Source organism: Podarcis tiliguerta, assembly GCF_965153285.1.
Source record: "Podarcis tiliguerta genome assembly, chromosome: 14".
Lineage (NCBI taxonomy): Eukaryota > Metazoa > Chordata > Lepidosauria > Squamata > Lacertidae > Podarcis > Podarcis tiliguerta.
The window spans coordinates 22,630,099-22,702,187 of NC_139547.1; the positions used below are offsets into that span (position 1 = coordinate 22,630,099).

Sequence of the window (72,089 nt, forward strand, 5' to 3'; positions counted from 1 at the left end):
CAAAACACACCACACAGCCTTCTCCATCCAAACGGCATCTCAGCTTCCACCAGGTGGATTGTGTATGTTAACACCTCATGTGCATAATTTGTTTCTGGCTTAAACTCCCCCCCCCAAACCACATAAGTTAATGAATATAGATGGACTAATTCATAGCATGAATGCAGAGGGTCATTCTAGGTTCAAATGCATTTTCCGGTGTAATCAAAATCCTATTCCCATCTGCAGTCCGGTCCTCATAACCAAGGGGAAGCCAGCATGGAAAGTTGAGCGCATGTGGAAGTAATGCTTTTCAGACCAAAATGGAAATACTAATTGTAAGGATAGGCTGTGACTAGGTCCATTCGGGCGGTTCTCAGTTTCTCGTTTTTTCAATCTTAAGCTCACTTCTTCACATTCCCACATCAGTTTGCACTTTTATTTAAATGCCTTAGAAAATTCATCAACCTTTTTATTACAAATTTATCCCAACAAACATCTTTTTGTATGAGGTTTACCCTAACATCTCCACTTTTTCAGAGCAATTTCCCCTAACATAATGCATTTATATATGCTTTTTTTTTTACCAATACGTGCATTTTTATGGACACTTCCCCTTGTTATATGCATTTATGTACACCTTCTAAAGAACTGCACTGCGATATCTGAAGAAGTGCAAATTCTGAAAGATGGTTTCTTATACAGCATTCATCCTGATTTACATGCACAAAGCTTACATGGTGGTTAGACGATGGGAATCTGATCCATCCATGGTAGGCTGACAGGAATAGATAGACAGGGAAAGCTCTTACTGAAGTCTGTTATTCAAGATTCACAGAGAGAGGCCTTTTGGAGTAATGGCGTTGTTACGAGTAATCTCCATCCCCCTTCTCTCCTCAATTGTCAACAGCACCACCCACCTTACGGTGGCCACTTAGGGCCATTTGCCTCCGAGCCCTTTGCTCTCCTACTTTCAATGCTCGCGGGGCAAGACCCTGCCCTTTGGCCTGATGTTACTGTGGGTGATATCCAGCAAAGTGCTTCAGCTAGTGTAAGGACATTTGGCAGCACAATACAATCCCCCCCCTCCTCTTTTCATACCCCTCAATCTATTCTGGGTGTACCCACAACCCTCCAGATCAGATTTGAGAGGGGGAGAACAGAGGAGGCAAAGATGGAGGAGAAATTTTGTTGCACAAGCAGAAATCTTTGTGCTAGCTGAAACACTTTGTTATCACCAAGTGGCAGATGTTGGGCTCTCAAATTTCAGGGGCGCCCCATGTGATGCAAAAATTTGGCACCCCCCCTCATGTTCCACTCTACAGAGTTGTTGTGGCGCCCCCTGCAGTGAAGCATTCAGTATGGCAGCACTGGTCACAAGACCCTAAAACAGGCATAGGCAAACTCAGCCCTCCAGATGTTTTGGGACTACAGCTCCCATCATCACTAGCTAACAGGACCAGTGGTCAGGGATGATGGGAATTGTAGTCCCAAAACATCTGGAGGGCCGAGTTTGCCTATGCCTGCCCTAAAACCTCTTCTGCCCCCTGCATAGCATCATGTTCCTTCATCATGTACATTACATTTTAATTGCCATCACCAGATTATTCCCAAGTGCATTTTTTCTTTTTAAAGTATGGTTTGACATCTTCACTGCAGAGCTGAAACCTGGTTAAATATTTGTGTTTTAGAATCTTTTTGGGGAATAGTTATTCTGTGTATGAACAGCTATAACATGTAAATGTTGCTAGTAGGGTGGAGAAGAGGAATAACCTCCCAGAAATCCACACACATTACAAGTTTTGTTTGTGCGTTTCTTCTCTAAGAACAATCCTTTTCCCTTCCTTCTCTCCCCCCCCCCCCCCCCGCCGAATGCCACTTAAATACTTACATCTTTTTTCATGCTCAGTAGTTTGCGTAAACTGCTGTGGTTCTTGCTTGGCAATCAACCCATTAAATCATCTTAAATACCATGTTTTAATGACAATTTGATGCCACCAGCTGCGTTATGGCAGATTTAAAAACAAAAATAAAATGGTTTCGTTCCACCCTGCACCCCCTCTCCCCGAAGATATAGCTGTGTGAATTTTAAACTTACTAACTCGGCTCACGCAGCTGTTGGAGTCTGAGCGCACACTTCTGCCTCTCTGTCTAGCATCCATCAAGCACCAAGTTATGGCTGCACAGGCAACGGTAGGAGAAAGACGTTCTGTTTCATGTAAGGAGTGTTCCTGCGGCTTCAGACAAGGCCAAAGCTGACCAAGCCCAGATTCTTAAACAATATTGTCTGTTTATCATACACATGCCATTACATTCCCCCTCCATCTGTTTATTTGGTTGCATCCAATGAACGTTTAAGAGTAGAGGCTATTGGCTGACTTGGGTTCATTCATTTCAATGGGTTAAAAAACAATCAATTCGTTTTGTGAGAGTCAGTGTGGCTTAGTGGTTAGAGTACAGTGGTACCTTGGGTAAAGTACTTAATTCATTCCGGAGGTCTGTTCTTAACCTGAAACTGTTCTTAACCTGAAGCACCACTTTAGCTAATGGGGCCTCCTGCTGCCGCCGTGCCGCCGAAGAACGATTTCTGTTCTTATCCTGAAGCAAAGTTCTTAACCTGAAGCACTATTTCTGGGTTAGCGGAGTCTGTAACCTGAAGCATATGTAACCTGAAGTGTACGTAACCCGAGGTACCACTGTATAGGACTAGGACCTGGAAATCTAGGACTCAAATCCCCACTCAGCCACAAAGTACACTGAGTAATGTTTCGCCAGTCACTGCCTCTCAGCCTAACCTACCTCACAGGGTTGTTGTGGGCATTAAATGAAAAGGAGAACTCTGTTTGCTGCCTTGAGCTCCTTGGGAATTGGGGGAAGGCAGGATAATAAATGAAAAATGGTTGAATACAGCCCACAAGCGGTCGGAAGCTTCCCATAGGTAGTTTCTGATCAAGTCTAAAACATAGTAACCAAAGCATCACCACCCCACTTTAAAAGAGTCGTGGCTTCTGCCCAAGAATCCTGGAAACAGTAGTTTGTTAAGGCCAATGAGAGTGGCTAGGAGTTGCCTGATCCCCTCACAGAGCTTAAATTCTCAGAGTGCTTTAACACTCAGTCCCTCTTTCCAGGGAACTCTGGGAAAAACAGGCTCCCATTAGGAGAGGAGTGGGGAACCTGAGACCCAGCAGCTGAATGCCACCCTCCAGTTCTGTCCATCTGGCTTTTGGGTCACTGCCCACACCTCTTTCCAGCCACACCCCTTCCCTGCAGGCCACACCCCTCAGGGTGTGCATTCGCCAGGCAGGAGGTGTCCTTGACCTCATGCTTGCCTGGACGGAGGACAGTGCATATAGAAACTAGTCTGGTGTTCAAAGGTAACATTTGCATTCAATGGTCTGTCCACCTTTGCTTCTGGCCCCACCCAGGTATCCCAGAAGCGTGGCCCTTGGCAGGTATCCTCAGGTGTGAACTCTGCATTAGGGGACAGTTGTAGTTTGCAATCCTCCCCTCTCAATACGCACATCTCTGCTGTTATCCTAAGTATAATCTATGAATAGAAGGCGCAGGGAAATGGCAGAAATGGTGCCGTTTTATGAATTATAGTGGAGGCGGGGGGGGGGGGGAGTGTGCCATCTGTGACTCCATGCAAATCCCAGTTTTCCATCTGCAGTCTAAGAGCAGCTTCTCAGAGAAGCCTCAATCCTGGAGTCATTTCGTATGATAAAGATGCTCCTCCAGGAGGAATTGAGTGAGGGGGTGCACTTCTTCTGTCTTTGGGAATTTACATCTTCTAGATGAGGTGGAACGCCCCCAGGGCTCAGTTCTGCTCCCACTTAAATGAGATGTTCTGGAAGGTGGATCAGGCAAGAGTACCCAGCCACCTTTCACAGAAATTGGGAGGGACCCCAAGTGTCATAGTCCAATTCCCTGCAATACGTGAATCGGCAGCCATCTCACACAGGGATCGAACCTGCAACCTTGGTGTTTGCAGCACCATGTTCTAACCAACACGGCTCCTCTTATGTTCTCATACCTGTCACTATCAAATACTGGTTACTCACTGTTGTCTCTCTCTCTCTCTGTGTGTGTGTGCATGTGTGTGTGAAAGCAGAAATTGCACAACACTTTTTGTTCTTGCCCTTGCAAAGGAATAAAATTCGACAATTTGTCACCAAAGGGATTAATGAAAATTGGAGGCTTTTTGCTCTTCCTCCATTTTAATGGCCCAATTGTTCCACTCTCTTTCCTCTCCCGCATTTTAATCAACTCCCCCAGCCCGTTAGGAAGACGAGGCGAGCGTTGCCATTCCATTAAATAAAATAATAACTTCTCTGCTTTTATTTTTAATAGGGTATGACCCTGCATTTCCATTGCATGTGGCGGCCCCGCTGACACACACACAATCTTGCTGAAAGCAATTTCGGCATGCCGGCATTCTTAGCGTCTGATGGCACATTACACATCATTCGTCTTTTCTATGTGCTCTGCGACGATGGTTCCTCTTCACTCCTAAATGACACTAGATCAGTAGGGTACTCTAAAAAGATTGAACTCAGGAGGGGAGCAAAAGGGGAACAAATCATCCCTCTTCCCCAGCCGGGATCGGCAACTCTCCAAAGCTCAGTGTGCCTCATGACCACATATTAGATGTGCTGAAGAGAGGTTGCCACCTTTCCTTCCCAGCTCTGCTCTAGTGCTCTTAACAGCAGTCTAGTGCACAGCGACAAAGAAGGCAGACCTTTCCTCCCCCATCAATTCAGCTCCATGTCAGGAAATTCTTGGTTTGCTAATTTTCTTTGTACAAGCCTGTGGTTAAAAAGCACAGGAGCAGGGGCAGTAAAGTTGGCCGTTTCTGCAATCCAGTATTTAGGATGTCCTAGTCACAGCAGGCAAACTGATGGAGCGTAACTCAATGACTACTATCCACAATGGCTACATTTTACATCCACTGTTGGAGGCAGAATACCAGTTGCCAGGAATTACAGGTGAGCAGAGTGCTGTTGTGTTTGGGTCCTGTTTGAGGACTTCAGAGAGGAAGACAGTGACGTTCCTATGTATGAATGGGTGGAACTAGGCGCAGAGTCTGGCAGGTTGGCGGTCGATGGTGGCAATAGGATCTGCAGGTATGTCCACTGCCGAGGTGTGGCGATAGACCCAGCAAGGGGAGGTCAGAAATTCAAGGTTGGGTGGCAGGGTGGACAGCAAGGCAAGGCAAGAGTCAGAGGTGTGAGTTCAGCACCATGGACAGCACACTTGCAGCTGAGGTCAGGCATCCAAGTTGTCTCAGCAAGTTCCTGGAGCAACTGGCTGTTTTATAGGAATGCTAGGTAGTTGTTACCTGGAGGTCCAACAGCCCCACTGCCTGAGTCCTGCATCCTGGCCAGTTACTGAGCTGGTGCTGTTGGCATCCTTTGCAATAATGGGGCTTCTAGCTGTAGAAATCTCACCTCTGAGCTCTGCCTGAAGAGCCAACAGAGCCTGGTGGTATAGGTCTCTCCTTGATGCTTAGGAAAAGGGAAAACAGGCTCTGGACCCACATAAGATGGACAAGGGAATGGAACCATCTCCTGGAAGTCGCAGGTGATGGAAGGCTCTGCCTCCAAGGAGTTATGGTCTGGGTCTCTGCCATGCGGGCTATTGCAATTCAGGCGAAAATGTGTCACAGGAGGAAAAATGAAAGGGGAAGGAGATCTGACGGCATCTAAAAAGGCATCAAATTTAGATCCTCTGGGCTGGGGAGGTGGGGGTGTTGTTGATTGTGTTTGTGACTATATTATGTACTATGTTTGTATTTTTATATTGTAAACCACCCTGTGGTCTTTGGGTAAGGGTGGTATAGAATATATATACATGAAAGAATTGTAGCCAGCGAAGTTATACTCAGAGTAGACTAAACCCATTAAAATTAATGGACCTAAGTTCCCCATGTCCATTATTTTCAATAGGTGTACACTGAGTAGGACTACCACTGGACTCAATTCCTAAGAACACCCCTGGTTACAGATGACTAAAGCAGTGAGGCAAGCCATACACAAAATGGCAAGCCAATTGTATATTACATGTATCTTCACCATATTGCATTTATTCCATTTGGAGGACATTGACTCCATTTTACAGCTACAGAAAACAGAGAGTTGGGGGTCTGAAAACGGTGGCTGTCCCAGCTGAATCGAGACAGTTGGAAGGTGCATGCAGTGGAGGCAACTCAATCAGGGAGAATAGGGTGCTGCCCCACGAACCTCTGTTTGCCCCTATCAGCTATATCAGTTTAGGGGTGGGCACTTCTCAGCTTCCCACTTTTTAGTCTCAGTATTGCCCTTGTAGAATTCAGCAGGGAGGAGGATGGGGACAGAATCAGAACTAGCTTCATCTGTCATTGGCTCTGGCGCCACCTACTGTTAGTCTCCCTGCTTTTCACCCTACTGGTCACATTGGGCACCAGCCACCATGAGGCATGCAATCTTTTATGGGGTGTTCCCATGCTCCACAACATACAGTACGGTGTGTGTGTGGGTCTTAACTTCATTTTCCCAATTTGTCTCATTCATTTTCCGTGAGCAAGAAATTGACACAGCTCCACACAATTCTAAGGGCTGTAGAGAGTCATTGTTATCATTATTACTTTTAAATATCCACATATATTTAAAAAACACACACAGCAGGATAAAAAAAAAAGACTCCAGATTCCCTGGCTTTAATGCCTTTCACTTCTTAAACTGCTGAGGCACTCAGAACAGTAGCTTGGCTTTGATCTGTACGTACAGTTCCCACAGACATTGCTGAGGAAAATCTGTGCACGGATTGAGGGCACCAGATGGCATTTTGAAATTATCCAAGTTACACAGGCCTGTTTGAGAGGCAGGAGGGGAGAGGGAAATATATATATATATATATATATATATATATATATATATATATATATATATAAGCTTGAAGCGCAATCTCTTTCTTTCTTCTGATGCAGCAATTCAGAAAAAGGGAAGGCGATAGAGCTGCCTTTGGGAAGTAATTTCTTTTCAAAAAAAGCTTTTTTTGAACAGTCAGCCTTAAAGCAATAATTCAGGTATTCTATTGGAATGTACTGGAAATCAGTGTGGAATACCCAAGTATGGTTATATTGTGGCTGTTTGTGGCATAACACACACACACACACACACAGAGAGAGAGAGAGAGAGAGAGAGAGAGAGAGAGAGAGAGAGAAAGAGAGGTTGCATGTGCTCAGGGCAACAAGATCCACACTTGTCTTCTGAACAATCCTGGAAAAGTGATGGCTGAATCATCTTATGTAAGCTGGACCGACCTTCCTGGCAAGGAAGCGCCATCTAGCGTTCTTATGGAGCCATCGCCCAATTCTGAGGAGATCCAGCCAATTTTGCATTGTGAACCCCCCCCCCCCAAAGAAATGCCAGATCCTGCAAGCATCTTCTACCCCCTCCTCCCCTTCCCTCGCTGCCTAAGCTTTTAGTCTCTTTCCTGAAGATATCTTGCTGGCTTGATCATGTCACGGGTCTTGGAGAACAGAAAATGCCAAATGGATTCGGTGGGACGTATCTGCAGAGGCTTCACCAACCGCTTATATGCACCTGCTCTGTAAGTCGGGGGTGAGGACCCTCTGACCCAGAGGGTTCTGGGTGGGGCTATTGTCAGGACTTTGCTGCTGAGGTTGGAGTCATTTGTCTACAAATATAGGGGCTGAACTCACATGCTTTTCATGCATTTTTTTAAAACACTTGTCTAAAACAGAATATACATATTTCCTTCATTGCATGGATATCCCACCTTTTTTCTCCAAGGAGCTCAAAGTGGAATACATGGTTCTCCACATCCCCATTTAATACCCACCACAACCCTGTGAGGTAGGTTAGGCTGAGAGGCAGTGACCAGCTCAAGGTCACCAAGTGAGCTCTATGGCAGAGTGGGGATTTGAACCCTGGTCTCCCAGGTCCTAAGGGATGTGGGTGACGCTGTGGGTTAAACCACTGAGTCTAGGGCTTGCCGATCAGAAGGTCAGCAGTTCGAATCCCCGTGAATCCCCATTGCTCGGTCCCTGCTCCTGCCAACCTAGCAACTCGAAAGCACATCAAAGTGCAAGTAGATAAATAGGTACCGCTCTGGCGGGAAAGTAAACGGTGTTTCCGTGCGCTGCTCTGGTTCGCCAGAAGCGGCTTAGTCATGCTGGCCACATGACCCGGAAGCTGTACGCCGGCTCCCTTGGCCAATAAAGCGAGATGAGCGCCACAACCCCAGAGTCAGCCACGACTGGACCTAATAGTCAGGGGTCTCTTTACCTTTACCTTCTACTCCCAGGTCCTAGTCTGACACTCAAACCACTACAACATACTGGCACTCTCTGCCTATTGGAAATGGGCAGACACATTAGCAAGGGTGACTGCCCAATGTCAGTAGGCAGGGAGTTTCAAAGTGTTGCCTCACTGAAAGGCTGAATTCTAATAGATGTGGAACGAATGTTACCTGGCACTTCTAAAACTGCATGTTCTACAGACTGAAGAGGATATAGTGCCGGGGTGGGAGGAAGCAAATAGCTGATTGTTAGGCACTAACGGTGCAAGGGGCATTGCCAGCCTGATCCTTGGTGGATCACATAGGACTGGCAAAGCTGTTTTCTGCAGCGATCAGCTGTACAGTTGAGTCCACCTGATCCACATCTCTACCTGCCCTGCACTTCACATCAAACATGAAAACAGTCTTATGGGCCAAACTGGGACGTGTGCTGGGCCAGATTTGGCCCACAGGCCAGAGGTCCCCAACCCTTGTACTATACACATGTTCATATGCAATTTTGCTTAATACACACATTTTTGCATAGTGATTTCCCCATATATAATGCATTTTTTGTGTGCTAAATTCATCAATATATGCATTTCAATGCAAACCATGCTGCAGTATATACAATTTTGTATACACGACATGCCCGGAGAACTGCCTTGCAAAATTCAGAGACGTGCGAATTTCGAAAAAAGCCTGTGTTTTGGTCCACATATTGTTTTCAGAGAGGGCAGATTAGGCAGCTTTGCCTATGAACATGAACTGGATCAAAATTCTCTCCCCCTTCCCTAGCCTGCACCCCTGTCCCTGTAAGCCAGGCCTCATCTGTTCATATCACACTTCTTGCTGCTCTCGCTCTCCATGGCCTGCCAAGAGGAGCTTCAGCAAGAAGCAGCATATGCCCAGCTGGTACGGCATGTCCTAGGAGAACTTGACGCAGGCTCTGTTTACTGCCACGTTCTCCGCGCTGCAACAGTTGGGCAACTCTCGGCATGCAACCAGGGTGTGAGCGCCGCCTGCTTGGATGCGTGGCTGCAACCTGCTTTCTTCACGAGGCTGCTAAATGGGTGGGCAAATAGGTTTGATGTGCCAGGATCCCACCTGACCAGGTGGCATGATCACGACGTGATTTTTTGGGGAGTGGGAAGCAAAAGGATGGGTTTTTCACAATTTGATTGCTCTTCACCAAGCCTATTAAAAACAGGCCCTGCCATGTAGAAAAGCTGGAAGGGAAGAAGTGAGCAGAGGCCAGAGGAAGAACTCTGAGTGGAAGGGTGTCCTATTTGCCATCTTTTGGACCCCCCCCCCCCCCCCCCGGAGACTCATCAAGCACAATGTCTGGTAGCCTGGAGAGTAGATGAAGAGAGCCAAGCTGTGGGCAGCCTCCAATAGGCTCCTTGCCCGCTGCCTCCATCCGCCTGCCCACTAGACCAAGCTTCCTGCCACCACACCTTAGATGTCAGGGCTCCCTGTCGTGGAGGCAAAATGTACACCTCCCCCTGTCTCTGCTATGACTCTGGTATGAGGGTATTTAGCATGCTGCCTAATATTGCTTTTATGAAGATTTTAATGGACTTGCTATGTGTTTGCATGTTTTCTTCCCTGCTGGCAAACTTTTATGAACAAGCAGCTTATAAATTTCCATATAAACAAACAAGCTCCATCTGTGCTGTAAGACTGATATTTTTTAGGTGCAAGTTGAAATGAGAGTAGCAAGGTTGCAGTTGCCCATGTGCCGATGAAAGGGCTGCCTTCTTCTCATCGGTGCTTTCCTGCAGTGACATCTGGAATGATGGAAAGGAAGTCTGGAGGAAGGAAGTCTGGTGAAGTCGTCCTAGATGATCTTGTGGATTCCTCTTCAAGAATGAAAGGCTGAGGAAGAACAAAGAGATTTGCATTCTAAATGATTGTGGGGCAGGGGGAGAAAACGAAATGCCAGCCAATGTTGTTCTTCTTGTTCTGTTTGGCTCTGTGAATTCTTCACCAGGCACTCAAAGACATCATCTCTATAGGTCCCTGTGAGCCTCTCAGGATTCTGTTTCCATGGCGTTCTTTAAGGCTGCACCATCAGCAGACAGGACTGAAATGACTCCCAGCAACCTATTTCAAACAATAACTCTGATTCAGGAGCCCCCGAGCGGGCACCAAGCGAGTTAACAAGTGGCAAAGAATAATAATAATAATAACAGCAATAGTAACAATACTTTGGCTTTCCCAACGGTGTCAGAACTACAAAGGGCTATTTATGAAAAGCACCAGGGCTAATTTTCTCCATATTTAGTAGTTTTAAAATCACCCAGTTTATCCATCAGATGATGGTCCCCCCACGCTTGCTTTACTAACCCCCCCGTCTTTCTTCATTTAAGAGTGTATGGAGAGGGGAGAGATTGAGAATTAGCAGGATCAAAGCAGGCATGAAGGGGATTTTAGCACTTTCAGAGGAGAACATTTTGAGCACCAGAAAGTCTTCCTAGCCCAAACTTTTGAGTGAGGAACAAGGGGCACTTCCAGACTGTTGCTATTTTTAAGCAGCAGTGCTCTGTAAGCAGACAACATCATCTAATCTCTGTGCAAACAAATCAGGAAGAATGCTCAATAAATACATCATCTGAAAGTGCCAGGACAGACGGGGTGGAGAAAGTGAATTTTATCAGAATAGTATGATGTCAATTCAGTCTAGTGTTAAAAAAAAATTCAGATGTGCATGGGCGGGTAGCGTGTGTATGTTAAGGAGCAGGAATCCACTCCGATTAGTAATAGGTTTGCTTCAGTAAACCCATAAAAAACCCATCTTGCCAAAATTGTGTGCGTGGCAAGCTGCAGTTATAAGTAGGAAGTTAAGAAAGGTCTGTACATTATTTAAAGGAAGGGTGAGTTCACACTGACCCAAATCTCAGCGAGGTTGAATTAATCTGGCGAGTGAAGCGGATGGTGTTTCCTCTCATCTAAAACTTTCTCTCAGGTACAAAAGTGCAACACGATGCCATCCAGTGGCTACTCGGATCTATCACAAAAAGCAGTGCCTCGTTCCTCCAGGGTTGCATTAGCGCAAATAATTTGGCACCCAATTTTACCTGAACTGGATATGCACAGTAATTGAAAACAAATCTGGAGCACACTCGATATTTGCCTGGAGAAATGGAAGCGATGTATTTCTCTTCTGTTATTTGAGTTTATATCCAGCATGGGCTAAAAAAGATGAAGTTTTTTGCTGCTGCTATGCTGGGGGTGGGGGTGGGCGTCCGTTTTGGATTTTAATGGATTCCGTTTATTTTTATGATGACGTAGCTTTACCTGCGTGTATGCTCTGAAATAGGTTGTAAGTTGCCTAGAGACCTTTTCAGTGCAAAAAGCAAGTGTGGTTTGTTTTGTTTGTTTTTGTTATTATACAGCACCTCTCATAACGTTTTGTTTCCCCAAATGAATGAATTTGAGACATTTAGGTCTGAAGACTGGGGGGAAATTGCTTATGATAAAGTAGAGCAGTTGGATACCATACCAGAGTGAATGTTTCGAATGATTTCTTTTTTGTAACTGACAGACGGAAAATCAGCGTTCCTTTTTTCTTCCTTCCTTCTTTGTATCTGTTCCTTTATTATACTGTTTCCTTTTTTCCTTATTTTTTTCTTCATTCCACCCCCTTCTTTTTTTCTTTTTCTCTTTGGTGTCCTCTGCTTTGGGTCATTATTGGAGTACAGGGATTAAACACAGGAAGGTGGTGGATGTTTGGTGGAAGGACCCTGAGTGAGAGGCAGGGAAGGGAAGATTTCCCAGTCTGAGAGGCTGGGAGAAGAAAGGAAAGCTCCTAGGTCCCTATTTCCTCTGTGTGACAAGGATTAAGAACTACCTTTCAGAGAGGACTCTACGTTTTCTCTTTCTCTCTCTCTGTTTTTGGTTTTATTTAAATTACTTTCTTTTATCTTATTTTATTATGAAAAAGCTTTAATAAAATTTCACAAAACAAAAACACCCCCCCCAATATTTTGGGGCACTCCCCTTCACTCAGAGTACATATTTAATTATTTCAATTAATATATATATTCCATCCTTCCACGTGAACAAGCGCAGAACGGCAAACACACAACGGAAACATCCAAAGACTGTTAAATACAATTCCAATATAGACGCAGGCCAGGAAAAAGCTTGTTGAAAGAGGGAGGTCTTTAGTCCACACTGAAAGAATGACAGGGATGGCCAGGACCATCTCACCCATTAGGCAAAGTTTGGAGGTGGCCTCAGATGGCAGAGCAACTTGGCTCTTGCCCGCCACTGCCCACCCACTCATTTAAGTGAATCAAGTCATCCCTAGAGCGGAGCATTTTTCCTAAGAAGAAATGCATATGGCACAAAGGTGAGTGAGAGGGTGCATTATAGAAGTATTATAAAATCATGCATGGTGTGAGGAAAATGGACAGAGAAAAATGCTTCTCTCTCATAACATCAGAACTCATAGACACCCAAAGAAACTGAATGCTGTGCAATTCAGGACAGGCAAAAGAAAGTACAGTGCAGAGTTAAATTATGGAATTTGCTCCCTCAAGAAGTAGTGATGACCGCCAACTTGGATGGCTTTGTAAGAGGACCAGGCAAATTCCTGGCAAATAAGGCTATCAGTGGCTACTAGCCACAATGGCCATGTTCTGTCTACACTCTCAGTGGCATTATGCTTCTGAACGCCAGTGGCTGGGAATCACAAGTGCGCAGAATACTGTCAGGCTCAGATGCTGTCTGCAGGCTACTCCCAGAAAACGGCTTGGCCACTGAGAGATCAGCAGGGCAGCGGCTGAAGAAGGAGCCAAAAGGGGTTTCTTGTGTGTGTGATTCTTGTGGCTGATTAGCTGCTTTCCCTGGTCAAAGGTCAGAGGGGGCAGGGTTTCAGTTTGAACCATCTTTTAGATTTAGGGGAGCTAGTCTCAAGCCCAACGACACATTCTCAAGATGGAGGGGGAGGGAACAGCTGCAGTCGCCTGCGGTTCCTGCGCAATGTTTGCCATCTTGCCAAAGGTTGCAGGCAGCTTTACGTGCAGCAATTGCATGTTGATTGCCCTCCTAAAAGACAAAGTCCAGCAACTGGAGGAACGTGTAGCTACGCTCCAAAGAATTAGAGAGCTGGAGCTCTTCTTGGAAGCAACAGAGCACACCGTCTCCACCAAGGAGGAGACAGGGGACTCCCCTGAGAAGGAGGCTAGTTCACCAACACAGGAGCCCGATATGTGGAGAAACGTGACTCAAAGAAGTAGGAGGCCCAGGGTTTGCTCTGATTGTCTAGAAATACACAATCGCTTTGAGGTCCTCTCCCCTAGCATGGAAGACGAAGAGCAGACTCCATTTGAGGATCTCTCCCTCATTACAGTCGATCACGTATATGAAGATGAGCAGCAAAGTCAGTCCTCAGTGAATGTGCAGGCGACCTTGGAACGGACCGCCCACGGAAGAACCCTGACCAAACCTAAGAGAAGGCGTGTAGTGGTGATAGGGGATTCCTTACTGAGGGGAACTGAAGCAGTGATCTGTGGGCCTGACAAGATGTCTCGGGAAGTGTGCTGTCTCCCCGGGGCTAAGATCCAAGATGTAACTGAACGACTGCAAGGAATCATAAAACCCACTGACAAATACCCCTTCCTCTTGGTTCATGTGGGAACCAATGACACTGCAAGCAATAGCCTCCAGAAGATCAAAAGAGACTACGAGGCTCTGGGCAGGAAATTGAAGCAATTAAATGCACAAATCGTCATCTCATCTGTCCTCCCAGTTGAACGACGTGGCCTAGGGAGAGAGAGGAAAATAGTGGAAGTAAACAGCTGGCTTCGCAAATGGTGTAAACAGGAACGGTTTGGATTCTTAGATCACGGACTGCAGTTTCTTGAGGATGGACTTCTGGCAAGCGATGGGCTGCACCTCACAACGGTTGGGAGGAATGTTTTTGCCAAAAAACTAAGAAACCTCATCAGGAGGGCTTTAAACTGACTAATGCGGGGGAGGGAGACAGTGCTCCTGAAGGTAGGAGTCTATTAATTGATGAAGATGATCATCCAAATGTCATAGACCAAATGGAGCAAACAGCAAGCAGACCTAGTGGTGGGAGGAAAAAATCCTTAAATAAGAGACAAGGGGGAATGACTAATGGACTTCAATGTCTGTACACTAATGCACAAAGCATGGGAAATAAACAAGATGAGCTTGAGCTCTTGGTACAGCAAACTAAATATGACATAATAGGCATCACTGAAACCTGGTGGGATAAGTCCCACGATTGGAATGTAAAAATGGAGGGATACAATCTATTTCAGAGAAACAGACCAGACAAGAAAGGAGGAGGAGTGGCGTTATATGTCAGGGATGTGTATACCTGTGAAGAGATCCAAGATTTAGAACCTCAAAGCCAAAGTGAGAGCATTTGGGTCAAAATTAAGGGAGAGAAGAATAATAGTGACCTCATTGTGGGAGTTTACTATAGATCCCCAAGCCAAACGGAGGACATAGATGATGCCTTCCTGGAACAGATGGCCAAGCATGCAAAAGGAAGGGAGATAGTAGTAATGGGGGACTTCAATTACCCAGATATTTGTTGGATGTCAAACTCAGCCAAGAGCATAAGGTCAAACAAATTCCTCACTGGCCTTGCAGACAACTTCATTGTCCAGAAAGTGGGAGAAGCAACAAGAGGAACAGCCATTTTAGATCTGGTCCTAACCAATGTCGATGACCTGGTTAATGGGGTAGAAGTGGAAGGATCATTAGGCGCAAGTGATCATGCTCTTCTGAAGTTTACTATACAACGGAAAGGAGCAGCCAAGCATACTAGGACTCAATTTCTTGACTTTAAGAAAGCCGACTTCATAAAACTTAGGGAAGTGCTGGGTGAGATCCCATGGACAGTAATACTAAAAGGAAAGGGAGTTCATGATGGCTGGGAGTTTGTTAAGAGGGAGATAGTAAAAGCACAACTTCAGGCAATACCAATGAGACGGAAACATGGAAGGTGCCTAAAGAAGCCAGGGTGGCTATCTAAAGAACTTTTAACTGAGTTAAGATTAAAAAAGGATGTGTACAAAAAATGGAAAAGGGGGGAAACCACCAAAGAGGAATTCAAACAAATAGCCAGCACGTGTAGACACAAAGTCAGAAAAGCTAAAGCACAGAATGAACTCAGGCTTGCTAGAGAGGTTAAAAGCAACAAAAAAGGCTTCTATGGGTATGTTCGTAGCAAAAGGAAGAACAAAGAAACAGTGGGGTCACTCAGAGGAGAAGATGGTGAAATGCAAACAGGGGACACAGAAAGGGCTGAACTCCTCAATGCCTTCTTTGCCTCAGTCTTCTCCGATAAAGAAAACAATGCCCGACCTGAAGAATTTGGAGGAAATGATTCAGCAGAGGAAACACAGCCCAGAATAACTAAGGAGATAGTACAAGAATACTTGGCTAGTTTAGATGTATTCAAGTCTCCAGGGCCAGATGAACTGCATCCAAGAGTATTAAAAGAACTGGCAGATGTGATCTCAGAACCACTGGCAATCATCTTTGAGAATTCCTGGAGAACAGGCGAAGTCCCGGCAGACTGGAGGAGGGCAAATGTTGTCCCTATTTTCAAAAAGGGGAAAAGAGAGGACCCAAATAATTACCGCCCAGTCAGTCTAACATCAATACCAGGGAAGATTCTGGAGCAGATCATTAAGCAAACAATCTGTGAGCACCTAGAAAGGAATGCTGTGATCACCAATAGTCAGCATGGATTTCTGAAAAATAAGTCATGTCAGACGAACCTGATCTCATTTTTTGACAGAATTACAAGCCTGGTAGATGAAGGGAACGCAGTGGATGTAGTCTACCTTGATTTCAGCAAGGCATTTGACAAGGTGCCCCATGATATTCTTGTAAAGAAGCTGGTAAAATGCGGTCTTGACTATGCTACCACTCAGTGGATTTGTAACTGGCTGACTGACCGGACCCAAAGGGTGCTCATCAATGGTTCCACTTCATCCTGGAGAAGAGTGACTAGTGGGGTGCCACAGGGTTCTGTCTTGGGCCCGGTCTTATTCAACATCTTTATCAACGACTTGGATGATGGACTCAAGGGCATCCTGATCAAATTTGCAGATGACACCAAACTGGGAGGGGTGGCTAACACCCCAGAAGACAGGATCACACTTCAAAACGACCTTGACAGATTAGAGAACTGGGCTAAAACAAACAAGATGAATTTTAACAGGGAGAAATGTAAAGTATTGCACTTGGGCAAAAAAAATGAGAGGCACAAATACAAGATGGGTGACACCTGGCTTGAGAGCAGTACATGTGAAAAGGATCTAGGAGTCTTGGTTGACCACAAACTTAACATGAGCCAACAGTGTGACGCGGCAGCTAAAAAAGCCAATGCAATTCTGGGCTGCATCAATAGGAGTATAGCATCTAGATCAAGGGAAGTTATAGTGCCACTGTATTCTGCTCTGGTCAGACCTCACCTGGAGTACTGTGTCCAGTTCTGGGCACCACAGTTCAAGAAGGACACTGACAAACTAGAACGTGTACAGAGGAGGGCAACCAAAATGGTCAAAGGCCTGGAAACAATGCCTTATGAGGATCGGCTAAGGGAGCTGGGCATGTTTAGCCTGGAGAAGAGGAGGTTAAGGGGTGATATGATAGCCATGTTCAAATATATAAAAGGATGTCACATAGAGGAGGGAGAAAGGTTGTTTTCTGCTGCTCCAGAGAAGCGGACACGGAGCAATGGATACAAACTACAAGAAAGAAGATTCCACCTAAACATTAGGAAGAACTTCCTGACAGTAAGAGCTGTTTGACAGTGGAATTTGCTGCCAAGGAGTGTGGTGGAGTCTCCTTCTTTGGAGGTCTTTAAGCAGAGGCTTGACAACCATATGTCAGGAGTGCTCTGATGGTGTTTCCTGCTTGGCAGGGGGTTGGACTCGATGACCCTTGTGGTCTCTTCCAACTCTATGATTCTATGATTCTAGGATGTTGGACTAGAAGGAATGTCCAACAGGTAGATCATGATCTACTGGTAGATCACCCGGGTGTTCCAGGTAGATCACGGGATGACAGGAAGTGATCACTCTCCCTGCAAGAGTGGAAAAACTGATGCCTCCCCCCCCCTGAAAAGCTCAACAACTTTGGGCAGTTAGTCGCCATCTTGGGTTGATCACTGCCAGTTTTTTTTATAGTGGGAGTAGATCGCAGTCTCTTGGGAGTTGGGCTTGCTTGGACTAGATGAGTCATGGACTTGACCCAGAAAGTGCTTTCTCTTTTTTTACCTGCTTATATATGACTGGATTGATGAAGCTGATTTTATGGGAGGACAAATAATCTCGATGTGAGAAATGCACTGTAAATGACAGCAAGTCGCCCTTCCTCCCCTCTGAAGCCCGTTCCTGTGGTTCCTCCCTGCTGATTTTCAGCCCTGCCTTATTTCTCATTTGAATTTGTCCCTTGATTCGTGCTATCAGCAGCTTTCCGCTCCTGCTTGAAGGGCCCTTTAGCGAAGGTACTTATACCCCATAATCAAGTCACCTCTTATCCTTCTTTCTGATAAGCTAAGCAGCTTGACTTCCTCGAGTCTCTTGCCAGGAGGCTTGTTTCCAACTGCAGGGGGAAAAAAATGATTCTTGCAGTTTTTCCTTTCCTGGCATCCTTTCCCATTTATGAATGGGCTTCTCTGGGTGCCAGGAATGTGCTTATTTGTGCATCTACATTTCTGCCAGTCATATAAATGTGCCCCCAGATTAATTGGGGGTTCATCTGAATGATCTCTTTATTATGGGTGTGTCACCAGGTCCTTCAGCATCAAAACCACTGAGCCTCTTGGGCTTGCTGATCAGAAGGTCAGCAGTTTGAATCCCTGTGATGGGATGAACTCCCATTGCTTTGTCCCAGCTCCTGCCAACCTAGCAGTTCAAAAGCACACACAGTGTGAGTAGATAAATAGGTACCACTGCGGTGGGAAGATAAATGACGTTTCTGTGTGCTCTAGTTTCCGTCATGGTGTTTTGTTGCGCCAGAAGTGGTTTCATCCTGCTGGCCACATGACCCAGAAAGCTGCCTGTGGACAAACGCTGGCTTCCTCGGTCTGAAAGTGAGATGAGTACCACAACCCCATAGTCGCCTTTGACTGGACTTAACTGTCCAGGGGTCCTTTACCTTTACCTTTTTACCTCAACATCAAAAGAGGTAAAACAGGGTTTAGTGAGCAGGAAGAGTCTGTGGCAGAGAGCAGTTCAGAATCAGAGTCAGGAACAGAGGTTGGAGAGGGGGGGCAAGAGGCAGACATCAGGCAGGGTGGTGAAGAAGCCGAGGTGTCTCCCCCTCCTTCTGTGCCCCATTCCTCCCCCCCCCATGGTTTACCAGAACCAGAAGAGGTTTGAAGAGGGAGGAACAAAGACAGGCACATGGCAGAGTCTCAGATTGCTTGGGAAGGACCAGGGGAAGGCGGAGACTTAGGCATGTGTGGGAAGGATGGGATCTTCAGTCCTCACAACTGCCTCATAGGAGCAAGATCTACTGGGATGAGTTGCTGTGCTCACTAGGCCTGGCCTCCTGAGCAGACCTTGCTTCCTTGAATAAAGAGTCAACTTCACTGATGCTGTGTGAATTATTGCTGACCTGTTCCTGACAAGACGGCCACAGCTTCCTCACCTTGTTTGTTAGCATCTCACAGTAATGGAAACAACATGCCCCTCACCTGGGCTGCCAGCAGCCCAAGAGCTCAGCCTCCAGCCCAAGATGCAAAGTTTCAGATCTGTTTACTAGCTTACCCTGTTCTGCAAATGCTGATCAGCCACCACAATGCCCGGTGGGTGCCCCAGACAACTGGCGGCTTGTTAAACATCCCCCCCAGCTTACAGGCCCACAGCTCACTGACAAGAACCACACTCGTGTTCAATCGCAGCTTAATCACAGCCAAACTAGATTAACAGCTCATACTAATTATCAACTTCTAACAGGTTGCTGAGGTTTGGAGGCAAAAAACATCCTCTGTTTCTAGATGAAAAAAAGGGGGGGGGGGAGATGCAAAAGCAACCACGAAGGCAGCCTCAATTAGGTCCTTTAGAACAAAACACTCCCAAATTTACCAGCGTCCTCTTTGTGGCGACGATGGTCTTTTAAAGTACAATTGTACAAGGATATATTTGTTTGTTTCCATTTTCCTATCTGCTGCGTTGCCCACAAGGGCCTAATTAGCTAGTTACAGATGCTCGGATCAGTATTATATTCTTGTCTATCTTTTGGTGTGTTCTTTAAAAAAAGGAAAAGGGGGAAAAAGCAGCGTAACTTGTAGCACAGATTGTTGGCCCGGAGGCATCCAAAGATCAACAATGAGCTTTCTGTGAAACCAGCCCTCCTGTGAAAAACCATTTCCCCCCTCCCCAGAATTCCTAATGAAGAAACAGATGGGGCAGGGATGTGGGGATGAGGAAGACACAATCCATCATGGCACACTCAGAATGAGTCAATGGTGGAAAGAGTACAGTGGTACCTCGGGTTACATACGCTTCAGGTTACAGACTCCGCTAACCCAGAAATAGTGCTTCAGGTTAAGAACTTTGCTTCAAGATAAGAACAGAAATCGTGCTCTGGCGGCGCTGCAGCAACAGGAGGCCCCATTAGTTAAAGTGATGCTTCAGGTTAAGAACAGTTTCAGGTTAGGAACGGACCTCCGGAACGAATTAAGTACTTAACCTGAGGTACCACTGTATATTGAAGAAGGGCTCGCCTTTCAATAATAGGAACAACAGCAGCAGCAACAAACAAAAACAGCAACAACCTGACATTGAATATAATGTTAGTGCTCATGTAAGTGTTTAAAAACCTAAATGACTCAGACCCCAAATACCCCAAAAGACCTTTCCCTGTAGAAGCCACGATGGATTTTGTAATTCCGGGACTGTCCCTGGAATATAGGGACAGTTGGAGAGGGTACGGAAAGGGCTTTTTTCCAACCACAACTTGCCAGAACCCAGTTCCAGCACCTCTCAGGTGGGTGCCATTATAAGTCAACAAGGGTCACGGTGAGTTCCGGCATCTCTTTTTCTTGAAAAGTAGCACTGGGTACAGATATGGAGAGGCCAAGCACCTGAGCTTGGCATGTAGAGGGTCCCCAGGTCCAATGGCTAGCATTTCCGGTTAAGGAAAGGGACCAGGCAATGTGAAATGCTGTTTACCTGAGACTCTGGAGAGCTGCTTCCAGGCAGAGTCAATATTGCTTAGCTGGATGGGCAAATAATCTGGCCTGATACACAGCCGTTTCATATGTTCTTAGAATCACATTGACTAAAACGTGGTGGCTCAGCCCAGCATTTCAGGCTGGAAAGAAAGAAAGAAAGAAAGACCAAAAAGACCAAAAAGGTGGGAGGGGAGGCAAGAAAAGAGAGGGGCAGACAAAAAGCACCATGATTTCCAAAGGGCTAATGTTTAGATGGCCTATGTCTATCAGTCCAATATCATTTAATAGGGGGGCTGTTAGGATCAGCTTCTAATGCACATGGTGCTAAGAGCAATAATTGGCACCTGGATAATAGCTGTTTCTTCTCAGCTTCAATCAGAAAATTAACTATTTGATGGAAGAGTAACGAGAGCAGAGGAAATGCCATGGCGGCTATATTGTCTCTAATGCGTTGTATAATATTATGAGGCCTCCCGCCTTTCCTCCAGTTCCAGTTATTGTTTCGGCCAAGCTCTCGCACGCCTCAGAAAACAGAGTGCGGCATTGGGCTCTGCAGCTAAAAGCCAGCTTGATCCTCAGTGGCTGCGCTCCCCATGACCAGAGGGAGGAGAAGGCATGCTCCCACCCCCTGTTGTCCATTAATTAGGGATGGGGGAGAAATTCCGTTCCATTTGCATTTAAAGGCAAACTCACCTAATTCACACTTTTCACAACAGCGTGCAAACCGAAACACAACCATCCTTTGAAATGAGCACTTTTCTGGATTTTGCAAGGCACTGCTCCAGCCAAGTAACGTGTAGACCATTGCAAATACTGGAGCAAGGTGTGCATTAAAATGCCAGGCAAAGGGGAACTATTTTAGGAAACACGGCTTTGCAAAATAATAATAATGTGTACGTTAGGCAAAACTTCATACAAAGTTGTGCATCTTGGGAGAAATTTGCACTGCAATGCTGATGCATTTTCATGAGGACTTTTAAATTTAAAAAACCCTGCAAACTGATATAGAAATGTGGAGAACTGAAGACTGGGAAAAAAGAGAAACAAAGAGAAACTGAAATTGGCAGATTTGCCCATCTCTAGCCCGCACGCATTATCCACCCTTAGCATTAAGGAGGTGAACCCTACAGTGCACAGGTGTAACAGGTGTAACCTTCTGTTCAGTAAGGTCATGACACAGGTGTGGGAGGAATCAGACCTGCATAGGGGCTTGGAATGAGTCCCCAGACTCATTTTAGGTGGCACTGTGGTCGAAACCACAGAGCCTAGGACTTGCCGATCAGGAGGCCAGCGGTTTGAATCCCTGCAACGGGGTGAGCTCCCGTTGCTCTGTCCCAGCTCCTGCCAACCTAGCAGTTTGAAAACATTCCAGTTCAAGTAGATAAATAGGTACCGCTGCAGTGGGAAGGTAAACGGCATTTCCGTGCGCTCTGGCACTCGTCCCAATGTCCCGTGTGCCAGTAGTGGTTCAGTCATGCTGGCCACACGACCTGGAAAGCTGTCTGTGGACAAATGCTGACTCCCTTGGCATCTCCTGAAAGTGGAGATGAGTGCCGCACCCATAGTCAAATTTGACTGGACTTTACCTTTTTACCTTAAAAAAACACACACCAGGTAATGTTTACACTAATACATATACTAAAGTGTTCATTAAAATATTGCCCAGGGGTAAACTGTTGACGGGCTCTATTTCTCAATTTGTATGGTTCTTGATCTTTGAACCAGACTTGGCTGTGACACAGGGCAGGCCCTACCATTAGACAGAGTAAGACAGCTGCCTCAAGTGTTTGACTCTAGGGGATGCATCAGAGCTTCCCCGCATCCCCCAAGCTAGCCTAAGCTAGTGGAGGATGTTGCCCATCCCCATTGTTGAAGTAAGATCCAATTGCCAGTCCAGTCAAATTTCTGAACATGAAATGAGGACACCTTCTTAGCCTTCCCTTCAGCCCTCCTCCCTCCACATACCTTTCCCCTTTCATGTCGTGTCTGTTAGTTTGCAACCCTGAGGGTTCTAAATGGAGTTTTATCATTTTATGTTTGTGAGCTGCCTAGAGAGCATCTAAAATTATTGGACAACAATACATTCAGTTGATAATGATGATAGTAATAATAATAATAATAAGAAGAAGAACTATCGTTCTTAAAATGCATCTGTAGTCCATTCTGGGAACCTTTTTGGCAGAAGAGGAGGGTAAAAACACTTTAAATAAATGAGAAATAATATTTAACCCAGGCTGATGTCTTTTATTTCTTCTAGAGGTCTTTGCAGACCAGAGGGAAATGAACTCCTGTTCAGCTGAACGCTCAAATAGGCAGGTGCGGGATTTGGTACTGCACATTTTCTTCTGCTTCCCACATGCCTCTGGTCTCCCTCTAAAACGTTCAGAACAAGACCCTTGCGGATGCTGTATCATCTCTCACTGATTGCAATGTGGAGAAAATGGCTTTCGACAAAGACCATCCATGAGCCGTTTATTCTATTACTTGTGAGATTGTGGACTCTGTATCTGCTTTGGGGGGAGTGGGGTGGGGTGAGAAGACCTTTAGCAGTGATGTAGTGCACATATCTTGCTTCTCCATAGATACCAGTCTCACAAAACAATTGTTCCCAGTTAAACAATGAAATCTGGCACTGCGCTGCAACCAGGGCAGAAATCTGTCAGGTAAATAGAAATAACCACCTTGTAAACCTCCCCAAACAGCTCTGCTTTTATACTTTAATTGAGGAACAGAACATTTTAGGTTTCTTTTATAGGGTGGTGCTTGCTGAATGGCAGATGTCGACAGTGAAGTGTAACAGTATGCACCCTTTCATAAAAAAGAGTCACTTCATCGCTTTGGAAAGACTTACACTTACAGACCTGGATGAATAGCAGCAGGGTGTGGACGCAGAGCTCGTTCTTGCACTTCTGTGGAAAACGGGGAAACAAGTGGGAATCATCTGCCAGAAGAGAGATGAGGGGATTAAAGCATGTATAGAATCCTAGAATTGTAGAGTTGGAAGGGCCCCAAAGGGTCATCTAATCTAACCCCCTGCAATGTAGGAATCACAGCTAAATAATCCCTGACAGATGGCCATCCCTGTAGGGATGATGGCGGGGTAGAGGGTGGGGTCCGGAGGGAGCACACTCCCCACCCACAGGCAGCAACAGTCTGTCTGCACACATGACCTTGGGGTGCGGGGCACCCCCCCCCCACAGACAAGTCACAGCTGTCTGAATATCGTACCCTCTGTCTAACCCTTTGCGGTCTCAGTAGTCTGCAGTGCCCTATCTGTAACCTTTGTCTCTGAGACCTTTTGTCTCCTTCGTCATACACTATGCAAGGGGAAAATGATGTGGTGGAAACAGGTGCCAAAATAACTTTGTACCACCCCTCGATCTCGGGACTGGAAGATGTGTAAAGGTCACAGCCCAAAATGTATCTGCCTGGTTTGCATATTTGTGTCAATAAAAGGAGGCTCCACAGGGCTGGCAGGCAGCTTGCATGCAGCCCACCTGTGCGTAGCTCACCTGCATTATCAACTCCTGCCTTATGTCCATCACTTCATATCCCACCTCTGCTTAGAAGCCTTCAATGAAGGAGAGTCCACCACCTTCTCAGGTGGTCTGTTCCATTGCTGAACAGCTTTTACCTTCATAAAGTTCTTCCTAATATTGCATTGGAATCGTCATTCTTGTCATTTGAGTTCTCCCCTCTTGTGTAGCAGAAAACAAGCTTGCTCCCTCTCCCATGTGACAGCGGTTCAGTTATTTGAAGATGGCTATCATATCACCTCTCAGTTTTCTCTTCTCCAGGTTCAACATAGCCAACTTCTTGAAATGTTCCTCATAAGGCTTGGTTTCCAGACCCTTGATCATTTTGGTTGCCCTCCTTTGCACACGTTCCAGCTCAATAGCCTTCTTAAACCATGGTACCCAGAACAGTACTATGGGGTTGGGAGGGTCTGACCAAGACAGAATAGACTAGAACTAATAATTCCCTTGATCTGGACACTATATTTCTGTAGATGCAGCCTAGAATAGCATTAGCTATTTTTCCTGTTGCATCACACTGTTGACTCATGCTAAGCTTGTGGTCTACTAAGATCCTTCTCATGTGTAATGCAGTCAAGCCAGGTGTCCCCCATCCTATATTTGTGCATCTGGTTATCCCTCAGTTTGTAGGGATACACTTTCCTACACTTCTACCTAAGTGTAGAACCTTACATTTGTCCCTGTGGAAATTCATTCTATTACTTTTGGCCAGGCTATCTACTCTATTAAGATAATCTTGAATCCTGATTCTATCTTCTGTGATATTTGCTAATGCTTCCAAGTTCGATGTAATCTGCAAATTTGATGAGCATCCCCTCTATTCCTTTGCATTGAAATGAAATGAAATGGGGTAGAATAATATAATGACCACATAGTTAATCATTGCCACAGCAGACAGAAAGACAAATGATATAGCTTTTGGTGGAGGGTGAACTGCAGTGGAATGGAAACAGTTCTGTCATGGAATGGAAAACGATGCCTCTATACATCCCTAATTTTTGGATCTGCACTCCTATGTTGTTGTTCAAGGTACTAATAAAAGTGATTGTACAACATCTGAATATTCCTAATTATGGATTCCCTCCCCGCATTCTGCTTCCCAGCTGATATCAGTATTCAATAGAGATTCTCACTGATTTTTTCTCTGCCAGAGGCAATGGAATACATTATCTGGGAGCGAAGCGCGGAGTACTCATGGCTGCAGAAGCTCTATGGCAATTTGGATTCCACGCTAGTGATAGGGTGTGAGCTTTCTTCAAAAGTCATTTTCACTGATGCTGACACATGAAATGTCCCTTGGCAACCTGTCTATCAAACAGCAACGCGTTGTGCAGAGAAATTAGATTACTCATGCTACAACTAAGAGGTGGGGGCATGGAAAGGAGTGGAGAATTAACAGCAACAAAAACGGGGTGTGGACACATTTGCAAGCATTTGGGAAGGAAGTTGCACTCGAAGTCATGGGCAGCTACCCAGCAGCAGAACCATTACGCACAAATGGCAAGAGTCATTCAGATCGCAGAGGAGCTGACTGCTTCAAACGCCATGCTGCAGACTGGATCAACTTTTTTAAAAAATAAAAGAGACCACATACAGATGCCCATTTCATTGTGCATTCATTATGATTATTATTTTTTTGCTCATGATGGTATTGGGGGTTGGCATCCTGCTTCATCTCTAAGTGGCCTATTTCACATAGCTTCCTGGTGAGATTCTGCATCTTTTCCTGCCTCGTGTTCTGTTGCTTTGCTTCTTTGTTGTCCTGCTTTTGTTCTGTACTGCAAGAGTTACTCCCCAGATGAAAATACAGTGGTACCTCGGGTTACATACGCTTCAGGTTACATACGCTTCAGGTTACAGACTCCGCTAACCCAGAAATAGTACCTCGGGTTAAGAACTTTGCTTCAGGATGAGAACAAAAATCGTGCTTCAGCGGTGCGGCGGCAGCAGGAGGCCCCATTAGCTAAAGTGGTGCTTCAGGTTAAGAACAGTTTGAGGTTTAGAACGGACCTCCGGAATGAATTAAGTACTTAATCCGAGGTACCACTGTAATGTGGTAACATCAGAGAACCATCACAGAACAACTTATAAGGCAGAATGGTGTGTAGATGGTCCGGTATAAATCCTCTACTAATGCACTATTGTTGCCTCAGTTTAATGTGGCAGGATAAACTCGCGAACAAATGCAAGCAGAAGTCTAGAGGGACCCCAGGATTCTATTAACCCTGCTATGCATGTTCATTCTGATAGATCCTGCACACTTCATTCATACAACCATGCCATGCAGAGAGTCCCTGGTTGAAACCATGGTATCTCCAGGTAGGACTGGAGAGCCAGTTCCAGTTGTTTGCAGGCCTTTCAGTACAGGTTTCCTGCTATATAGTGGTGGAATGGTCATGAGGGGCCTCTGGCCAATCAGAAAGCTCAGCCAGGGGGGTTGAGTTGTCACAAGGAGGTCTGAGCATGCTCAGTGGCCTCCAGGTCCCATGGAAAGTTGAGTGTCAACTGGAAATGGGGGAAAATAATGAATGAGGCTGCTTTATCTTCTTGCAGCTTATAATAGCTGAGAGGAGGACATAGCCAGCTGGCTGGAACCTGGAACAGGAGAACTCCTTTAGGGGTTTGAGGTACACACTGCAACATTTTGCTACAGGTCCCACTTGTCACATGTATTCTCCAAATGCAAGTTTGAAATAGACTACAAAACCCATGTAGCAGTGTGAATGTGGACAGGGCAAATAATTATGTGGTTCAGAGTTCAATATAAGTATTTATATAATTTGGAGTCTTGTGTTTATGGTGGAATTTCCATATATTTTAGCAATTTGCTAAAAGACACACATGCAACAATTACCCATGTGGTGTGCAGAATATTTGCACAACTTAAGTAATACATAACTCATGGTACAGTATGGCCTCAAGCAGCAACTCCTTGTGTCTGTATGCAATCAGCATGTAAGACAAACAGTTTCCAGAGGATTATTTCACCATAGGCTTAAAGTCTTCTCTATATTACTCTAGTTTTCACGCATATGCTGCTGACGTAAGCCTACTCTCTGCAAATTTGTTTCTGACTATTTTTGTCTTCTTTTTTTTAATGGCAGTGAAGCAAATGCTTTTTATAAAAAAAAACCATGTTCAATCAAAGTAATGCAACTCAGCACAAAAGATCCACAATTCCTTGCGTTTCTATGGTTTTATAAGCCTATGAGAGATTTAAAGCGGTTTCGGAGAAACTCAATGAGCCCAACTTTTGTGTGATGATGTGTGGCTCCCTTTCATGGAGAATCAGTTCCTTTGCCTTAACAGTGCAGAGTGGTAAAGCATAGCTTTACGAAAGGTAAGGAAAGCTAATTCACATCTTAGCAAAATCTCGTAAATCAAAATGTAATCCAGCACTGTGAAAGTTTCTAGTGGGTGGAGGGGGGCCAGGAATCCCTCTGTGAGAAAAATATCTGTGCACATTTTGAGGTTAGAGCATCAGTATCACCAATAAAGGGGTAGCTTAAGACAGACAAGACTTGGGGGGTTGTTTTTATATTCAAGTTATTGTTGGAGTCTTTTCTTGATGGTGTTTTGGGGTGCTAATTTAGACATTGAACTTTTCAATACATTCACCAGTAAAATTCATATTTTATATGTGCTTTTTTGTTTTGTTTTGGCGGGGTGTGTGTAAAAAATGAGGTGCCTGTACTCGTATCCTGATCAAAGTGTCCTGGGTACCAGCAAAAACAGAAATGATGGTACTCCATACCAGTTAAGGCTATTGCAAAAACGACTGCTTTTCTGTAAAATGCATTTTTGTGTGTGCACATCTTGAAAAACAGAATATGCATTGCAAAATCCATAGAAGGGCATCACCCAGCTGGGATTTGTATCCCAACCTGCCAGTTCAGGAGCATTGGATTGGGTTATTATTCTGCAGAAATGTCTTTCACATCTCTAATTAAGATGTGTAATTTCTAATTATGCTATGTGTGGCAAAGCTGGATGTATGCACTGCTGCCATGCTATGTCAGAATGTTGCCTGCAGTCTTTTACCTCAGTGCATGCTGTGGAAGGAGTAGGAGACACACACAGGCCCTGTCTTCTGCATGTGCTTACACTTCACGCATACAATAAATACAATAAAATGCTTGCACAGGGAACTATGCATAGAGTGTATGCCATGTGATCTGTAAGGTAAAGGTAAAGGGACCCCTGACCATTAGGTCCAGTCGTGGACGACTCTGGGGTTGCGGCGCTCATCTCGCTTTACTGACCAAGGGAGCCGGCATTTGTCCGAATACAGCTTCCGCGTCATGTGGCCAGCATGACTAAGCCGCTTCTGGTGAACCAGAGCAGCGCACGGAAACGCCGTTTACCTTCCTGCCAGAGCGGTACCTATTTATCTACTTGCACTTTGACGTGCTTTTGAACTGCTAGGTTGGCAGGAGCAGGGACCGAGCAATGGGAGCTCACCCCGTTGCGGGGATTTGAACCGCTGACCTTCTGATCGGCAAGTCCTAGGCTCTGTGGTTTAACCCACAGTGCCACCCGCGTCTCTATGTGTCCTGTATTTGGCCCAAAAATACAGATATTGCAAATCGTATCTACACACACACTGGTTCCCTGTGCGAACTTGCTACAGTAAGCCTCATTGTACTCCATGGGGCTTATTTCTGAGCAGACATCCACAAAATTCACTTCTTCAACTAGTCAGCATCTCCCAGTGAAATCACTTGGCAACCTTTAAGCTAGACTGCTGGGGACAGCAAGAGGGCAAGCCACTGGGAGGCATTATCAGGGAAGGGCTGTAGTTCAGTGGTAGAACATCTACAACATCCCAGGTTCCTTCTCCAGGTAGGGCTGGAGAAAATTCCCTGGCTGAAAGCCTGGGGAGCTGTTACCAGTCATTGTAGACAATATTGAGCTATATGGATCAATGGCCTGGCATGTTCCTAATGGTCTTGATATTGTTATATTGAACTTGCAATTGTTATGTTTTAAAGTATGTCTTTGTTGTTTTACACTGTAGCCCACATTGAGTTTATTTTAATAGAAAAGCGAGGTATAAGTTTTACATCTCTTCTAGCCATTGCATGCCAGCAACCATTATTACTGAATGCCAGCTTTCAAATCCTGTCAAATCTGAGACAGCATCACATGTTGGCTGTCAAATATCATATTGAAAGACTACCTGGGACGCAGGTGGCGCTGTGGGTTAAACGACAGAGCTTAGAGGTTGCCGATCAGAAGGTCGGTGGTTCGAATCCCCGCGACGGGGTGAGCTCCTGTTGCTTGGTCCCTGCTCCTGCCAACCTAGCAGTTCGAAAGCACATCAAAGTGCAAGTAGATAAATAGGTACTGCTCCAGTGGGAAGATAAACGGCATTTCCATGAGCTGCTCTGGCTCACCAGAAGTGTTTTAGTCATGCTGGCCACATGACCCGGAAGCTATACGCCAGCTCCCTCGGCCAATAAAGCGAGATGAGCGCCGCAACCCCAGAGTTGGCCACGACTGGACCTAATGGTCAGGGTCCCTTTACCTTTACCTGGCTTAATGGGAGCAAATTTGCTTCAGCCCTACTTGGAAACGGGCTTCCTTTATTGCCTGTTGGACTTACTGCCATGAAGCTATGCCTAAGTCAGCAGAACCAACCCTTCCAATGAGTTAAACTTAGGGATGGGTGAAACCGTCAATTTTGGTTTCTCTCCCTATCTCATTGTAAAAAGAAACAAACCCCTACAACATCTGCCACCATTTTAGTGCACATTCCTTCTTCTTTTTAATTGGGTTTTATAAACAAGATTAATAATGTGCAATTTTTTGCTAGCAATTTCCCCTAATACAATGTATTTTGCTACGCTATTTTCACTTATAAAAATGCACACCTTTCCCTAATAGACACATTATTGTATTCATTTATTTGCTTGAATTGTATCTCAGAGTCAGGAGAAGTGTGAATTTTGATGGATAGATGTGTTTCAGTTCCCATGTATTGCTTTTGGGATTAGGTAAGGTCACAGTAAAAAGGTGAGCCAAACCAAAATTCTTCCCCATTCCAAGTTAAACTATTGTGAATGGTAAATGCTTCCATAAATGTTAGTAAGCAGCAGTCAGATTTGCCATGCCTTAGCATTGACCTAGGCACTGTAGATTTTTGATAAGGAGATAGTTTTGAGAAAGCACTGCAGCTATGAGTGTTGGGTGGTGGTGCTTTTCAAGACACCGTCTTGCTGAGTTGGCAAGAATGAATTCAATAACCTGGCCAAAGTGCCGAAAATATTTTAAAAGCTCTTTAAGTATTACATTTCCTAAAGCCACCTGTCCCCTCAAACACATTTAATCAGTCACAGATGGGAGAGACCAACCTGCTAACCTTTTGGCTTTGAGAGAAAATATTTCACTTTGTAAACCCATTCCTAGGTATTTCCTTAATTCTTCCTAAACGAAGCTTTCATCCCCTATTTTCCACTTAAACTTAATGAGTTAACTGGACTCTGAAACTCTGCCATGCTGACCTTGGAGGTCTGTTTAGCCTGCTTTCCACCTGCTCCTTTAGAAGTTAGGCCATTAAAAAAAACAGAAAGAAAGGAAAAGAAATTCAAAAGAATGAAGCGATCTCCCCCAACCCTGTGTGATTTCCCCCCCTCTGAGGTGTGTAGAAGCTAAATTACAACAAGCTTTGAGGCACATGTTTGAAAGCAAGAGGAATGTGAGCTTTAAAAGTATTTGCTGCAGAGTTCCAGATAGAGCAAAAATCAGCCTGCAGCTCTGAGCTATCTAATTTGTACAGTGATACCTCTGGTTACAGACACTTCAGGTTACATATGCGTCAGGTTACAGACTCCGCTAACCCAGAAATAGTACCTCGGGTTAAGAACTTTGCTTCAAGATGAAAACAGAAATCACGCGACGGCAGTGGGAGGCCCCATTAGCTAAAGTGGTGCTTCAGGTTAAGAACAGTTTCAGGTTAAGAACGGACCTCCAGAATGAATTAAGTTCTTAACCCAAGGTACCATTGTAGTGCCATGACTGGCTTTTCAAAAATATGTCACCGAGAGTCCATTTTGGCTGAAGGAGAGCAATTGGCAACTGGTGGGATGCATCTTAAGGTCATTTTTTGTGGCCTTGGAACACCTACCAAAATTTAATCAAGGCGTGTTGAAAATGGTGGATTTTTTTTATTGCACTCCACTGTAATCCCCCCCCCTTTTCTCCACAACAACCCTGTGAGGTAGGTCAGGCTAAGAGGCAGTGACTGGCCCAAGGTTACCTAGTGAGCTTCATGGCTCAGTGGACATTTGAACTCTGGTCTTCCAAGTCCTGATCTGAAACTCTAATCACCAAACCAAACTGGCTTAGGTAGAGGTTCTACCAGGCTGTAAGAAACACACACACACACACACACACACTACAGCATAATGTTTGGGATTATTGTATACTTTGCAGGAATGCCATGCTGCTCTCACAGATAATCTATATCAGATGTATGCTGCCAGTTACAGGAGTTATAATCTCACCCAGCACCCAAACCATAAGATTACCACCAGCAGTAATGAGAAGCATCCCCTGGGGATATACTCCCATGCAGGAATTACATCAAGAGGTAGTACGAGATCAAGTTTTAAACAGATATCCAGGGTAATGGAGATTTTGTAAGGGCTACAGTAATGGCAATTCCAGACACACAGCCTAATCGGAATCAGTGAGGTCAGTCAACACCCCCAAGTTGGCTGAAATCCAACAGAACTGCTGCTCAGACTCCGTTCATTAAATATCAGCCTCCTCAGTATATTGGAGTGTGGGGGAATGCAGAACATTTAGAGGCGGGTCATGAAATAGTTGTTTTTTAACACATCCTGACCCTCAGAGAAAAATGCCCCCCATGACAGAGTGGAAAGGGATGGAGTCAATTAGTTTTGGATTGACATCGTTATTCTCTTCTACCTGGTGGAGAATGATGGTCAATATGTGGCATAAAAGGGAGGGGGGAGAGAAAGAAAAGGAAAAGCTGTGTTTTATTAGCTTTCCATCTTCTTTAAGAGATCGCCAAATAGATCTGGTTTCACTTGGCCTTCAGCTCTTGTGTCAACCTTTCGGGTTCTGTTTTTGCTGGGGGATAGGTTTCATTGCGTTAATACAGCACCACAAATGGTTCCAATTGAGAGAGGGCCGCAATGAGCTTGTCAAAAGCGATCAGGCCAGAGCTTTCAACGTTTTGGCCCTGGAAATCTCTCACGCTGTTCTCCCCAGCCGCAGCCCCAGCCCCAATACCGCCATACCCCTGATGATTCACTTGAGTTTGCTCACCTGCTCTGAGATGAGAGGCTCCTCCACCTCCACACCACATCCATTTGGACTGGTCTGGGGCATGACCTGGAGAGAGTGTTCTTCCAACCCATGTTTCCTGGCGTGGTCAGGTGGTGGGGCGAGGAGCTTGGTCTTCCGGAGGCCTAGCAATGTGCAAGAAGAGAGAGAGTGTGGCTTTGCTGACCAAGGAAGCAGAGAAGGGCAGACATGTCATTGTTGGAACAGTAGGGTCATCGTGCCACCTCTCAATCAGGCCCCATTTGCACTATTTATTTAAAGCAGTATCAAACTACTTTAAACAGTCATGGCTTCTCCCTAAGAATGCCATTAACTGTAGTTGGATAAGTTAATGGAGATCTCCTATTCTTCTCACAGAGCTATAATTCCCAGAGTTTCTTGGAAAGAGGGATTGACTATTAAACTGCTCTGGGAACTACAGCTCTAACGGGCTGGACAGGGCTAAGTAAGTTTTGAGGTACCACAGAATGTTCTGGAAATCCATTCTCTCTACTCAGGAAGAGCTGAGCAGAATTTAATTTGCTTCTTTCTTTCTTTCTTTCTTTCTTTCTTTCTTTCTTTCTTTCCTTCTTTCCTCCTTCTTTTTTTTAAAAAAACACACAGCTCACTTCAATTCACCTGAAACTGGTGAGGAAAATGTCATTTGTAATAGAAAAGCAAAGTGGGCAAAGAAGATCTTTGTAGCTAGTATTTGACACTCACCACAGTAGGAGACTTTGCAGACTGTTTTAAGTCCCGGAGAGGTAGTTAAAATGCAGACTGCTTATCCTTGTTCTCAGACTTTGAGAGGCGTGGCTTTCTCCTGTGGACAAGTTATCGCCCCTCTCTTTGATCCACCGCTCGATGTTCAGAATGGCTTTTATGCTGCCTCCACATGTAATGGATAATTTAGCCTATGCCATTAAGGAAAAGAGGGAATGTATTGTGCTTTTTTTGGTTATATGCTTCAATCGCTTGTGAAAGTACATCTTGTCATTCATCATCGAATGCACACTAAAAATAATAATAAGAAGAAATTGAATTATGATTGATTTCTTTAGTGTTTAATTCTTTAAACAATGTTTACCAGCACCTAATTTAAACACAGCAAGGGTTCAAACCCACTTAATAGTTGGACAGCACAGGTTTTCAGGCTAGGCTCAGCCTTAGTGATAACATAGTTATTGGTGGAGCAGGCTGAAGGTACGCTTGTAGAAAGGGAGTAGGGACAACCCCCCAGCCTGCATTCTGTCTCAGCTCCCATTGAATGTTATGGAACAAATCAATGAGGCTTTCTGTCCTACTGACCACTGGCCAGCCACTCAGTGGCCCAGTCAGAGCTCAGAGCATCTTGGAGTGATATTTTCACCCAGCTGGACCACCCACCTGTCAGACATGTAGCACCATTATGACATTGTGCGACTGATAGGTCACTAAGGTTCTGACCTGTGGAGCCAAGAAGGTTCTTCACCCGTGGTCAAGGATTTCAGGCCAAGGAGGGGGAAAAGAGCCTTTTAACAAAACACTTAGCTAAGAGCGCAGGGTTCAAGGAGCAGCATAATTTCAACAAGCCAGAGGGTCAAGCACAGAGAATAGTCAAGGTCCAAAGCTGGATGCAGAAGGAAGGCCAGGAGACAGTCCAGTGCCAATACTACAGCAAGGAGGGGGAAGAAGACTCAAGCACAAAGAACCAGAGATTGTGTTGGAGACAACAACACTTCTGACACCAGTTGCTGGAAACCACAGGAGGGGGCAGGGAATGTTGTTGTGCTCATGCTCAGTTTGCAGACTTCCCAGAGTCATCTGGTCTCTTAAACTGGGTGGGTTTGTTACTTTGGTATGGTATTTTTGTGTTTTTCTATTGTAAACTGCCCTGTGATCCTCGGATGAAGAGTGGTCTAGAAATTTAATAAATGAATAAAATAAATAAAATCTGGTTGGCCACAGTGAGAGCAGAATGCTGGACTAAATGGGCTACAGACCTGATCTGCCAGAGTTCTTCTTAGGTTCTTAAAATATATTTTCTGCACTACTGGAAAAGAATTACTGGAGTATTTTAAAACTTCGTATCAAAATAAAACTCCAAGAAAATAATAATATCATGACAGTTAAGCAAAAGCTGCAGCAGGAAACCACCACCCACCAGCAGTAAAGAATGAGTTTTCCCCAGCCAAGTTCTGACACTAACTATTTCTATTTGCAATACTTTGGCTGAAGTTTACCAGGTAAGGACACTGTCCAGAGTGTAGCTGCTGGTTGGGGGGAATTCTACTGGCTGGGGGTGTTGGGGGAGAGATTTATAAGCCTCTGGGAAAGATTTATTTTGATGAATTGGTCTGTATTAATATGAACAATCTCATAAATATAACTCCCCAGGAAAGGGCCGCTCCAGTCTCAAAAGCTTCGACGGACAGCTTTGGCAAAAAGTCAGGATGTGCATTAAAACACACACTTTTGGAAGAGCCCGATAAATAAAAGCTTTGAAATACGGCTTCCTCATGAGAGAGCCATTTTAAATCATTTTGATGAAGCACCTAAATTAGGCCCTGGAAATGGAGGCAAAGGAGACCCCCTTATAACTAATTATTTGGAGGTATTTGGGATGTAAAGAGAGATGCAAGTTCTACCCTGATCCAGACCATTTTGTTGAAGCGATGTAAGTTGATTTTTCTCTGTATGCATAGGCACAAAACTGTGGTCCAAATGACTGATTACCTTGAAAGCATGGCAGTCTGCCCATCCAAGTCTCCTCTCCTGCCCTGTGGGCATCAACTTGGTTCCTTTGGGTGCCAGTGTGCACCTCCTATGGTGCCTGCAAAAGGATCTCAGTAAATATCCCAACAAAAATCCACAATGTATGAGAAACTACATGCTCGTCCTGCCTAGTACCTGTTTGCAATGGCACAGCCTGTTGCATGGCGAGTTCCCGACCCCCCCAGGTAGAATAATGACACACGACACAATTATTAAGGTTAATGGGCTAAAAAAGGCCACAACTTTATTGGTTACAGGTGAAGAGTGGTGTTGGCTTAGGCATTGGACCTAACTGTCTATATCTGACTCCAGCCCATCTGCTTGAAGTCCGGGAAGGGTTAATCACCAGTAGGGGGAGTCCTGCTGATGCACATCAACTAGGAGCTCCCCCGGGGTCACCGCTAGGGGGCGTGCCTTAAGCCCTAACCTCCCTAGGCTTTGGACAGGGCCACGCCCCCTGGAATCCATTAATGGACTACCCTTCAATATGTGGGGCAGGTGATGGCGCTACCTCCCCTCTTTCCATCTACAGAACTATTCCAATGCCTAACCACCAATACTATGAGGTAGGCGAAAACCAAGTGGCTGGTGCCAATTTGCCAAGTGGAAAAATTCCTACCAGGCCCCTCAACGGTGACCAACCAAGGTCCATAGCAAGGTCAAAGACCTTAGAGGGCAGGAGGGTGGGAAAACCAGAGCAGCTGGCAGGTGGACAAAGAAGGAGATCCCTGGCTGCATTCTGTCTTTAAGGGGCAGGCCACACCCCCAGAGCAACCCAATTGGCCAGCCGGGGGTGACGCAGCCGGGAATCCCCCAATCATGCAGGGGCAAGCTTCCCACCCCCTGGGCACATGGAGGGGCTGTGAAGCCCACAACCCCACATCCTCCTTAAGGTGGAAGTGGCTTTGTATATTGAACACACACCCTTAAACATGCTAAGATTTCATTTAATGTCAGCCTATGTTCATTTCCCTTCTGATCAGAGAGGAGCAAAGACCTGCCCTCTGTGAGCCAGCCCAGTGGTGTCTGATTTCCCATTGGGCTATATATTTAATAAAGAGATACCATGTCGTTTGAAGCTTTCCTTGTGTCTTAAAAAAATTGTTCCCGCCTTTCACCTCTTGCGCCAGCTTTTCCATGAATGCAATTGTTCACTGGTACCATTCAAATAGCAAACAGTCTCCTAAATTCTTCCACCTTCTAGGTACAGTGGTACCTTGGTTTAAGAACAGTCCAGTTTAAGAACAATTCGGTTTACAAACTCCGCAAAACCGGAAGTAGTGTCCCAGTTTGAGAACTTTACCTTGGTCTAAGAATGGAATCCGAACGGTGGAAAGGCACTGGCAGTGGGAGGCCTCATTAGGGAAAGAGCGCCTCGGTTTAAGAATGGTTTCAGTTTAAGAATGGACTTCCAGAACTGATTAAGTTCGTAAACTGAGGTACTACTGTATTGTCAAGCAATAGTAAGAGCTTTATTAGGTCCTTATTTGTAACATGTTGACTTCCTTCATCAAATATGGATAACAGCATCATCATCATGGGATATAAGTCTAATAGCTGACCTGCAATAAGTTCCATTTTGTAAAAGGTGTGTCCCCCCCCAAATTCCTGGATCTTCTTGCATGACCACCAGAAGAAGGACTCAGGCTAACTAAGAAAAATACTTTGGGTGTTAGCAGGGCCAGTTGAGGGACATGGCTTGGGAAGATTTCTGAGGGCCAGCTAAAAAGTCCAGAGGGATGCATTTGCCCCCCCCCCCACCTGAGGTTCTGTACCCCTGCATTTGAGTCACAGCACGGCCTTAGGTGGTACTTATCTACAATGTCACTGTTGTCTTCTTGTTGATAATAAGGGGGGGGGGACAGAGAATGTGTGCATGGATGTGTTGATGTGTGTGTGTGTGAGAGAGGGGAGGGGTAGAGATAAAGGAAGGAACTAAGGAACTCCTGAGTTTCCTGGCACACATTCTGAAAAACACTGCACCAGACCTGCAAGGGCTGCGTGGGCATGAGAGCAAAGCACTTGAAATGTAAACGCTGGCGTTAAGGCACTTTACACCATTAAAAAGCAGTTTAAACCACCCTGGTGTGTTCATTCCACCTCCCAGCTGAACGAGAGGGGATTTTTTTTTTTTTAAAGAGCGAACACTTTTCCTAGTGGGAGGGTGGCAGTGATTGTTCAGTAATCTTTGCCGGGGGAGCGTGTATTAAAGATCACAGTTATTTGAGTCACATTTGTCAAGGTTCCTAGTGAGGTTCCCTACTGAGCCCTTCAACTCAGATTGCCATTGAGATGCCTCTTGCTTCAGATCCCCCCCCCCTTTCTCTCAATTTGGTCTTTGTTTGTTGGGAAACTCGCTGCTCTTAGCACCCTGCGTCTGAGCTGGTTGATGTTCTCCCTCGCTCCTCGAGGATGGTCTTGCCTTGAGTCTCCCCCTAAGGAGGGGATTTCGCTTCTCTCTCTGCACGAGAGGCACTCCTCCTCTTTAAACTTCCTTGGAGGCCTATCATTTTTCTGTGGGTGCCCAAGACTGCCTTCCTCCTGTGAAATGTTTTATGATATAAAAAGGGATCAGAGGCAGCATTTGCATAGGCAGGAAACACTTCAGTTAACAGTCTTTGATGTGCTGAAGAAGGCAGGAGAGCTCTTCCTTACCCATTCAAATGCAAGGAGTCTGTGGGTATTTCCAGAAGAAGGCTGCTGCTTTGTGAGAGGGCTGGAGTCACATATCAGCGAATTCAGGTTCTGCAATTAAAGCTGTTTTGGAGCTCCTGAGCAAAAAGCCTGCTTCCCCACATGATCAGACTTTTTGGTGATAAGGGAAGTAATGGGAAAAGGCACTGAAAAAGTGTCTGATAGAGCTTGATTTAAATTCCCTGCAAATAAATCAGGATGAATCCTCACTCATCTGGAAGCAACTTGCGTAATCTTTTCACTTACGGGCACACTCCAATTGCATGCCGTTCTATGGGATCAGGAAGGGGGGAAGAAAGTTGATTCAGTTCATGTTTAAAGGTGAACATTCCAAATCTGCCCTTTTCAAAACAAGATGTGAACCAAAACACAGCCATCCTTTGAATTTTCACTTGTCTGAATTTTGCAAGGCCGTTCTCTAGCCGAATAGCATGTACCGTGCAAACATGTACATACTATGGTAAAGGTGTGAAAATAGCATACAAACAGATACATTATATTAGGGGGGAATTGCTTGCAGAAATGTGTACGTGAAACCTGCATACAAAAATACCAGGAGGAATTCACATGAAAATGCTGTGAATTTTTGTGAAGGTTTTCTTGTTCTTTTAATCACAAATTGCTGCTGAAATTTAGAGAACTGGGTTTAAGGTTGGAAAATTGTGAAACCTGGAGAACTGAAAACGATGGATTTGGGGATGTTGCCACCCCTCCCCACTGCTGTACCTTGGAAGTGTTGCCAGGATGCAGCCATCGGAGTGGCGTTTTCTGACCTTGCTAATTTTAGTGCCATCAACTAGACCAGTTGTATGTGATGAAATGCACATGTGTTGTACATGCACACACATGCACACCCACACTTCTGGTGCTCATGTGCAATACAGGGTGGCCCCCACCAATGTATTGTGGGGGCTGAGCTCCCTGTTAAACAATACCAAGGGGGCTGAAGACACCACAGCCCTAAGCAGTTGGTGCTTATGTTACTGTGCTGGTCTCAAGGGTTAACCATGCGGCGAGGTCCGAGTCCAGTCCGAGGTCAAGGGTGCGGTATGGAGGCTGTCTGTCAAAGCTGAAGCTGGGTCCAAGGCACCTGAGAATCCAGCACAGGTGAGGACCCTTCAGGCTCAAGCCCCAGCCCCGGCTTAGCTGGTTCTGGAGGCGGGGATTCCTGTGCAGGCTGGGATTCCTCAGGTTCAGCCTCCAAGTCCGAATCCCAGGCCATCACAGTTACCCAACCACACGTGTGACCCCAGATGCATATGAAATGCTTATAAAACGCATACAACTAAATGCAATTTTGTGTGTGTGTGTTTGGTTTTAATCCACAACTAGAGGAATGGATTGGATCTACATATGAATGTGTGCCAAGTGAACATGGCATAGACAACAGCAGATTCCCCCACCCATCCCTAGCACCTAGGAGTTTGCATCTGCACTGCACTTGCCAGAGCACCTCAGCAATTGTCTCATGGAAACCCGAACTCTCGTTTCATGAGGTCTAGCGATCTGACCTTTGAAGCAGGAATTCAACAAGCAGTAGTCCAAGAGAAGTGAGGTGAGGAAAACACTCCCTTGGTGCCAGGAGGCAATAAATGACCTGCCGGGGTGGGTGGGTGGCGGGCAGAATTCATGCAGAGCAGTGTGCAAAGCCAGCAGTGAACCCTGAAAAAATAATGTTGTGCCTGGTCTGGGCTTCTGTTTCCCTACAGACTTGGAAGTTTGGCACGGTTTGATCAGATTCATCGGGAGGCCTTTTGGTGATTTTGACAATCGAGTCTGGGATACGTTTCAAGCGAAGCTTGGCAAAGGAAAACAGAGCTTTGGGAGGAAGCCACGAGAGCGTCAAGTCTCATTTTGGCGGTTCCTTTTGGACCAAATGTCCAGTTAGCTTCGGTGCTGTCCAAGCGTTGGCAGGTCCGCTCCAGTAGCCTTTGAATTTCTTGAACCGAGAAAGTGGGAGATGTGAAACTCACTATTATAAAACATAACAACAATGCAAAGTAATACAGATTTAGGCTCGAATAGAGTATGGTAGATGTTTCAGCAACCAGAGAGAAAGCCCCTTTTATGAACCAGATGATGGACAAGGCAACATTTATCTTGCAACAGAGATCCCAAATAAAGCTGCTGTACACTCCCTAAGATCATTGGTCCAATCTGCTTGGCACCGGTTCTCCTGCTTCTAAAGACTCCTTCCAAGCCCGGCTGAATCAGAAGAAGGATTGCATGCAGGGCCACTCCCAGCAGCACTCTTACAAGAAGTATGGGAAGGGCCAAAGCTCTGCAGCACAGCACTGCTTTGAACGCAGAAGGTCCCAGGTTCAATCCCCGACATCTCCAGGTAGGGCTCTCTGCTTGAAACTCTGGAAAGATGCTCCTGGTCAGTGGGAACAAAACTGAGCTAAATGGAGAGCATCCAGGCAAGCAAAGGAGCATTATCAGAGTCCAAGGACACATTCCAGCCAGGCAAAAATGCTCAAGGAGGAGGGTGCAAAGCAGTAAGGGATGTGGCCTGGACAGAGTTTTGAGGGCCACAGAGGGAGGCACAGAGGGCCACATCTGGCTCCCAGGTCTGGGGTTCTCCATCCCTGCTCCATAGTCTTCCTTCCTTCTCTTTCTCCTTCTTTGCTTACTTTTTTCTTTTTTGCATATATTTAAAACTCTAACCCGATGAAGAAAAATTCAGAGCACTCTTTGGAGAATGGTGCAACCAAGGTGTTGTGTTGTGTTGTGTTTTGTGTGTGTGTGTGTGTGTGAGAGAGAGAGAGAGAGAGAGAGAGAAGAGGGAGGATTGCTGAAGAACGTTGCTTGTGGAAATATCATAACACGATATTATGCACCTGCCTCCGCAAGTTAGTATCATGAGGAATAATAGCCTTGTGATGCCATGCAGCAGGTGTTAATTCCTTTCCTCCCCTCATCCCCTCCTTCCCTCCCTCCTAGAGCCTAAGGCTGCTACAAAATGACTTGCCGTTTTTATTAGGCAGAAATCTACGCTTTAGGAGGTGAAGCGTCTTATGAGTCTTATGAGTATGTTTCCAAAGGAGAGCTGGAAGGAAGGAAAGAAAGAAAGACTTCTGGTTTAGCAAAGAGAGTTGATAATCTACCAAGGCAACTGCCACCTGAAGACGAATCCACAGGTCCCGGGCATAGGGAACTTTTTTTCCACGCTGAGGGCCACATTCTCCTCTGGGAAACCTTCAAAGGGCTGGATGTCAGGGGTGGAAGGGGGCCAGAGGCAAAAGTTGTCAGAGGAACTGTGGTCAATGTTATTTAGTACCGTGGGCTAGTTTTTATGCTCTCCTTATCCTGGTGAGTGTTATCAGAGTTCAAGGACACATTCCAGCCAGGCAAAGTCAAGGGGTTGCAAAGCAAGGAGGCGAGCAATGTGGCTCAGGAGGGCGTGTGGCCTGGAAAGACCTGAGGGTCAGATAGAGAGGCCTGGAGGGCTGCATTTGGCCCCTGGGCTTCAGCTTCCCTATCAGTGGTACACAAAATGGAAAGCAGGGCCGGCCCTATCATTAAGCAGGGTGAGGCAGTTGCCTCAGGTAATAGATGTGGCTGACTTTCCACATGTTGGAGGGTAGAGCTGTATGTGCCCCACTCAGGCTGTCACCCATCTATGCACCCTATGGGAAGGCAAAAGCAATCAAAGAAGAACGCTGCTGGCTCAGACCAAAGACCCATCTAGTCAAGGACTCATGGTAGCCAACAGGCACACATGCCTACAGGAAGCCCAAAGCAAGCAGGACGTGAGCACAGAGGAGCTCTCCTTACTTGCACCTCCTAGGAATTCAGAGGAATACTGCATCTGATACGGGGTCTTCCTACAGTTTACGTGGGGTCTCTGTTTGTCTCTTATGAGTGACACTGATTGTGTCCATGCTTCCTGGCAACTAGAGTACAGGGGTGGAGAACCTGTCTAGCTGTTCTTGGACTCCAAATCCCACCAGCCCCAGCCAGCATGGCCAATGATCAGGGATGGTGCGTGTTGCAGTTTTGCACCATCAGCTGTACCATAGGCTCCTCCATCACTCCTTAAGTATTTCTAGAAGACCCCATTCACTGGGATTATTTGGTACAGGATTGTTTAGCTATAGTCATTTTTGAGGATCAAAGGCATGGACGCACCTGTATCCTAGAAGTACAGAGAGGGCTCACATGGATGCAAAAATTGTCTGGTCAATGATGGAGAGCAAGTACAGTGTAGTGGTTAGAGTGTTGGACTAGGACCTGGAAAACCTGGGTTCAAATCCCCAAGCGGCCTTGAAACTCACTGGGTGACCTGGTGGCAGCTGCTGTCTCTCATTGTAACATGCCTCACAGGGTTGTTGTGGAAATTAAATGAGGAGTGGGAAATCTTTATATACCACTTTGAGCTCCTTACATAAAAAGGTGGGATATAAATCAAATAAATAAATAAATAAGAATGGTCCTGTGTCCTATCATAGAGAAGACAGTCCTCTATTTGAATGAGTTTCAGATGGCTGTCCCCTGATTGATGCTGTTCTCCCTATGAAGCCGTATCAGTCTATAAAAACAGCAATACGATCCTATTATAACCAGACAAATAAACCAGAGGCTAAAATAGGGGGGGGGGGCAGCACCTGACCCAGCTGTTCTAACTCAACAGCCAAATGTTACATTCTTAAAAAATGCATAAATCATGTAAAATATGTAAAAGTAAGGTGTTGGTTTTTTAAAATGCAACTCTATGTATAAAGGTAAAGGTAAAGGTACCCCTGCCCATACGGGCCAGTCTTGACAGACTCTAGGGTTGTGCGCCCATCTCACTCAAGAGGCCGGGGGCCAGCGCTGTCCGGAGCCACTTCCGGGTCATGTGGCCAACGTGACACCGCTGCTTTGGCGAGCCAGAGCCTTTGCACTTCCATTTCTTAGGTGTGTACACTTGTCATCTTTGAACTGTACCCCCAAGAAATCCGCAGTTAGGTACACAACAAAGGTGTGCTTAGAAACAGGCACACACACACCTGCCTTCATTTCAGACATGAAAATAGGCACATATAAGGGCCGCTGTCTTTCTGATGCCTGGGATCCCTGCCCGATTCAGCACATTACCCTTTGCTGAAGGGCCCCACTCTGACTTCCATCTGCTCCATTCATTCATCCTACGGTTGCTGACCCTCCATTAATTTTAAAGCCAAGGTGATGTTTGCTGTAAATAACCAGGCCCGTTACCCGGAGTTTGAAGTGAGCCTCAGCAATATTTGAAATGGGAGGTTACAGAGCACCTTAACATATCATGGATGCACTCTGCGGACCACTTGCAGATTTAGGCTGCAATCCTGTACCTAGTAGACCTTTGGGCAATTGAACTCAGTGGGGCTTACTCCTGAGTAGGCATGGGGGAGGAATCCATTTCAGTTTGCATTTAGAGGTGAACTCACTTAACCCACACTTTCTGAAACAGCAAATGAGCAACACATATCCTAATTCACATATCTCTGAATTTTGCAACGCAGTTCTCCAGCTGAATAATGTGTGTAAAAATGCATATGGTGGGGTAAAGTGTGCGGGAAAATGTATATATTGGTGGAAATGCATTATATCAGGGGAAATTGCAACTTTGTTTTTTACTTATCGCGGTTATTAATATTGTTTTTTTAAAAAAACAGATCTTTCAGTGTATGACTATGTTGAATATATTACTTTCTAAACCACTCTGATGGTGAGGACGAATTAAAATGAAAATAATAAATAATGAACCAGCTTGATTTCCTCGTAAGTCCACAAGCCAAGCTATTTGTTTCTTTTTGTGCAGAAGTTTTTCTTTAAATTTTGGTGTGCGGGTGTTAAATTCCATGTGCGGGCAGTAGATGGCGGTAAGGTATAATAAAAATCATGATTCTGCAGAGAGTTGTTTTTATTTTAAGTTGGTGAACAGACTTGAAGTAAGTCACTGATTTCTTTTGAGTTTCTGTAAGTTGATGGTGAGGTCTGGAGTCTAAGTGGTAGTGGTGGCCAAAAGATCTTGGTCAACACAGATCAGGAAAACATTTCCATAGGTAGTGAAGGTAGTTAAAAATGAATTTGCATTATTTTTTATAAAAGTGTCAATTTAATCAGTTTCCTGACTATATATATATATATATATCTCAAAGTGTATCCCAGATAAGGCACATGAAAGATGCAAATTTCCATAAAACCTTCACTTTTAAAAACAGAAACACCTCCTGGGAATTCCTACATAGATATGAATATGGATGGGGGGGAAATCTTGATTACCCAAGGCAGTATCTTAGTATCTTAGCACAAAATATTTAAGGAACACATCCTAAATGCAGTTTATATAAAAAGTAATTTATTCACTTAACAAGGAAGGCACGCTTCTTGTGCGTGTGTGTATGTTAAAGAGTTCTTTCTTTGGCTATTAACAGTGTGAAATGGCACTACATTTATAAAAGACACACCTCCGAAACTTTTGCGATGGAAATTTTCTCCAAGGATGACCAGACTATTTGGGAGGTGTAGATAACTCAATAGTGAGTCCAGGTGTGAGATGGCCAGCCTTAGGTTGCAGATTTTGGGGTACTATTAATGAGGAGCAAATGGTCAGTTATTTAGCATACTATCAAAGTCCTGCCACTGAGATATGTGTTTTGTTATTATATTCCCAAATTACAGGGTGTGCATCATTCAGGAATGGTGGGGTAGCATCTGGTTTAAGAATGCTAACCTACCCAATTCACGCTTCCTGAAATGTGAACCAAAACGCAGAGATCCCGCCGAAGTGTCGCTTTTCACATTTTTGCTGCGCAGTTCTCCAAGCAAAATGCATGCACAAAAACGGGGAAACACTGTACACAAAAATGCAAGTATTGGTGAAAATAACCTACATATTAGGGAAAATAAGCAGCCTGCAAAAACCTGTACATTAGGCAAAATTGCATGTGAAATGTGTATGTTAGGAGAAATATGCAGTAAAATGCTGGTGTGTGTGTGAACACACACACACACACACACACACACACACACAAATCTTAAATGGATATGGAGATGCAGCAAACTTAAAACTGGATATGCTGTACTGACTTGGAGAGAAGGGCAAGGTGACTTGGGAGAAGCCGGGCGGAATACAATCTTTGGAATTTGTTTGCTTGGGCCCTTCAAAGACCTGGTGGATAAAAGTTACATTTCAAGAGCTTTATTTCTAGATGCCTTTTCTAAAAAGAAAGAAAGCTGAGAAAGAATCGTCAGTTTGGAATTCTTTCCCTCCTCTATCTGTCCTTGGGGATCAAGACACACGAGAGAATGACAAAAAGAGAGAGAAAGTGATACTGAGAATAAGCAACAGTTCCAGCTTTGCATGCTGACCGAAAAGATGACTATAAACACAGGATTGGATATTCTGAAGAAGAAAGATGTTAACGGGGTTGCAAAATTAAGCTGCAAGACAAAGCAAATACAAAACGTTTCATGCCTGTGTTTTACACATAAGGCACCCTCCTGCCAATGAACAGGGATGGTCAAGAATTAGGGGTGGGCAAATTTGTCAATTTCTGCTTTTCTCCGTTTATTGTTTCTCCAGTCTTAAATTTGGTTCTTCACATTTTCATATGCTTGCAGTTTTTCTTTTAATGTTGTCATAAAAATTCACCAGCATTTTACTGTGGATGTTCATGTGCATTTTGGCCTATTATACAGAATATATATATATATATATATATATATATATATGCCAAGCAAATTCCCCCTAGCATGTATATATTTTTACCCACGTTACAAGGGGCTCTGCACTGCAATTCGGACATGGGCAGACTTTGAAGGATGGTTGGGTTTCGATTTGTATATTTGTGTATTGTTTTGGAAATTGTGGATCAGGTAGGTTTCTTTCCCATGCTCACGATACAACAGAGTACAGCACCTTATATTCTGTGTGCCATATGTAATAAAGCTACATGCAACACTTATATAGAGATGGGGGGGGAGTAAGAAAATGCTGAAATGTATATATACTTTTAATTATACTTTAAATGTACATCTGATGGGACCCTCAAGGAAGCAAAGACACAAACATGAAATTGCAATGTAAAATAAAATACAATCAAGTCCCAGAACTATATGGAAACTAGCAAAGCATACTTTGAAATGTTCATAAAAAGCAGCGGAGATAACAAAACACTTAGAATGAAAAGAACAACAATCACAACAATAAAAAAGAGCAACTTTCTTATCCAACATTCAGCCAACGGGTTTCAAAATGTCTGAATACTGAAAAATATCTCTCTGTTTCATTGTTGTTTTCAAATGTGCAGGGAGAGAATCTTCTAGAAACCTTCAATACAAAATGACCAACCAAGACCCGACCGAAGTGGAATTACGATTGTCTGATGTGATCGGGTGGTGAGATGATTTCACGGCACCAGTTCTTCGTAAAATTAATTGAAGGGACTGAAAATTAAAATGTTCGGGTATAGGAATATTGCTTTAGAACAGAAAATACATTTTCCTGGACATGAGACTGGCATGAATACTACCCTTACAATGAATGTCTCCTATGGATTATAACTATGGCAACCATGGGATAGCTGTATTGCTGCTGCTACATTCAAATGTTACATGCTCCCCCCTCTTTTTACTAGTTTCTCTCTTGCTCCTATATCAGACTCTCGCTGTCCACATTTATTTGCGTTAGATCAGCTTCTGATGCCGAAATAGGATGAAACGGCATGGGTATATTACATGCCGCGCGAGTCTTTGGTAGATGAGATAGCTGTGTCATGCTAGATGCAGAACGGTTTAAACTCTAGCTCTGTCAAGGGCAGAGGTCTAGCCTTTTTTTTTCTTCTTCCAGGGAACCATAGCAAAATGACACTTTTTAACTCATCCGAAGGAGAGGCAGATATTGCACAGGCAAAAATTTAAAATCACGGCAGGAGAAAGTAACCCTGTCTGCTCCACTCTCTTTGGCAGAACACACACACACACACACACACACAGAGAGAGAGAGAGAGAGAGAGAGAGAGAGAGAGCAAAGTAGAAAACATACAGTTGCCCCAGATTGCCTTTACATCTGCCTGTCTAATTATTTATTGCCTTTAATTCTCCGTCTCTCATCTTTTTCTACAAAGAGAGCCTGCCATTTGTAGTGTTTATAGGCTGTTGTTATTGCAGGTGATGAAACCATCATCCATAGGAACTTTAATGTAGACAATCTTTTTGAGCTGTGTGAGATGCCATGTCTCCAAGAAGACACAACATCGCCAGTGGGTGATGGTAAATTTTGCCTGGTTGAATAACAGGTGGGACATTTGCCATAGGGAGGAGGGGGCACGCTGCATTCCCCACTGACCTCAAGTCAATCTGGCACAGTGTGATTAAATAGAGGAAATTCCCTCTATATTTAACAATTGCTTAAAATAGTTTCACAGGGTTATTGTGGTGACACTGAAGTGGTCTTTTGCACCGGTGGAATACACTCAGTGCGGAGGACCCATCAGTAATGGCATCCTGCTGGTTTTCTGAGGATGCACCTGTTTACACAAGCTTTCCCTTGAGCTCTTGACCCAAGTCTCCTGCATTAATTGCAGTACCATTTTAATGAGATTGTCTTTTTGTACATTTTAATCACAGCCCCTCCAAGTGTCCCTATTTTCCAGGGACAGTCCCAGATTTACAGAAGCCGTCCCAGTTTCTGATTTGATCCCAGAATGTCCCGGTTTTCCTTAAGACGTCCCTATTTTCATCAGAGAAATGTTGGAGGGTATGGTAGGATGTCCCTATTTTCATCAAGAAGTTATGGAGTTATGTGACTCCCTGAGCCAAGGAGATACAACCTTTAGAAGACATCTGAAGGCAGACCTGTATAAGAAAGTTTTAAAAATGTTACTACTGGGGCAACCCAGTCAGATGGGCAGCGTATAAATAATAAGATTAGTATTATTATGGAGTAGGACGTCCCTATTTTCATCAGAAAAATGTTGGAGGGTATGTCATCACAGACATATATATATATATATATATAGAGAGAGAGAGAGTTTTAACAGGATTTAATTTTTTTGTGTATTTTTAGTTATTCTCTATTTTAACAACGTTGGGCAATTAGTATTTCTGTTTTGTAAACCACGTAGAAGCCATCTTGCCATTAAGTGGTATATAAATTAACACCACCAGCAGCAGCAATAGTTGCAATGAGATCCTTTTACAACCTGCTTGTTTTAGCAGCTAACATTGTGAATGTTTGGTCTCTGTGTCCATAATATGGCAGGTTAAAAGATGGCAGCCTTAACCAGCTGGAATCTGATGCCTTACAGGTGGATGTATAATTTTAGTTCAATGTATAATTTTAACTCGATTGATGGGGAGAGTGTACAATAGGCTCATAGATTTGAAAGAAAATGGCTATCAAATGTCTGAGGGGATTGCCTTTATCCAACAGCCTTTCTAACTTCTCTGCCTTTGGACAAAAGGGTGCATGCTGCTTTGGGGTGAAGAGACATTTTATTCACTGTACTAGCCAGGCCTTTTCACGGTTTCCTTTTTTTCCAAGAGTCCTTTTGGCTTTAAATCATCTCCAAATATTCAAAGCTTTCTGTGCTGAGAAAAGCAGTTACCACAGTGCAAAGTGAATATAGAGACACCCAATCCAGGCTGGCCTATTCCTACAAATTACATTCTTCTGCAAGCGTTTTAAATGTTTCCCCATACTTTTTCATGACTCCAGGTTTTTTCTTTTTTAAAAAATGTGCGCTGGTTCTTTGAGTTGACTTCAAGGCAGAGGAAAAGGCTGCAGAGTTCTGTTCTGAATAGATTTACATGGAAGTATGCTCAATTGATTTCAGCTGCAGTTACTTTTCAGTTATAGTGTGTTTAAGACTGATATATATAGATAGGTGTGTGTGTGTATAATATATGTTTGTATTTGGACTGTTTTCAAAACACGTCTCTTTTCAAAAGAATTTAAACCAATATAGCTTTCTTTGGAATCACATCCTGTTTCAAAAACGGAGGACTTTCTTGGGGGCTTAAGCTTAAGAGAGACATTTCGTACGGGGTTAAGACAGTATTGGACATCTCAGCAGATGCCAAACAAAGAATGGCCTATTCAGAGAGAAAGGGGCAACCGCTTCATCCCATTGTGAGCACGCATTACAGAGCATTTCACACTGTTTAGAAGGTCATCTTCTTTGTGGACCCCTCCAATGGGCCAGCACATCAGGATGACTTCAGGACAGAAGGCCTGACAGCCTTAACCCAGCGTTCTTTAAACTTTTTGACACTCTTAAAATCCATAAGCGGTACCTTGCCGTCTCGCTGTTGGCCGCACTGGTGGGGTGCCCATGCCTGGAACTGCAGTGGCTGAATGAGCAAACAAGATTTTCTGCATCTTAATAGCTGGTGCAATCAAGATGACACTCGTCTGCCAAAGCTTCTCCCTCCACTCCTTCTCCCTTCAATTTGTTCTCCTTGTATTTATCTAGGAGATTATAAACCCAGTTGGGCGTTCTCTTCTCTCTCTCCAAAGCCACTGAAAATAAAATGTGCAATGTCCAATCAAACAACCCTCTGGAATTCAATGGCCAAAGAGCATAATATAGTTGTATGCTGTTTTGATGGCCATGTTTCTGCCGCAAAGAATCCTGGGAACTGTAGATAGGTGAGGGATGCCGAGAATTCGGTGAGAGAACCTTAGACATCTTGGCTGAATTACAATTTTCAGAGTTCTCTGTGAGAAAGGTGTGACTATTATAACCCAACTGTTTCCAGAAGACTCTCTCTCTCTCTCTCTCTCTCTCTAAATATATAAATTATTGGGGCAACCAAATAGCAGTCCAGTGAGGGCTGAACATGCTCAGTAGTCACTGAATATAGAATGAAGTTTGGGAAACAAAAATGGAATTTGGAGTTGGAGAAAAATGTAAGAGTATTTTCAGAGAGAATAGCTGCCTGTCATATTGAACAAGACCACTTGTCTTAGAAGAGAGGATATACTGCAACATTTTATTATAGTTCCCACTGGACATTATTGTTATCATCAATAATCAATAAATACATTAATAAAGAAATACTGTTTCTTGCTGGCACCAGTTTGGCTACAATCCTGTCTGCACTCGCTACCTGAGTTTGCTATTAGACGGTATTATCAATATTTATTTAGTTGTTATTTCATAAAATTTTGATACTGCTTGATTGTAATTCCCCGTGCCCCCAAAGTTTTCTTTGTGGCTTGCCAAGCTGTGTGATTGTTACATTCTGAAGTTTGTTGTTGAGCATGTTTAAAATAATTATTTTTGGGTGGGACCAAATCCTTCTTCTCCCCATGAAATTACATATGATATTTTAATATCTTACCTACTCTGAAGTATCTACTCCGAAGTAACCCTCACTGAGTTCAGTGGCACTTACTCCCAGGTAAGTGGGTAGACGATTGTAGCCTCAAAGTGACTGCACATATTTCTTTTATTTTTATCTTTTGCAAAAAAAGAAGCATCTTCAAAGGAATAATGACATCCACCCTGCAAAGTGCAGGCGATGGTCTGAAGCATTCTGTGACTATCTCTTTGCCTTGTATGGCCAAATCCCATGCCTTTTAATAATCAGCAATGCCTATTATTTTGACTCCATATGAGCTGGCATTGTAAACTTGCCTCCCTCTCCTTCATAAAGGGGTGAATATTGAGATCATGTTGCAGTTTAGCAGGTATAGGCGCTTTCTGGTGAATTGTCAAGCTAATCTTTCCCTGCTGCAAAGGATGCCCTGTATCAACCAGCAGAAAAAGAAGTGCAACAGAGAGCATTACAGGAAAGACTGTTTGTTTCTGTAATTTCTTTCTTTCTTTCTTTTTTAACGGACTGTGATGTGCCTAAAAAGGATGTGTGTGTGTGTGTCGCTTTGGCTTTCTGCGTTACATCTGCTTTAAATATTTGTGGCCCTTTCAGGTCTTTGTGGCATGGGTTTTTTTTTATATATTTTTTGATGCTGCCTTTTGTTGTATAAAGCCTGTGATATGGGAGGGATCTGCTGGTTCAAAAGCAACGGACTCGTGTACCATTCTTTCCCGTTTCATGTCGCAGATTTCGCTGGACGCTTTTGTTTAAAGCAACCACCCGGCTCAGCTGCCCTTGTGTGTTGTACCAGACAATAAGGTTACAATAATCACCACTACAGAATAAGCAACAAAACCATTGCTGCACATACAAAATGTTGAGCGAATGTCTGTGCATCTACCTATGGACATCCGGCTGCCTACCTATAGATATAGATATTTAAAATTCTGCATGATGTTATTACCTCCCCCTCCCCCCATGCTTGTGCTAGGTAAATAAGGCTGATTTTTGTGTGTGTGTGTTGGTGGGAGAGCTGATATTTACACACTAGTCATATTAATTACACTTAAGCTAATTTAAAGTTTTTGTTATTAATTCCCTTTCTACTGTTGCCGCCGTGAGGATTATCTTCCAACACCTACATATGCAATAGTCTTAATTACAGTCAAGATACATGCCTTTTTATAGTTGCAAGGGATGGGGGGGGGGGGGAGGAAGAGAAGAGAAATGGACTTGCCTTGAGGACCTAGTTTATTCCTCCCGTTTCTTGTGTTGACTCCAAATAAACATTAGCCATTAGAGGGTAGATTAAAAGACGTCACCCTTATTTGGAAAGTCAAGACAGGTTCTAGCGCTTTGGGACTGCTGCGATTTGGGTGAGTATGTGATTTCTCAGTGGTTGAAAGAAGGCTGGATTGGGTATTGACAGGCCTCTTATCAATAGGGAGACCCAGGAGGCCTTGATATTTGCATGCAGGCTGATTGATTGACTTGCCCTTAATAGACACATAATTGTTGACAAATACCTTCCAATAGACTGTGGCAGGCATAGAAGGCAAACAAAGGGAGGCTTCGCTAGGGCAGAGATGGGAATGGTTCGAAAGACGTGGGGAGAAGCCCACACCTTGCCATGTTGGCCCCACAGCAGCCATTTAGCCCAGACCGCCACCCCACACTCCAGCCCCCCTGAAACGCTGGATTATTGTGACCTTATAGATAAAAGCTTTGTTTTTGGTTGTTATTGCCATTATTACTTATAGTATGTTTACAGTCGTCATTGGTTATGTATATTATTCATAAACAGCCCCTATCGCATGTTGCTTAGTTTAAAATTTGATGTAGGATAAGCAACAGAATAGGAGAAGGGAGAAAGCAGGAGGAAGGGGGCAACTTTCAATTGCATGTTGGTTAAAAACGTACAACTGGGCTCACCCCCAGGTTTGGGGAGAGTTAAGGGTGATGGTTGGTATTTAAGGGCACACCTGTTGTATCTGAAGACTGAAAAAAAAATGCTGGTTTCTAGAAGATAGAATTGTTGGATCTTAAAGAGTAAATATCATATACAGCTGCAGAGAGCTGGAAGTCCTTTTAATTTTCTTTAGTTTCTTTTTTTCTTTTCCTTTTCTCTTGCTTTCTCCTTCTTTTGATTTCTCCTTTCCTTGTATTTTCTTCCTTCTGACTTTGCTCTTTTTTAAGTAGCTGGTTTATCTCACTATATTATAAAAAGATATTTTGTGATGGGTATGTATTTCTGTATATCTTTGAATAAGTATCCATTTTAAAAAGTAGAGGGGGGAGGAAGGACACAACTGTTCAAACCACAAGTTATCACTGTTCAGATAGACAGCTCTTGGCTTTAGAAGCTCTTGTGCAAAACAGCGATGACGAAAACCCTGATGACTACCGCAGTCCAAACAACAGGTGTTGGCAATGGTTGCATGTCTTCTGGACCTATCAGTATTCAGTGGCAGAACGTGCGTTGCTGTGTTAAGCTGCAGGCAATAGTGCCACTCAACCTGGCTCGCTACCCTCTCTAAACCTCAAAAGAAGCTGATACCTTAATAAAACTAAAGATCTACTCTCTTGCAAATATTCTGCATTGAAAAGAAAGTGCAGATGAAGGAATGGGAACAATATCAAAACAAAGACTAAAATGTTAGACTCATTAAGCAAGCTCCCTCTTGCTCTCTCTCCTGTCAAGAGTCAGTGTGGTGTAGTGGCATGCAAAACATTTGAATTTGGACTCTTGGTCTTCCCTGGTCTTAGGACATCACATTGTCTGTCCCTGATACACGCTGACTCTTAGGGCACGCAGCAAAGGCTTAAGATGCAGCCACCTTGCTAAAGTCAAGCAGGTCTGAGTCTTGAACAGGCATAGGCAAACTTGGCCCTCCAGATGTTTTGAGACTACAATTCCCATCATTCCTGACCACTGGTCCTGTTAGCTAGGGATGATGGGAGTTATAGTCCCAAAACATCTGGAGGGCCGAGTTTGCCTATGCCCGGTCTAAAAGGTACCTAGGTGGGAGACCCTGTGTGTAACACAATTAAACACTGCAACTGGCTCCCCAAGGAGGCAGTGATGGCCACTAACTTGGATGGCTTTAAATGTCAAATTCATGGAGGAAAGTTCTATCAAGGCCCATGATGGCTATGCTTTGTGTATATGCCAGTGTCTAGGTGTAAGGCTCAAAATATGAATTGCTACAGTTGGACAGTCCCTTCCTCCGCACAGAGTCAACAAACACATACCCCTCCAACATTTCTCTGATGAAAATAGGGACACCCTATTCTACCCCAGGAAGCTTTCCCCACATTTGATCTTGCTGCACACACAGACGTCATATACACATATTCTTCAGTCACCTTGAGCCTATTGCAACCTCTCTGCTAAACCTACCTTGCAGGATTCTTGTAAAGAAAAAAATGTGTGAGGGAAGGGATTGTGTGCAACACCTTCCACAGAGAAATGGAATGAAATGAACTCTTAGCAGTAAGCTGCCTTGAGTCCCTGTCAGGCAAAAAGGCGAGATGTAACAACAACAGAAACTGTGATAATGATCAGGAACATACCAGAGAGTGAACCCTACTGAACTCAGTGGGACTTAGTTCTGAGTAAAAATGCTTTGGACCGCAGTGTAAGGCTGCACAGTCTTTACCCAGTTACTTGGGAGTCAGCTCCATTGAATACAGTGGGACTTCCTTCTGAGTAGACAGTGTAAGGCTCCATCTACAATAAAGGAATAAAGACTCCACCCGTTTCCTAAGAAATGGCTGGCTGCTAAAGCATTGGAATTAAAGAATTTAAAGCAGATTGGTGGCCTTTTCCTTCAAAATTATAGGAAGGGCTTCGTATGCCAGGTTCACAATTTCCTTCATTTGGTGCAGGGATTTTATTTTCTGTATTTAAAGGACTCCGTTTTCACACGCACACACACACACACACACACAACTTTTAATTGTTCTCTGAGACTGGGAGAGGAGGAGAAAGGAAAACAGGGACACCCCGGGATCAAATCAGAAACCGGGACAGCTTCTGTAATTCTGGGACTGTCCCTGGAAAATCGGGGCATTTGGGGAGCATGCAGACTCTGCCTCCCCTATTGAAAGGAAATATTCTGCTTGTTCCTGCTTCAGTCATCTTGTGATTAGTTGTGTTCTATACATGTGCCTAGAACTCCAGTGGAAAAGAGGGCTACAAATCTAAAGAAATTAATACACTAGCCATGGCAATGAAGTTTCCAATGATAAGAGCGAACAGGCAGACTTGGCTTATAGGCCAGCAGGTGGGCTTGTTCTGTGCAAATGTGAAATTGCATAATTCTTACCAGATTTTTTTTTTTAAAGGGCGGGGAGGGAGACATGCACACACAGAGCGAGGAAAGATCTACAAGGCCGGTGGAAAGCAAAACACACCGGTGAATCTCTGAGGAGAGTCCAGGTGCCTCAGGCAAAGCCAGACGTGTGCAGACACAGATATGAGCACAGATTACGGAGCAAAGCGCCAGGTACAAATGAACTTGAAGCAATGCCACCACATCAAAGGGAAGCATTGTTAACAACACAGAATTCTTCCTCAAGGGATCAAGGGTGGATTTTGCTCTCACTCTGGTGCATTTCATCTCTCTATCAGTCCTGTAAAATAGATCAGGCTGGGAAGCCAAGCCAAGGGAAAAAAAAAAAAAAAAGACTCCTGCAAGCTGCATTTATATTAATACAAATAGAAGTTATTTTGGGTTGTATCCAACTAGTTCTTTCTCAGAGTGTTGTTGTTGCTGCTGCTACATTTATAACCCACCTTTCATCCACACAGAGGTCAAGGTGGCTTTCCAATTTATCCTCACAACAACCCTTTGAGGTAGATAAGGCTGAGGGTGGCCACCCAGCAATTCATCATGGCTAAGTGGGGGTTTGAACACTTGTCTTCCAAATCCTAGTCCAGCACGCTAACCACTATGCCACACTGCCACCCCAACTTAGGTCCATCGATTTCATTGGGTCTGCGCTCTGAGTAGGGCTAACACTGAATGCAACCCTTTGTTTCAGTGGTCTCTTTATTGCTCTCAATGTTTTATGCTTCTGTTGACACTGCATTGGCACTTATTTCTCGAAGTTGTTGGATTTCGTATTTTAAGGACCTGCAAGGTCTGTAAACTACCCAAAGGTCTCGGTTGATAGGCAAAATACATATGTTATGAATAAAGAAATAACTTCTATGGCTCATAGTGGAGGCTTAGGAACTATGTAGAGCCCCAAAGCATTGCATCACAACCGTCGACCACTGAATTCTCAAAAGCCTTGCCCATAAATTGCAAGCTGATGTGCTCACTCTCAGGCTATCTATTCACTCATTTAATTCCTTTAACAGGCTTTATATGCCACTTAATCATCCAGAACCTCAAAGTGGCTTACACAGAATTTGCAAAGTTCATTAAAAAGAATACACTGATAAAATTGTACATTAAAAGCAAATTAAACGGCAGTTTATCAAAATAAAAGTAAAGCCAGCAGTTCTAAAAATAAAATAAAATAAAATTACATGTCTGAGTAGGGTTGCCTATACTATATACAGTAAACACACACACACACACAAACCTACATGCCCTCCACTGCCCTTAGTAAAACCCTTTAATCCCAATTTTATTTACTTTATATTTTGGTAGATTTACAAAAGGAGAAACACAAACCAATAAATAAATTTAAGAAAGGGGCAAGATCAGACGCAAGATGCACAAAACATTTTTTTTTTAAATCAAAAAAATCAAGACTCCTTGTGCTCCGCACTGCTCCCCCTTTCTTCCTGCCCAGGGTGGCCCTGCCCTCTGCTTGCCCCTCATAGCAGGCCTGTCACATGGGGCGGGGCCTTTGTGGTGGTGGCCTCTCCTCCTCCCTGCCTGCTCTCCAGTAGCCTCTATGAGCTGGTAGTGGCAGCCACAGAGGAGCCACAGGATTTTCCCTCGAAGCCGCTACTGCTGCTGCCACTGCTCAGGAAAAGCATCAGCTCATCCTCCTCCCTCAGCTTGGCGGATGTGCTGGTGGGGGAAATAGGGACATTCCAGGATCAAATCAGAAGCCAGGATGGTTTTTGTAATTCCGGGACTGTCCCTGGGAAAAAGGGACACTTGGAGGGTTGGTTCATATATGAAGCTCCTTCTTCATTTATTTCAGTTGGTATACACCAGGGATGTCCAACAGGTCGATTGCAATCTACTGGTAGATACCCGCAAGGTTTTGGTAGCTCATGGGTCGATCTCTGGCTCCCTTTCCTCAGTGTCGTCGAAACTGACTCCTGTCCCGCCCCCTCGCCCTGTCCTCCATTGTTGCCTGATCAGTGGAAGGGAAGATGGAGCTTTCTCTCTGTGGCTGTTTTCATTCAAAGCAATATTATTGTGAGTGACTTTTCCCCTTTGACCCCCCACCCCAAAATGGAACTTCCCTCCTAAGAAAGTATTTGTACAAAAGTGGGGCTTTTTTCCTCCCTAAAAGAAGCTGAGCAACTCTGACCTGAACCCCCGCCCCCAAATGGGGTTAGATCATTGCCAGATTTTAATTCTGAAAGTAGATTGCAGTCTCTTGGGAGTCGGCCACCCCTATATACACCTTATTTTATCCGCAAGGCCTTCCAGCTATTCTGGAAGGCAACGGGGGTTTCTCTGAGCTCAGCTGCTCCATAAGATCATGTAGAACTCCAGAATAAGGAAGTAATCAGCCTTAATCACTCTCACTCTCAGATAATGCCCCTGTACCTTCTTTGCCCTCTCTCATCCTATCATAGAATCATAGAATTGTAGACCTGGAAGGGACCCCAAGGATCAATGCAGAAATATGCAGCTGTCCCATACGGGGATCGAACCTGCAGCCTTGGCATTATCAGCACCATGCTCTAATCAGTTGAGCTATCAGTAGGGGGAAGGGTCATGGCTCAGTGGTAGAGCATCTGTTTGACAAGTAGAAGGGCCCAGGTTTAATCCCCAGCCTGTCCAAGCAGGGTTGGGAGAGACCCCGACCGAGATCCCAAAGAGCTTCTGCCGGTCCATGCAGGCAATACTGGGCTAGATGGAGCATTGCTCCAACTCAGTATAAGACAGCTTCCTGTATCTTTTCCTCACATATCCAAATCCGGCCACCAGAACAAACAGAACACAATGCAGAATTGCATTTTTTTCCCGGCGTGAAAGTGGGGTAGGCTTCTTCCTGACGATAGAAAAAAAAGGGGGGTAATTGGCGTGGGGGTGGGGTGCACGTTTCAACAGTGCTTGTTACAGTCAACAATATTCAAATGGCACAGAGATATTTCCTTGAAATAAAGGACAATTTGCGTCTATTTGTTTAAGTCTCCTCGTCCCCATCCCTAAGCATTCCTAAGCATGAAGCAGCCGACAGCCAGCTGCCTCAAACCAGTGTGTGTGTGTCCATTAATTCAGAATTACTCCAATTACGAGCTTTTGATGCTCTGAAAACCTCTCTCTAACCCAAAAGAGATGGAGAGCCCTCAGCCCATCCAATCAGATCGCTTTCCCTGCTCCTGCCAGCAGATGTAAGCAATTTGCTTTTTTTTATTTCTGCATATTCAGCGCGAGCGAGGCTGTTGGCGACCTTTCGTCCCAGAGCCTGCAGGATTCTAACCCTATCAAATTAAACCATTTTGCTCATTTATTCCCAAACGCTTGGCCGGTGCTAAGCAGGGCCTCCCGCTGCATAGCAATGGCGGGCGATCGTGTCCGCTCATACCCTGAGCCTAATCAGAGATTATTAAGGAAAATATACAGTGCGTTAATTTGATGAGATTGGTTATAGGTACTACAGTTAAAGGTCAGCCTCTTACGTGTATCTCCCTCGGTCACCGCAATATTTCCCCCTCGCTCGACAGCCCTCCGCTTCCAAACAATAGGCCAAGGAGACACGTTTATTTTCGTCACGCTGGGGACAAGCTCAACAGGGATAAAGAAAGGAATTATTTAAAGTTCGCATAAACAAACCAGCCCCATGCATGGCAAGCGCCCCCACACTTATCTTCTGCTAAACCCACCACTACCACGGCCTGCAATTCTCTTATCTCTGCATTTATTGATTGTGTTTTGGCCCTGGCCTTAAAAGAACATTGGAAGGAAAGGAGAGAGAGCGAGAGAGAGAGCGTTGAGATTTTCTTCCAAAGGCTAGGCCCATTTATTGTGGTACTTGCTAGCAAAGCCTAGTGAAATACCCTGGTAAAATCAGACGCCACCAACTTCTCAGTCACCAGGTTTCCTTGTTAGGGGGTTGGTGATGCTTTTGCAGGAGCCTACGGTTAACATCTGCAACATTCACCTTTCTGCAATTAATTTCCTCTTGCTGGGGCAGACTTTGGTAATATGATGCTCTGAGAGAGGAAAAAAACTTGGTGCCCCCCCAACTATTTCTTATTTTTGCTATAACTCCTTTTGGTACAGTTGCTTTTTAATGGATATTCTCAATAGGCTTGCTGAAATGGCACATTATTACAAAAACAGAAATAACAACAACAACAATAATAACAACAATAATAATTTTGTACCCCCTGCACTGCCCTAAATCCCGTACTACCCTTTGGTTCCTACTGTGTTTTCTCACAGAAGAAGCTGCCTTATAACAGGTGAGACGATTGGTCTACTCTAGGGGTAACCAATGTGGTGCCTTCTAGCAGTTGTTGGACTACAACTCCCATTAAGCTTAAATTGGCCATGTTGGCTGGGGCCGATGAGAGTTGTAGCCCAGGGGGTGTGAGACTTCATTTCTGAGGCCCGAATGTATCAAGCCTCCCTTCCTGGCCTTGGGTCCAAGCGACGCCACCTCCTCAGCCACACCTTCTGTCTCCAAGCCACACCTCTTACTGGTCTTGCCTCACACCTTCCTTGATTGCTTTTGCCTGGTGAGAATGGGTCCTTGACTCTTTATTGTATGAATGGAGGACAGAGGGTGTGTTTGTGACCCCATCTGCACTAAACATTTAAAGCAGTTCCATACCACTTTAAACAGACATGGCTTCTTCCCAAAGGCTTCTGGGAAATGTACTTTGTTAAAGGCATGGAGAGTGGTTGCAGGACCCCCTCTTTCACTCACAGAGCTACAATTCCAGATTTCCCTGGGAAGATGGATTGATTGTTACACCACTCTTAGAACTGTAGCTCAAGGAAAGGGATATGAGTCTGTTAACACTCTACAGCACCCTTAACAGACTACAGTTCCCAGATTCATTGGGGGAAAGCAATGACTGTTTGAAGTGGTTTGAAGCTGCTTTAAATGTACAGTGCAGATGGAGCCTGTAACTAGCTTACTGTATGAAGGTATTTTTTATATGTAATAATGCCCAGTGATATCTCAGAAGCCATGTTTGAGGATTCTAGGTAGGAGCTGAGGATGGAGGGACAGGTTGAAATGCCCTGCCCATTTTTTTTTTGCCCCATCTTGTGACTAAAGGAAACCAAATAAATTATGCAGAATAAATATTTTATTTTATTTTTTAAAAAACAGCTTTCCTTGGGGCAGTGTTTGCATGGGGGAAAAAATTCAATTCAGTTTGCATTTAAAGATGAGCCTACCCAGTTTGGAGTTTCCAAAACAAATTCATGAACAGCCGCTCTGTGAAGTTTGCACTTCTCTGAATTTTGCAAAGCAGTTATCCAGCTAAGTAATGCTTACAGAAACGCGCATAAAAACCTATATCTTAGTGAAAATGACACACACATATGCACTTTGTTAGGGACATTTGCTTTGCAAAAATGTGTACATTGTGCAACATTGCATAATAAAAATGTGTATATGAAGAGAAATTCACACTAAAATGCTCATGAATTTTCATGAGGACTTAAAGTATATGTTGCAAGATATGAAGTACTGAATTTAAGACTGGAAAATATGAAAACAAAATTAACACATTCATCTCCCCCCAGGACAATGACTAACTTCTTTTTAAAATGTGAATATGCAGTGCTTTTTTCTGGGGATACGAAGGGGTACGCGTAACCCTAAACATTTTGTGAATCTTTGTACTTTTGGCCATTTACTGTATTTATTTCCCCTGATTTGAACTATAAAATGGCCATTTTCTTGAGTCAAAATGAGAGCACCCCTAAACATTTTTAAAGGAAAAAAGCACTGGTGTGTGTGTGTGTGTGTGAGAGAGAGAGAGAGAGAGAGGGAGAGGGAGAGAGAGAGAGAGAGAGAGAGAAATAGTATGGTGTTTTTAAATTGATGTGAATGACAACTCCAACCCAGGAAGAGCGGCAGATAAAACAGATGAACTATGCCGAGATGGCAAAACTTACAGGAAGAATTATAAACCAGGAAGAGACGGACTTTAATAAAGAATGGGCAAAACTATTGTAAACAATTACATACATTGATAGGATTGGCAGAAAACTTGTAGTAAAAATTTGAACTATGGAATGATAAAGGATTTATAAGAATAGAGTTATGAAAGAGATGCAGAGGGGGAAATTATTATACTAAGATCTACAATGGGGGGGGAGGCAATGGGGATTTTATGTTTATGTTTTTATTTCGCTTGTACATGTAAAATAGAAAATGCAAAAACAAAATGGAAAAATAAAAAATAAACTGATGTGAAGGAGCTGTCCAGCTTGTCACTGACAAGAATAGAAAGGGTTACCATCTCTACTTCTCCTAACCTAAGTCAACAGATTTTACTTGGAAAACCTCCCCCTCCTGCAGCCTTTTTGTACAGGAAATGAAGTGCAGGAAATGCAATATGGAGACATGACTTACCCGCAACGGCGTGTCACCATTTTTATTATCAGGGGTGTAATCACCCTTCGGGGAGGAATCATTATTCCTGCTAGGTACAAGAGCACACCAGGCCACCAGATTGTGTGTAGAAAATAGTGAGGGATAATTCCACCCCTTCATCATTCAGGACTTTACTTTGTCAATAAGAGGGAGAAGGGATTATATCTTCTTCTTTTTTTAAAATGGTGACCGTTGAAGAGATTTATCTTTTTAAAGAAAAGAAAAGAGACATCCTTTTTTATTATTATTATCCCTCCACCTGGTGGGAATGAGAGCAATTTTGATTTCAAAATGCCAGCTCTGTGGCAAATGCCTTCAGTAGCTCTGGCCTGCTGGGCCTTTTCCACACAGGCGTAGTTCCAGCGCAAAGGCCTCCTTTCTTCGTTCCTCGCTGGCTCCTCCAGCACTTTCTCTTGTTCTCCTTTTCATGAGCATGCCCTTGCCGTCGCCTTTTGGCCGTCAAAACAACAACCTGTTCATTCAAGAGGAAAGGTAGCTCCGGACTTTGTTGCCACAGCTACTCTGCCATCTCACAGTAAAAGGCCTCGTTTCTCCTTAATTGAGGCCTTGAACCATTACTATTACCACTACTATTATTTTTACAGTAGGTCCATTAGGCCAAATTGTCCTCACTTCCCCACAGAAGCTAGCAAACTCTCCAACATCATCTTGGCTACGGGGCGCCAACCATAGGGGGCAGAAGGGGCTCCAGCTCCCTCAATATTTCTGGGGCGGCAGGGACCAATCCCCTTCCCATAATATTGAGGGGGCCTCCATACCCTGCTGCCCCCGGGCGAGTGCTGTAGCACTGGGTCAGAGCAGGATGCACAGAGGGTGATTTTCACCCTCCGCGCTCCCCCCTCACCACCAGGAGTTTCCATTATAATTTTTTTAATGAAGCAAATCACTGTGGAAAAGTGGAGAACTGAATTTAAGATTGGGAAAATGAGAAACAGAGAGAACTGAACTTGATAGATTTGTCCATCTGTAGTAGGAGTAAAGTTCTGGAACATTCTACCTTTTCAGCTATCTAGGACCCACCGCTTTAGGAGAAAGGCATAGCAAGAACGGAAAATCAACCTAGGGCCATTGCTACTGCCAAGATGAAGGAAGAGACATGCTCAAAGGGTTCATGCAAGCACATTCAGCATTTAAGTCAAAAGACTGCACCTGACCAAAGGCAGATTGCATGACCTTCCATAAAGGAAGAAGAAGAAGAGTTTGGATTTGATATCCCGCTTTATTACTACCTGAAGGAGTCTCAAAGCAGCTAACATTCTCCTTTCCCTTCCTCCCCCACAACAAACCGTGAGGTGAGTGAGGCTGAGAGACTTCAGAGAAGTGTGACTAGCCCAAGGTCACCCAGCAGCTGCATGTGGAGGAGCGGAGACGCGAACCCGGTTCCCCAGATTACGAGTCTACCTCTCTTAACCACTACACCACACTGGCTCTCTAAAGGAGCATAGGAAGATGTGTTATATTGAGTCAGGCCATTGGTCCATTGAGCTCAGTACTGGAACTGTCTATGCTGATGGGCAGCAGCTCCACAGGGCCATACCCAGCCCTATCCAGAGATGCTGGAGATTGAACCTGAGGTCTTCTGCATGCAAAGCAGACCTGATTACTTTTCACAATGGATAGGGTGCCCTTTCTGCCCCGCACCCCCATTGTCGATTGAAGTGATCCAGCTGGCTCTTCTTACAAACATACAATCTCACCAGCAAAGTTGAATAACAAAATCTTACCTGCAAGCAAGGCAGCAGTGTTGAGGCAGCGGAGGCACAGTGGAACCAATCACACCAGTGCCAGAGCAAAAGCAGAATGAAGAGAAATGAGAGAAAGCTAGAGAAAGAGAATAATTGAAAAGCTGCCTCCGTGGTGTGGATTGTTGGAGTCCGGTTCATGGAAGGCAAGATATAGGCTTTGTTATCTACTATACAATGGTACTGGGACTTTCATAACCTTCTGTCCATGTTCCTTCATATATCCTCACATAACAGCAGTTCTGTTCCCCGAGATCTGTTTTCTAAGAAGTGGAATTAAACTTTAATTCAGTGTTATGTGTTATGTTGCCAGAAGGAAGTTTGGCTAATAATGCTCCCTTCCTCATGATCCGTGGCGCTAGAGTTCTGCAAACCCTATAGTGCATCATGCTTTGTATGCTGTTTTGTGCCTAAGATACTGTTGCTGCTGCTTCTGTGGGATCTTGATGCAACAAATAAACACCTTGGCCTACAGAGTTTGAAATAAGGGATGGAAATAATACGCTCAACAACCACCACCACCACCACAACTCACCCTAAGGTCCCAGGGTGAGTTTTATCAATTAAAACACAGTGTTAAAAACCATTCAAAACAACGTACATTCACAGAAATAAAGCAGACCCTAGAAATATACATCTGAAATGTCAAAAGCCAGGATAAAGATGTATGTTTTCAGCATTCACTGGAAGCGGCACCTCCATGAGGAGGGAGCTCCACAACTTAGGATCGGCCACAGAGGACACTCTCTCCTGGGGCGCCGCCCTAGCTTCTGAGGGCAATGAAACAAGCAAGAGGACCTTCTCTGCCAATCTTAGCACTTGAGAGGGTCTGTAGGCGGAAAGAGGTGGTCTTTCACATACTTGTGGCTTTGTCATGTAGGGCTTTAAACACTAACAGGAGCATCTTGTATTGGGCAACCAATGCAACAGTTTTAAAAACAAAGGTTATACGAGATCTAAATGGAACCCCAGCCAATAATTTGGCAGCTGCGTTTTGGGCCAGTTTAAGCTTCCGAAGTCATCTTCAAGGAAAGCCTCACGTACAGCACTTTGCAACAATTCAACCTGAAAGTTGCCAGAGCATATTTAAAGGGCTTTTACACAGAAGATAGAGCAAGCTTGCTTTCTGCTGCTCTAGAGTAGGGGTCAGCAAACCTTTTCAGCTGGGGGCCGGTCCACTGTCCCTCAGACCTTGTGGGGGGCTGGACTATATTTTGAAGAAAAAAATGAACAAATTCCTATGCCCCACAAATAACCCAGAGATGCATTTTAAATAAAAGCACACATTCTACTTATGTAAAAACACGCTGCATCCCGGACCGTCCGCGGGCCGGATTTAGAAGGTGATTGGGCCAGATCCGGCCCCTGGGCCTTAGTTTGTCTACCCATGCTCTAGAGCAGCGGTTCTCAACCTGTGGGTCGCCAGATGTTGTTGGACTACAACTCCCATCGTCCCTGAGCTCTGGCCTTGCTAGCTAGGGGTGATGGGAGTTGTAGTCCAACAACATCTGGGGACCCACAGGTTGAGAAAGGCTGCTCTTGAGGGTAAAGTCCGAGCCAGTGGTGTAGTGAGCCCGGCTGCACCGGGCGCAACATCAGGGGGGGGGGGGGGCGCTCGCACTCGCAGCTCTCTGCCCCTACCTGGCTCACTCACTCTCTCTCACTGCAGTGCTGGCTGTGCAAATCCGATCCGAGCCGCCAGGTTGCCGCCCACTGTGGAGGGGGGGGTGCCAGGCATGCGGTGCGGTGTGGAGAGAGAGCGAGGGACTATCTGGGGGAGGGACAGTGCAGCGGGGGGCGCAAATTACTTGCCTTGCCCCAGGTTAGGGGGCACAAATTACTTGTCTTGCCCCGGGTGCTGACAACCCACGCAACGCCACTGGTCCGAGCTAATGGATTCCAGTTACAAGAAAGGAGATTCTGACTAAACATTAGGGATAATTTTCTGACAGTAAGAGTGTGTGACAGTGGAACGGACTACCTCAGAAGGTACTGGACTCTCCCTCATAGGAGGATTTTAAACAGAGGTTGGATGGTCATCCATCAGGGATTCTTTAGTTGTGATTCCTCTATTGCAGGGGGTTGGACTAGATGACCACTGGGGGCCCCTTCCAGCTCTACAATTCTGTTATTCTATATATTCCATACAGCGGCTTATTCATTTCTGTCAAAAATGGCCTATACCTGGTGAACCAGCAGAAACTGAGACAGAGATCCAAATTTTACATTTGCAGCAGTTCATACTTTACACCTGTAGTATGTTGCTTTGAGACACTTGTATAAAGGGACAAATGAAATCTTCCTGACCTATAGGATTGGACCCTGTTATTGCTGAATTTTATTGTTTCATTTATTTATTTTTATGTTGTGTATATTTTACAGTGTGTTTATGTTGCATTTTTGTATGCTGCTTAGAGATTTTTAAATACTAAGTGCTTAGAAATGCTTTCAAATAAATAAAATTGTTGTGGTGGTTGTTACTTTTCCTGCTCTCTCAAACCACCGCTAAATATGAAGCAAGAAAGCGAAGCAAGTTGGTATGCAGATTCAAAAACCTGCATGGGGACTTAATACCTCTTCACATCAACCTTTATTCTAAAAAGGCCCTCCCCCGCCTGGCAACCTTGCTACTCCCAGCAGAACATTTCCAAAACAAACTAAATATTTTCAAAAGGTGACAGTGGAAAATAGAAGAAAATGGACTTGGATAAATAGCACACTCTATTCTAAACAAGAACATCACACATTTGAACATTTACTGGGGGTCAACCATTTTGGGCAAGGACCCATGGGAATGAAAGATGGTGGCACTTGAAAGAGAATGCACTCATTCTCCACAGAGCCTCCATGGAGGAAAAAAGTGACTTAAGTGCCAGCGAGAGACAGGCAGCTAGCGGCTGCATTGGGAAGATCTGTTCAACAAAGACAGCTGTGTGTCCAAAGAGAAAACACCAAACGAAGGAGATTCGTGATTGGATTTCCCACCAATTTACTTTTTTTTTTTTTTGTAAACAAGGAGCTGGGTAAGGGGTGAGATCAGGACTGCAAGATGGGCAGAGGGGGAGTTCTTAACCATTTCCTCCCACACTCCAATTTCCTGATGAAAACCACTCTCACACACTATTATTTGATTTCTGTGGGACATATATGTACTCACAGGTTTCCCATAAGAAGTAACGTAGAAGAGTTAGTAGGGAGGATTTTTTTGATCCAGAAAATGGTGTGTGGGGCGGAGGGGAGGGTTAAGATGCCTCCCCTCTAGGGATATGGTCTCATTCTGAACTGTCCCCTCACTGGCTACTTCCTACAAATGTGTAAAGAGATGGGAAATACAATCGATCAGGGTTGGACCTCAAACTTCTAACAGCAGGCATCAGTAACAATAATAGCAGCAGTAAATAAATGACAGGTGCCTGACTGGAATGTGGCAGGTTGGGGTATATGGCCACATTCACACCATGAATTTGAAGCACTATGATACCACTTGAAACTGTCATGGCTTCCTGCAGGTGATTCTGGGAGCTGTAGTTTGCTGAGAGCTGCTATGAGATTACAGTGGTACCTCAGGTTACATACGCTTCAGGTTACATACACTTCAGGTTACAGACTCCGCTAATCCAGAAATAGTACCTTGGGTTAAGAACTTTGCTTCAGGATGAGAACAGAAATTGTGCTCCGGCGGCAGCGGGAGGCCCCATTAGCTAAAGTGGTGCTTCAGGTTAAGTACAGTTTCAGCTTAAGAACGGACCTCCAGAACGAATTAAGTACTTAACCCGAGGTACCACTGTATTATTCCGGTCACAGAGCTGCAATTTGCAGAGTGGTTTAACAAACAATACCTCTTCCCAGGGAACTACAGTGGAAGTGGGTTTGGCATGGCAGCAAGGAAAGGATTCAGTTCCACATTCCACTAGCACTTGCTGATGGAATGGCCCTCCATCAGAGTTGGGAATCCCCCAAACCCCTTCTATGGGAATTGCCCAGTGTTGAGCCTTTTAGTGGTGCAAGCTAGGTATCAAGAGCTCCCTGGGTGACTGGAGTAAGAGATTCCAGCCATGGCAGGGGCGCTAACACAAGCTTAGGGTGTGCCATGCTCATCCTCCTCCTCCTCAGGCCCCTTATGCTTATGAAGTTCAACCACCACTTAACCAAAGTAAGCCTTGAGTCAGAGAGGAAAAGGCAAAACAACAACAACAATTCAAGCAGCCAGTTAATTCCTTTCCAGCCTTATCAACCAGTGATCCAAATAGCCTAGTGAGGCTCTAACACCAAGTGTGTGTGGATAGGAAGATGACCAGGGCAAAATGGCCTTAAGCCCACATTTGCAAAGCCTTTTAAGGCCTTGTCGACTGCAACTCCCATCATCCCTTGCCATTGGCCAGGCTAGCTGGGGTTGATGAGAGTTGTAGTCCAAAACATCTGGAGGGCACACAGTTGGAGAGGACTGGTCCATGCACACTTTTTTTTTCTTTTTAAGCCCTATGTGCTGCTGTGTTGCTGCATCCATCGTTTGGCATGTAGTTCACCACTCATCTCAGCCACAATTACCCTGATGTTTCGCAAGCAAATCTGAAATAGGAGTATTTCTCCTCCCCTTGCTCATCTCCCCCTCCCTAACCCTGCAATTTATCACAGCTGAATCACAGGCTCTTAGGCCAGCTTCATGGCTGAGTAGGCAAGAACTCTTTCCTAATCCCCAGCAGCAAACAGCTTAGGACAATACTCCATGTGCCAATTGGAGACGTTCCACTTATCTCAACCACCTTCCAACATAGCTACCTGTAAGGCAACAGGCAGGTTCTTAAATGCCTGAAGTTGTTTCAAACCAACCTTGTTTCCCTGCTGTTCGTTGCTGAATGCGTCGATATTCAAGGATTAATTTACAGGCCTCAGTGGCAGACTTTGGGCTTTAACATTTCAGCGGCGCGCTGGGCGCTGCCAGAATTGAGAGTCCCCCAGCCCACTTCTCGTCTTCCGTTGTTCATCATTGTTGCGGTGCCCCCTGCAGCACCCTCTTGGCTCGGCGCCCGGTGTGAGCGAGCCGGTTGTGCTCCTCTAAATCCGCCTCTGCAGGCCTCCGTTTCACGTGGAGTGTACAGGGGATCTTTTTCTAAAAAAGAGTTCATAATGGCAATTCCTTTCTACTTTAAAGCATTCTGTGAAATTGGCCCAATCAGCAGGGTGAGGTTACCAAGAAGGTCTGTCTGTTGTTCTTCCTTTCCTGGCTCAACCATCAGCTCCAAGTTTTGTTCTTGAAATGCAAGCCAGCCCAGCAAACTGTTATTTAGTGCATGAGCGTTATTCTGAAACAAAGGAGCGAGAGAGCTGATTTGGGTGTCTGTCTCTTAAGAAAACCCCAGTTACCGTATATTATCCGCCATAGCTTGACTGGCAATGGATCTCCTGTGCTAGTCTGCTGGGAACCTTAAAATGAACATCAGCAATTATAGACCCAAAGTCTGCTGCAATTTGAAGGCATTATCTCAGGATAATTGCCCTGAAACATTCCTGTTGCAAAGGCAAAGGTAGATAATTTAAAAATCCATCGTTCTTTGTCTGCATAACAGTTTGGACAGCAAACCCTCCCCTGTTGTGGGCATTGTAGCGAGATAATAAGGCTCAAAATTGGTCCTTTGCAAATATCTGGCGCAGTTCATAAAGGTGTGTGGATATTTTCTCCTTTAATTTTCTTTCCTCGCTCCTCTTAGGGGCAATTTTCAAAAACAAAGCAGAAAGGCTGCTCTAAGCTAGACAAGTAGGACCAAACAAACCCCAAATGACCTCTGAACCCAATACATTTGGTGGTCACATGACAACTCATTGCCCAGAGGGGAGGAGTTAAGTGACTTTGTATTCCATCCAGGCTAAGGGAGGGAGATCTTGCTGCCACAGTCCTGAGAACAAGAACAACTTCACTGGAACCTGAACAGCAGCAGCTGTTTCACCTGGTTGTAAATGGAATGTGAAGACATTTGTTTAATTCTTTAGGAGTCTATGAGCTTTTACTGATAAATCAGCTTATCAAAGAGGGGAACTGTTTGTAGGGAGGGCAGCAATTGCACTTAGCAGAATGCACTAGCAGTTCCACTTCAAACCTTCCATCTCATTGTGAGAAAATTGGTGTGGGTGCAGTAGGGGAAGAAGTGATGCCCACAGTCCAGCCAGGGATACAATTAACAAATGCCTGACGAGGTTTACTACAGAATATAGAGATACGATATTCACAATCCGGTCCCATTTTTTGCATTAATCGGCATTTTTTTTAAAAGAAAAAGCGCAAATTTTTGCATTTTTCACAAAATAAGCATTTTTGTATGCATTTAATCCTCATTAAGCATTTTTTGTACATAGTTTAATCTAAAATGTGCATTTTAATACACATCTTGGTACTTTTTACCTTTTTTTGAGCTGATAAATTTTTTTTGCATTATACAGAGAAGCAAAAAACCAGAATGGGACCAGTGTTCTGATTTTGCTCCAGGAAGTGTGAGTTAGTATTGGTTCACTATAAAATGTGGAGTGAATACATTCCTAATACCTGCCTGGCCCCATTCTTTATGGCAGCCTCCCTCAACCTGGTGTCTTCCTGGTGTTTTGGACTATAACTCCCAAAGACCTAATCTTGTACTGTACTTGATAGCTGCCACTTGGCTAGCAGTGGCCAACATTGGAAGCACAGTACTCCACACAGTTCTTACTGTAGGGATGTTGGTCCAAATCTGGTCTCCTGTTCTAGCTAAAAAACTTATGCCAAGAGAGGCAAACACAGGAGGGGCAAGATATGTGGAACCCCTTCTTGCATTACGTGATCTGTTGGAGAGATATAATGCAGCTTCTAGTGGAACAATTGCCAGCTCTTGCCTATTGCACAATAATGCTCAGTCGCAATAAGAACTAGAAGCTTGCTTTTTAGAAACAACAACACCAAAGCTCTTGAGATAATTTGGTTGTTGATGGCAACGCTTAAGTAGCATGGAAATCCCTTGGGAGCTGATGACTAAGACTTTATGCCAGGGATGGGGAACCAGTGGTCTTCCAGGTGTTGTTGAACTCCAGCTCCCACCAGCTCCTGCCAGTTTGGCCAATAGCCAGGGACGATGCAAATTGCAGTCCAATGCTATCTGGAAAGCCACAGAGCGCCCCCCTCCCAATTCCTGCCCTACCCCTTGATGAGCACCTATAATTCTCAGCAAATATCTCTCTGCTGTGTTGCCGTCTTCTTCCTCTGCCTGGCTTGGTTTAATTTTACAAAGTTGGAGCCAGAACAATTATCTGATTCTTCACATATGTGGCCAGCTTTCAGTGGTCATTTCAGACGTTTCATTGGTTTGTGACCTCTGTAATCAGAAAATTCATATATATATATATATATATATATATATATATATATATATATATATAATGTTTGCCTTTAAAGAACCTAAGCGAACAGGCTGGATCTGTTCATATTATCCCTTCCAAGCTGTCTGAGGCTTTCATCCTCCCCTCTCCCACACATGCCCTTATTGCTCTCCCACTCACCCACCAATGCGGGTCTGTCAGTGGTACAAAGAGGTCAACATCAAAGCGCTTTTACAGCTAACAGCCAGCAGCTAATGCTGGCATTATGGGAAGAAAGAGAGAGAGAGAGAGGGAGGGAGAAAGGGAGAGGGAGAGAGGGAGAGAGGGAGAGGGAGAGAGAGAGGGAGAGGCAAAGAGACTGAATGAATGGCCCTCTCATCTAGAAAGACCTCAAAGAATAGAACAAAAACTTCCATTCTCCCACACTTTATAATACTCCTGGGCTGAGTGTGTGTTATATGGTAACGCAGCTGAGTTTGAACGGCATTAGCGCTCTTTCAGTTTACAAACAAGAGACCTAATTTAGAAGGGGGGTGGGTGGAAATCTCCTATCTGATTATTTCTTTGTGTTCACCCATGTGGCAAGGAGGAGGGGGGGGCGGAAGGATCTCTATGAAGAAGGGTGTCTGTCTGCGTGTGCTGAGGTAGCTTATTAACTTCTCTAGCTGTATTTTTTTTAAAAAAAAAATATTGTGAAGGGCAATTGGGAAATCATTTATTCGTCCATAAATTCTTATGCGGGTGGAAAGAGAAAGAAAGAAAGAAAGAAAGAAAGAAAGAAAGAAAGAAAGAAAGAAAGATTCATGTTCTGTCCCTCTGAGTCAGCTGTCTTGCATTTCAGCTGCATCCCGGACCTTGCATTATCTTGGTCTAGAGCAGAGATTGGGAACTCATAGACTTGGGCCCTGACTGCAACTTTCAAAGCCTCTATGGCCCGCAGGACTCTCTCCAGACCACCCACCTTATTTGCCCTGCTTCCTGCCCTCTGTGAATGTCCTAGCATGGCCTGAATGTGTCCTTGATCTCTAGCAATGCCTCTTCTTGCTGGATGGCGGATAGCGAGGGACATCTGAGCGTCTGTACAAATTAGCCTACTGTACCAAGGTAAAATTCACATTCATTTCTCACCCACTTTTTCCTTCTGGCCTCACCTACCACTGGCAAGGTGGGGTTGGCCAGAAGGGAATGTAGCCATCAGACTGAAAAAAAATATGTATGTTTCAACACTTCAACACTAGTAAAGGGACAGACTCCTTCATCATAGCTGACGGGCATGTGTGTGTCCTGGCTCCCTCCCAACACAAGCAGACAGAGGCTGTTTTGTACAAGTAATAAAGATCTTTATTCAGGCAAGTTGTGGTAGAGGCTTGGCAGCAGACACAGAGTTCAGGAGTTCAGGATCCAGGCAAAAAGTTCAGAACTAGACAGAATCAATGAAGCTGACCCAACCAATGGCATGCCCCTCCTACCAAGCTTTTAAAGGCGAGGCATCGTGAACTAACTCAGGAGACTCTCTTGCTTTGCAAGAACGTTGGAATTGTAATTCAGGGAAGGTGGGTCTTCACTTGGAGTGGCAGCTGGTTCTAGGGGTCAGTGCTGCACTTTCCTGTTCAGGCTCCAGATCAGTTGCTGCCGCCTCCTAAGCTGCCTCCATGCTCAGCTCCCTCCAGCTTCCACAGGCTCTCTCTGCCCTACCAGAAGTTGAGGGAGGAACTGACATCCCTTATCCCTCTTCCAAAGTGGCTGAAGTTGAGGCACAACAGGGAGATACCCCTCTACCAAACTTGTTTCTCACCATTCAGGACCCCCGCTCCCATTTCTTCCTACTCCTCTGCCTCCAAAGTCCTCAAACCCAAACCCAATCCTGACTGTGTTCAGGGGCAGAGGAAGGGGTGTGTGTGGTGGGGGCAGGTCACCCCGGGTGTTATCACTGAGGGGGGTGACAAAATGCCAGGCAGCACTCACTGCGGGGCCTGCAGCACATCTGAACCATGCGTCTCTCCTGGGAGTGACACGGTGGCTTGGGCACCCGCAGGCTTCACGCAGCCCCAAACAGCCCACCCGCTGCCTCCCCACCAGCTATAGGGAGGCTGAGTTGGAGGAGGCAGGCAGACTCCTTGGAGGCCCTGTGGAGCGTCCTGCCCCGGCTCACCCCACCCCTGGGCGCAGGGCACGCGTGCTGCCCCAGGTGCCTGATTGGCTTGCTCCGCCGCTGAC

General features: G+C 44.7%; 1 long non-coding RNA gene across 3 annotated transcripts; it reads right to left on the reverse strand.

Moving 5' to 3' along the window:
* Nucleotides 1-9,942: 9,942 nt before the first annotated feature.
* On the reverse strand, nucleotides 9,943-34,169 carry LOC310663888. 3 transcript variants are annotated; one of them, XR_014504633.1, is made up of 6 exons: nucleotides 33,655-34,169; nucleotides 32,992-33,182; nucleotides 32,751-32,913; nucleotides 32,272-32,414; nucleotides 23,302-23,381; nucleotides 9,943-10,137 (listed from the first exon to the last, which is right to left on the reverse strand). It is a non-coding gene; the product is annotated as an uncharacterized lncRNA (long non-coding RNA). The 3 variants fall into 3 exon arrangements; XR_014504634.1 differs by lacking the exon at nucleotides 33,655-34,169 and adding an exon at nucleotides 33,577-33,613; XR_014504635.1 differs by lacking the exon at nucleotides 33,655-34,169 and adding an exon at nucleotides 33,394-33,607.
* Between the last annotated feature and the right edge of the window lie 37,920 nt (nucleotides 34,170-72,089).